We start from the raw sequence: 72089 nt of genomic DNA on the forward strand, positions 1-72089 counted from the left end.
TTGAAAATCGGTGAAATTAGATCCACTTTTCGAGCAAGTGTGTTGAAAATATTCTATTGGTTTATAATTTTATGTTGTATAGTTCGAAATTGATATTGTTATAGACCATACATGATTGAAAAACGTAATATATTTTTAATGACAAATATTAGCCAATGCTTTACATAATTTAATTGGTAGATACCACTCACATAATAAAACAACAAACATAATATGTACTATATATGATTAATAGTGAAAAGTATTCGTGTGATATCTTGTCAGCAATAATTTACATATAGCATATTAGGATGTGAATTAAAATTGATTACATAAGGGGTCGCGTGCGTCTTGCATGACACAAATGGATATAAGATAAACAATGAGTAGATTTAGACAAATAACGTGTGGTAAAATATGCTTTAAGGTTCAACATTCATGCAAGATATTGTGGCTAGGAAATTTAATATGAAGTATTGTGTAACATTTAATATTAATAATTAATTTGTGAATTAAATAACGTACGATATGTAAATTACACACATCAACATTATTAAAGACAACAAATATGCAATGGGGGATTTAGAGATATGGAAAGTACATGCACGAAAAATGGGAACTTGTATAACACTAATCTTTGTATTAAATTTAAATGTGGACAACAACAGTAAAATATGTCCATGTTGACGATACGGATGAAGACAAAACACCAAAGGCACATTCAGAAAATATTGAGGTATAGATGACATGAAAATTATAGATCAAGGAAAGGGTCACACCGTGAAAAATTGGATCATGTGACATGATGCATCATGTATTAACCCACACATACCTCTAATATAAAATTTTATAATAAATTGGACTCATGAAGCATCGTCTAAGATATTAATAAGGAATCCTTCAGAAAACCATCCCTCAATTTATGTGAAATATTCAATTTTTGGATGACATAAATTGAATGCGACAAGGCACTTGGAAAATCGGAGAAAAAGCCGAAGCGACTTATACAAACGAGGCTAAATCGCTATATATAAGTCTGTTCGCAGGAGTTTTGTCTGACTTGCTGTATGCCCATCAATTCGCTAGATGAGTAATAGCGTCGAGTCGAGCGGAACTGAAAGTAAAACAAATTTATGACAATCTAAATAAAAAGCAAACTGAATTTTGTTAATCAAATCAAAAGTTTGTTGTGAAACACAATTTGTCTTAATTAAACCCGTTTTTTCTTACCTGAGATTGTTTGAAGCGTAACTGCGGTTGATATTTCCGGCGAAGCTTCCGAGGGCAGCATACGCACAAAATTCTCAGAAATGCCCTGAAACAACAAGAAAAGCTTAGTGAAAGTAATTTAGCCTTCATCCTTGCTTTAGGTTAATTTAAGCCAATTGTGTCTAAGCGTGAGATTCCACTAAACCGCTTATGTGATTCGTAGTAGATTTGAACAGAACTCCATTTAATTAAACTATATGAAGTTTACTATAGAACGATGGCAGTTATTACTTCTCATTACATAATTTATTACCTAAGTCTATTTTTATGTTGTATATCATAGTTACTAGATATAAATCTCAGTCATGATTTTTTTGCGCACTGTCTATTAAATCAATGATGAAAGCTTCCATTTTCTTTCAGTTTAATTTGGTATTATAATCAGGAAAGTAAATGACAAGGAACAAGTCCATTAGCATTGCAATTCAATAGGCTGAGGAAATTCTATTAAGCTTTAATTATGAACTGATAAAGATCTGAATGAGCAAATGATATAGCTTTGAATGGCTCTTCATGTAACCATGATTGGACATAGCTGTGCAGTCCATGAAAATGTATCTAATTACAGGGACGAAAAATATAATTTTGATATTGTAAGAATTAATGCACAGAAATAATAAATAGCCTATAAGTTAAAATTTATATTTTTTTAGAGCACTAATCCTGATACACCTCCTTCATTGTACCTATAATGCAATATTCCTGTTTTCATAGTCATGGCGACGAAAAAGAGTAGATGAAGTCTAAATTAATGAAATGTAGAGCTCTCACTGAGTTCTGAGTCTCCATAAATGGCTACAGTACAAGAGAAATTTCACTACATTACTCTTAATCCATAAAAGAATAAGGAGGATTTAAAATTTTATAGGGCACTTTATTTTTTAACTTAATAGCCTAATAATATAATTTGTATTGATGTTTTATTGAAATTAGGTATTAATACAAAAAAATATTTATTTTAGTATATGAAGAGTATGATCTACTATACTTAATATTGGAATAAACGAAATGGCAAATAAATCCAGAGCGTTATTTATGTTTTAGCAAGTCTACTAATACTTAATTTATATTGTAGTTGTATTTTAATTGGTTAACTACCAAAATGTTGATGTTCTTATTATTTGTTTAGCGCTTTATTTATACCTCTTGTTTTCTTATTCTCAAAGTAGGTAATAAATCACCCATGTTGCAAACTATAGGGCTTGAGAGTTCGCAAAGAAAGAAATAAAACAATCTGGAAACAGATTTAACTCCAATGGAAGTTTAACAAAAAATGCAGGCGTAAATCACAAATGACGACATGCTATTTAACTTGCAGATTATTATTATTACGGATAAAACTATATTAGACTTCATTCCTTAGGCTATGGCAGATAAATAAATAATTTACAAGGATGAAATAGTTATTACTTATAGCTATTTAAAAAAAAATATCGTGCTGCTAACTGGTAATAAAATATATTGTATTTTCTGTACTCTTGACAACAAACTTAATTCAGTAAATAAACTGTTGATGTTAGTATATTTTGGGTCTTTATAAGTCACAGGTGTTCTGTATACATATGAAGAGAACAGAATGTTTCATCCTACAAAAATCGTTTCATTCCTCTTAGCATACAAGTTATGTAAAATGGTTGCAACGTCTGCAAGTAACTATCACGTGTGATATATTATATTTCATTATACTCGTATTATGTTCGTTGGTTCCTTTTCGTATAGCGAGTTAACTACAATAGTTAACGAGTAATAATTAATTGTGGGAATAACAGTAAAGGATTTGGTTAAAATATATCAGAGGTCGAGTGTAAAATTTCATCTACAGCAGTAATTCAATCTCTTCTATTTCAGCCACAAAGCATTTTTACAAGCTGTGTTTCGCTCAGATTACGCAGTGAAATTAGAATTACGTTTAGGAATGGCAACGCATGTGTGTTCTCGGGCACCACATGCTAACATGATGTCTGTAGTGCTGCTCATATAAGATCTACCATCAGGTGGGTGGTTAACTTGTTTGCTATTCCAATTACATAAAAAATATATAATACCCGAGTCAGGCGTGAATATATATAGATAGATAACAGCAATAGTCGTTGAGTAGTAATATAAAAGTGATTCTTTCCTTTTACATATGACTTCTTACTTTCCTTCGATTGTCCGATCAATTCACGTCTATTTCACATCGGCTAGATTTCTCTATCCTAGTTATCTATGAGTAAGGCCATATGCTAACACATCTTTATGGACACAGGACAGCTATATGTGTTTAGGGAGACGTTTTCCTTTTTTGCCCTTTGGGATTTACAATACTGATATTAGGGTTAAACTAACAAAGCCTCTTTGTTTCAGTTTTCAGCTTTGGCCCATTACTAGCACTGTTAAAGTTTGAAATCTGTTTTTCTCTACTGATAATAATATTTCTCAATATATTTAAGAACTAAATTCTTTAAATCTTGTTAGTAATATCTGATTATATATATTTTATTGTAAGAGGATTAAAGAACATCTTTAGAAACAATAAATATGAGGCGTTATAATATGTGTTATAAAGGATATTAAATAAAAAAAATATTTTTTTTCAGTTCTCATACAAAAGTTATTACATACGAAGGGGAAATTCTTCTTCATTTTTAAATTAATTCCCAACCAAGACATTCCTGGCCCTTGATTTGGTAGCACAAAAGGAAACCCTGAAAACATGTAATGAAATTTCGATTGTTGAGGTTTCCCCCTTTTGTCAGAAGCAACGTATTATTAACGTTTTTCCAAATTTTTGCAGTTTATATTGTACAGTATATTAAATGAATGAATTAGACAACGAAATATATTTTTGTTTGTTAATTAAGTATTAGTATATATTAGTATATATACTTTGTTTTAACTTATTAACAATGTTATTTAAATAAACTTTATCTTGATCATAATAATTTTTACTAATCATCATTAAACTTAATTTTTGATTAAACTATGGTTACATATTTGTCCTGAGTCTATTTTTCAAGAAGTCTGCCGAAATAAAACCATTTTAAAATTTTGGGCATCGTAAATAAACATTCTCTACAGGCGTGTGTAGATTACGATGGTTTGTTTTAGCTGACGACTAGGTTTTTATCTCGCTTCGTTGTACCCACTGAATAAATACTGACATTGTGTCTGATGTGTCATAATGCTAAATTAGTTTATAAATAACTCGAGAGAAAAATTTTGTACAAGCACAACGTTGTCACGCAAAAATATATAGAAAATATTCATTTTAATTTTGCAAATATTTCCTCAGCGTAATCCCGTTTCAGAGCATGAGAGAATAAGATGAAAAGGAAAATGTTGGATGCCGCATTAGACACCTTCATTGTACGAAGATTAAAAAAACACTGGGCTGACTCGACGGTATATTATATTAATTAATCGATGTACTTCGTTTGAAGTATTCACTAAAATTCTTGTAATAATGAAGTTTACTCATTTACTTTCTCGCTGTAAATTTTATATTAGGTCAATAACATTCTTGTAGATAATAATTTGAAATGTCTTTCTTAAGCTTACAATGTCAAAACTCTTCAGTGCTTTATAGGTAGATCTTAATATTTGCATTTTAAATAAATATAATAATGTGGTCGCAAGTGTAGCTGTTCTGTTGACGTACCATTATAAAAAAATAAATACACGACAAAGGTAATAATTGAAACAATATTCATAGCTGACCTTGGAATTTTTTGACCTGGAAATTTAATTTTAATAAATGAGTTAAATATAATAATGCCTTTCATTATAATAAATAATGAGTACGACAAGCTCGTTTTGTATCCAATCTAAATAGATTTAAAGAAAACAAAATTTCCGTGGCACTCGTTAACTGCAGAGAAAATTGAATTTTCTTCGGCTCCAATGTTCAAAATCATAGGTAGGTGAATACAAGAAATGGCAAAGCAAACGATGTGAGAAATAACTTTAATAGTCCCATTTATGACAGTGTTTCGAGCAGTAAAGCTTGCATATATATTACACGGGTCGTAATAACAGCGCAACCACTTCAATAACTTGCATCTTAAACGTGCTATAATGTATTTCTAGATATGAGTACTTATATTCAATATTACAAGAAGTTATAACTCGTATATCTATATATAAACAGAGGTTATAAGCGTTTATTTTAATTGTACGTTTATTTTTACAAAACCATACAACAACTATGGTTAGTAAAATAAAAAAAAATGCTTATTTTTACATTATAAGAGAGTAGTAGTACCTCAAAATAGAATCAGACCACATACAGAGAGTTTTCTAGGTCCTGATCAATATGGTTTTAGACAAAATAAAGGAACACGTGAAGCAATTTTGGCATTTCGGTTGATAATAGATAGAAGATTAGAACTTGGTATTGGAACGAGTGTTGCATTTATAGATTTGGAGAAGGCCTTCGATAATGTAAACTGGAAAAAAATGATGCAAATATTAAGCCGGTATAGATTACAAAGATAGAAGAATAATTTATCTACTTTATAAAAATCAAGAAACAATAATAGAGATAGGCGAGGTTAAGGAAAATGCAAAAATTAAGCAAGGGGTACGACAGGGTTGTCCACTCTCACCACTAATATTCAATATATTTATAGAAGCTGCAATAAAAGAAATAGTCGAATTAAACAAAGGGGGGATTAAAATAAATGGTCAAACGCTACATTTTATTAGGTTTGCTGATGATATAGCTGCATTAGTAGAAGACTACACACAACTACAAACACTTTTAGAAACTATGAATACCATTTGTAAATCATATGGGCTCAAAATAAATATAAAGAAAACTAAATCAATGAGAATAACAAAAGTCAAGACCCGTAATAAAAATAATCCAAAAAATAACAAAACACAGTTCGAGCAGGTAGACACATTCAAATATCTAGGCAGTTTAATCACCAACGATTCCAGATGTACCACAGATATTATAACAAGAATAGCCATGGCAAAAAAAAGCATTTAACAACAAAAAATACCTTTTACGCGCTAAAATATCAAAGACCTCACGGAAACGATTTATTAAAACCTATATCTGGAGTATAGCCTTGTATGCGTGTGAGACGTGGACATTAAATCAAAAGGAAAGAGACAAACTGGAGGCTTTTGCAATGTGGTGTTGGAGGAGGATGGAAAGAATTAGCTGGAAGGATAAAGTAAGAAACGAAGAAGTACTACACAGGGTAAAAGAAAAAAGACAAATATTGAACACCATAGAAAATAGACGAGGAAAAATTTACACGCAACACTTGATACGGCACGATGATTTCATGAAAATTATTATTGAGGGGAAAATAGAAGGAAATAGGGGGAGGGGAAGGCCAAGGAATAGCTACATCCAACAAATTGAGGACATAATGGGAGTCGTGTCGTATCAAGAATTAAAGAGCATGATGGAAGATCGCGGAAAGTGGCAAGAGCTCCACCGACAAGAGCGTAGCTCTTAAATTATGAATGAATGAAGAGAGTTTCAAGTAGCACCCAAGTTAGCACACATGTGTATGTAGAAATGATATATAAGCATATTACTTCTACAATATTTAAACAACGTTAATATTGTTATTATTGTATTTATGAAAATTACAGTCTAACTCGGTTGAAGCATTATTAAAAATATATAAGTAGAAATAAATTTGTCATAACTTTCTTGTACTAATATTGACAAATAAACAAAAAGGCGGTCTTATAGCTAATGCAATCTGTTCCGGATAACTTTTGGAAAGAGATTATGAACAAAAAACAAGGCTTTGGTTCGTAATCTCTTTGAAAAAGTTGGTTTTCCACATGAGTAGAAGTACGTAAAAAATCTAGCTATTTGTGCATTTTATATACGTTATTTCGCTAAAAATCCAGAACAGTTTAGTAAACATAACATATAATATTATATGTTATGTTTATTAAATATTATAATTTCAAAATGTACAAATTTCATAATATTTACTCAATTTACACTCATAATAAAATTATAAAAAAATCTTTATTAATTGGGTATTGGTAGATTATAATAGTGATTTTACTTTTTAATTTTTTTTAATTATACTTATTTTAAAATAATAATGTCCCTATACAATTTACACAACACCATCTAGTCCCAACATAAGCAGAGTTTAGGTTACGGGTATTAGACAACTGATATAAATACATAGATTTTTTGGAATTACTTACATAGAAAGTACCCAGCCCGATAGAAATAATCATATCTATTTACAAATACACAGTATCATAATAACGGACATAGGATATCTTTCAATCGAATTCACGCGTTAGCATCGGCTAATACAAATATTCTCTTTAGATCTATACATTCAAACAAACATTTAATAAACACATTTAATTTTATGGTAACAGACTTTTACCACAAATTAAAATTTTATTCTCATAATCATATTTTTCCGAACCATTTCACATATATGTATATATGTAGAATATAATTCTAAATTCACACTTGTCACCTATTCATCTACACTTTTAGCAGCTTATCGGTTTATTAATCTAGACCGCGACCATCTATCAAAGTAACACAAAGACTAGCAAAAACAGGCATGCCATAAAATACTGAAAAAAAAAAACCGTAAAGCAAATATTGCGAAAAAACCACCATTAATCAGGAGAGCGAGTTCACTCATTCGTGCCGGCATCAATTTAACGGGACGATTTAATTAATGGTATAACAAATTGGCCGTTTGCATGCCGCGACTGCCATTCTTTCCATTCAATTGGAGAATCTCTCAGATACAATAATGGAACGTGTCGTATATTATGTGTAACAGACGTGTGCGATTTGCGTATATGACCGTTTTCATTGTAATTGAACGGGTTTAATTAGGGATGAGGTATCCTTTATCGTTTTATTCACTAGAACTTCTATTTAATTGCAGTGTTTGTCAAACTTATTGATACAGTTGTGTTGCTGGCAGTTTGTCTTCCATTTTTTATAAACTTTGCATTTTTGATATCTGTTTTTTATATGTCACTTTAGACGACTCCTAGTTCGCTGTGAACCTTTTTGGGAAATATACACATTACAATAATATTCAGATACATAAATATTCTGATTTTTAATAAAATAGTCGTTGTGTTCCGGCTCCAGTCACAAGTAGAGCTGAAATTAATTAAAATTCTCTTTCAAATTCGAAGCTATACGTCTATAAAAAATAATTGCTGTGCCAAACGGCAACATGTTACTGAATCCTTTTAGAATATGTTCATAAAGATTTAATGAAATAAATCCTATATAATTTCGTTTTATTTAAGTTTCTTATTGATTTTTTTTTCTATTTTAAACCTGCACGCACTTGTAAGCACTATAGGATAAGAAAATGAAATAACGGGACTCAATACTACTTTATTTTACTTGTTTCTAACTTTTGAACTCATAATAAAACGGATACAAATTTATTAATAACGAAAAATATTATATATTGTTATATTACCAAAGATACTACGTACATATATAAAAGAAGTTCTATGTAGAATTTTTTCTAAAGTCCCCAAAGCTGAGTCTTCTTTGTAGAGGTATTTAAACAATATATTCAGTGTACGGTATATTTTAATAAATGATTCATGTAAATATGACACAAACCTGCAATAGTCGGTACTAATGATTATAAGGTTTCACAATTCACACAGCGATATCTAATTCCAAGCTAAGTAGATCTTGTTATTATTTCGTAATTATTTCTATCAATTATCTAGTAATAGATACTACATACAATTAAAAACATTTTTTGTAAGCGTACTAAACTCGTAGACACCAATACAAAGAATCATATTTAATCATTAATAGTTTATATCAAACCCGCGACCATCGGTAGTAAAACGGTGTGGTAAATCACTATTACCAGACAGTAGGACGACAGACAATACGGTATTATATTTCTGGACTACTGGATTTAGGTACTCCTGGATAATTCACACAACGCCATCTAGTTCCAAGATAAGTAGAGCTTGTGTTATGGGTACTAGACAACTGATATAAATACTTAGATATTTTTCGCACATACATAGATAATACCCAGACCTATACAAACACACAAATGTGCCACAAATTGAACACGCGACCATCTGAAGTTAGATGTGTACTAACCCGCTAGACCACTGAGGCCGTCGAATTATTATATACTATACATTATAATACTGTTGCGGATAGCATAAACATATAAGCATGCCTGTAAGATAGGGTCAGTGTAGATTTGTAGATATTTGTAGATAGCATGGTAAAAGTAGGAACATGGCTGATATTACATTCATGACATCATTGTTAAAGTTTATAGAGATTTCTTTCAACCTTGAACCTTATTGTTGGAACAGTTCCAACAGTTTACAAAGTTTGCGGCGTTCACATAAGAACGAATATCAGATGAAAATTTAGTTCAAAAGAAATTATTAAAACTAAATTCGTTGCAGATATCTACTTAATATCTAATTTAGCCCTGTAATTGTATTGTCGACGGTCTATTTATTATGTTCAAGTAGCAAAACTTTTCATCTCACAATTACAGTGATTTGCTTTGATGTTTTCCATTGTGGACTGAAGTAGGCTTTTTGTGTCTACTAACTTTCTATAGAGGTGTTCAGCAATATATTTTCTTACAAGACATTCTTAAGGACTTTTGCATAATCTATAATTATCTTATATGTGTATGTATCTAAATTAATATTATTCTATTAAATATTGGGGTGTTTATTTAAAGGAAATAGTGCCTCTATTTCCTGCAAATAAACACCCCAATATTTAATCGTTGTGTGCAATGTGCAATACTTAAATCGTTTTAAAATACTTATCAGCGCATCGCATTAATTATATGGAATTTTCACTAAATATGTTAAATGATGTGACTTGTATTTAATAATTTTTAACAATGCAAATACTGTTTATTTACTTAACCGTATAAAATCTTGTACTAAAATATGTTCAGCTCTTTTTCACTACATAAATATTAGGCAGTTATAAAATCCGATTTAAAATTTTGTCGTAGTTCATTAGTCTCAGCTAAGATAAATTATTTAGAGCGAAATATTGAGATGCATTTCCAACGAATTGCGAAATTCGCAGTTCCGTATTTTAGTATTCTACTTGTACATCTGTAATTACAGTTATAAAATATTGTGTTGGTGCCGAGATTTCTTTGCTTTGAACTCAGGAAAAACTTACGGTGCACCACCATAAATTCTCTTTTGGTGAAGATCTCGCTATCTTGCAACTAACACTATTTGAACTATTTGAAAACAAAATTATGTTCGTAAAACATAAACACTTTCTAGATTATGGTCTATAAAGTATCTAAAAAGTGTGGCTAGAAAATCTTTATGTTAAGAACTTTTTCTCTGGCTTGGTAACACTAGTAAGTTAAATGGGTATTATCTTTATAGTTGATTTAATATTACATTACAGGTGACAGTTTCTATGTAAGTTTAGACATGCTATATCCTTATTGCCCGGCGTCTATAGCTATACGATTTTATTACGAGTTATCTTTATCTTATACAGTGTATAGTATAGTCCTTTGTTCTTGTACACGCATTAGATGGCATTCAAAATCTAACTTGACCCTGTAAATTGAGTCCTAACTAATATTACTTCGTCACCACATCAAAAGACGTCAGTTTCTGCACTTGACGGTTACTTGATAATGTAACAAAATTGGCCCAGTGCACTAGTTTTATTGTTAATATGGGTAAGGTGCATACGCTTGCGCTGACGGTAACTCATCGTAAAAAAAATTTTTATTTTGAGTTATATTACGTTGATAAAGTAATTGATTTTTTCATAGAAGTATTTTACATGTACAGATAACAATTAGTTACATTTTAATTATATGTACAATTATATATAGATATTGTTACGTAGTCTATTTCGGATTCTGTTACCAATTATGTACTCGTATATGCATACTATTAGATTAGGCACAACATAATGTATTATTAATAGAGTAGGTATGGAACAGAATATGGAAGGTCTATTCTCACATGACAAAACAAGCTTTCAACTAACTTCGTCACTAATGTTGGTAACATTGCATTTGAGTATGGTTGCCAGTTCCGCCAATGTGCGCCTGTTGTATGTACATTTGTTGTTACAGGAAGTGGAGGAAAGTTCACTAAGATAGCGGTAATTTATAGAATACTATATCGACAGGTTATGAAATTCTATAGATTGTATCCTATGTACTCAATATTCATAGGCTCCGCACCTATGACATCTTGTGACATCTTATTGTCTTTGTTATTTAGGTACTTCTGAAATAGTACTATGAGGAATATGCTTCATCTATCTGTGCACAGACACAACAGAAACAACAAAGTAACCAATTTGTTTATTATAATTATTATCTCTCACACAGTCTACAAAGTAAACATCTAACATACGAGTATAACAACCCGCTTCAGCCAAATATTTTTTTACTCATTATTATAATAAAATTTCCTTAATATAGATATTTAAATAAATGATTGTGATGTGATACAAACTATATATTATTTATCTAATCACCTGACAAAGACTAGAAATAATGGTGGTGATTTATTATTGGAACACGAAAAATAGCCAAATACGATTCCTATAACTAAATGAATAACTCTATTTTTAAATACGTACATATTTACTATATCCTTTGTTATAAATAGGTGTTTCCGTCCCAGACTATTTCCGGAAACTCAACTTCCCCGTTAGTATACGCTTTATTTAATCGTTACAGAGTTGCCTACGTTTCCCGTACAGCTTACATCCATTCATTGGCGCAGTGTTTAATATACTTATATCTGGAAAAGTAAATTATATTTGCATAAACAAAACGAATCAATATTATACAGCGAGATGATTACTGGTAATTATTCTGTTTTTGTATATAAACATGCATCAATGATGTTTTCATATTCATATGAATATATCATTGCGATAAATAATATATTATCATAAACTAAAGTATTGTCTTTCATTTGATTATCAGCATTTATATATTTGATAATATATAAAAAATGTATAAAAAAATACCTCACCAGTTTACATACAGAAAGAATATCGAATATCGAAACACTGAAATAATTTAAGAAAATAAACTTACACTAGGTTAAAGTGAAAATGAAAAAGATACCGATCTTATAGATACAAATTGTTACAGGGAGAATTACATACAATTCTACCTCCCACTAAAAGACGATTCTTGGTAATATTTAGATAGACTGTGAAGGTCGTGATGAAATTATTTAATTTTAGACATAATAAAACCATTTTCGCCATAATTAGCGCAACACTTAACCTTCTTTTGTGGCACGCAATAAACAAATTACGGAAATTCATTAGAATTTTATACTCTGTACATCGTGTGAGTAAACCAAAACTAACCTTAGGTCAGTTTAGCATGAGCAAACTTATCGTTGTAGTAGTATATCGTAGCTGTAATCATAGAAAACAAAATAGACAAAGAATTTATTACGGTATTTTTCTCTTATCGAATCAGTGACAACCTAAATATGTTCGGTTTTTCTTTATGCAGGATACAGTGCGTACTCAAATAGTTTTTAATTAAAAAATCATACTCTTCTGCCCTTGATAAATCGCTACGCCACGACGTTTCCACAAGAAAACTTTCTATATTAATTTATATTCCTGACTGACTCCTCAGTAATCCATATCAAACAAAATAAATATTCTAGAGAAGGAAGTTGTATTCAAATAGTAATTAATACTAGTATAGTAAAAATAGTAGTCAAGTTCACCATAATACCGATAATTGACTATGCTTCTGACTAAACTGGGAAAACAATCATGATTTGATTTTTATTCTTTTATTTATTACAACGAAATTTCGAACGTTGATAGTCTGTAATCTAATTCTATAAAGCAACATTGTACATAATTAAATAATAATTAATAACACGAGAGTAATTCTTATTATACGGACTTACTAAGCTAACCTTCTGTTTGAAATGGCAACTCATCGACCTCATTTAACGGAGGACATTAATTTCTGTCAGTATCGAGTCTATCAAGTATCTTTTGTTTTAGCCATAGAAAAGTTAACCTACCATTTTATATCCTTATCATACAAATGAAATAAATAAATGTTGTTTATATATGCTTTAAGTTGACGTTTGACGACCTCGGTGGTCTAGCGGTCTAGCACACCGCTTCACGTCCGATAGTCGCGGGGTCGATTCCTCGCACCGCACAAACATTTGTATTCATGAGTATGATTGTTTGTATTAGTCTGGGTGTTTTCTATGTATATTATGTATGTATTTGCGAAAAAAAATTATGTATTTGTATCAGTTATCTAGTACCCATAACACAAGCTTTAACTAACTTAACTTGGGTCTAGATGGCGCTGTGTTAAGTTTGTTTTAAGTGACGGGCCTGCACTCATATCTTAAATTCTTAATTAGTAGAGGTATGAACTTAGGTCTACTCTACTCCCTTCTTCAGATGGCGCGCGGTCTTAAGGGAAAGCGCAAGTCGTGGAGATCCTTAAGACAAGTTCGGTAGATATCCTTCACGAGGTTATCGCTCTGTTTTTGGTCTAATTCCCTACGAAATAGACCTAACTGAAACTACCGGGCGCTAAATTGATCGGGGAGAGGTCATGTCCTTGCCTGTCTACCATCGAACAAGAACAGGCGGACAGTAATGACCTCTCACGTGTTTGTGCCGTGCCCGGTGACCCGTATGATGGATGGAGGGATGAAGGATTCCTGGTGGATGTGGTTGAGTGCAGCAGTGTACCGGTTGTTGCTGTTACCGTAACTGCTAAAGCATTTAATTTGATAAGTATACATATAGCGTACTTACCAAGTACCTGGACTTTGTACAAAGTAGCTTGGATAGGTACTTATTTCTGCCACAAAACAGTTTGCTTTGTTAGATGTAGATATGTTTTGGTTGATAGGCAAGATAAGATTTTAGGGTATATAATTGTGGCCTCCCAAGCTGTTTTTTTTTATTTCTGATAAAGAAGGACTTTATTATATTGACAGCCACCAGTCACCAGATTTTTTTTACAAAGTTAACTTAGTTACCGGTATGAAACCATAATTGTGAAGTAAAATAAAGTCACTTTAGTTCCCTATTAAATGTATGCAATATGCATGCATAATAAAGCGTGGGCGCGTCGTAAAAAATGTTTTCATAATGCACTCGGTATGTAGGCCACGATTTATTACTATACGTGACACTGGGAACACGCTACTTCTTTATTTTATGAGTGTGTATGAATGTTATGAGTGTAATTGATTTCGCATTCCTCGGTTATAAGTATTCAACAAGAATGCATTATGAGTAAGTCCTATATATGACATTTTTTTATACTAAGGATGATAAATTAACCCACGGTTCTTCTGACAGAGCAGAGCATAAATTAATTTACGTAGTTCCAAATTTATGTCAATAATTGGTTGTTGGCATATTCTACATATATATAATGGTCATATGTGTAATGTACATAATACATATATAAAACCGATAATTAATGACAATTCTCATCCATTTCCTTTCCAAAGATGTTCGTAACAGTTTAGTAACTTATGCATATCACTAAAGTTTTACTTGTAACGTATTTGTACCATAAGTATATAGTGTAGAAAAGCCTAAAATATATTATAAATATTGTGTTCAGTTTCAGTTATATTATACAATTATAATTAAAAATTCCTACGATATGGCTTGCATGTGGATTTTAATTTATGCAACACGCTGACTGTATGCCGTATCAGTATCAAATGCCATTACTTTGCAATATCACTACATTTCTTTTTACGTTCCTTGAATTGTTTATTTAGTGAGTTAACATTTCATATATATTCTTACATCTTTACATATAATACAATCGTATATTCGTGACTAGGTAAAAACTGAGTGTTTGTATGTACGAGTATTACATATAGGTACTCGTACAGATTTCATTTGAATACTTCGAAATCCTTATAGTACGCTGCGAAAATTATTGACAATAGAGCAAAGTGGTGTATTATAGCTTTATAGAGGAAATCCATATTAAGGGCGTATAAAATTTATAGTTTTTGTTTATTACATACTCATGTGACAGGCGGACGTGCCGCTAGTAAATTATAATTATAAAGAAATAATTGTTGTTTATTTTGTAAAAAAATATAACACTTAATTATTATTTAGAAGCTATGAAAATAGCCCGTTAAAATGTTGTTAGGAAACCTTAATTATAGCGCCGCACCGTTGTGTTTGATGACAGTAACATCTTATGCGAGTGGATCTATAGCTGTACTAATTGCAACCTGAAGACTCGGCTTCTGGGAAACAATAAGACGATGGTGTAGGCGGAGCTACTGTCAAAGATGGCCACAGTTGTGGCAGCTATTAAACTGGAAACAAACGACATTCAGAGCAAGATTGAGTAATGCTTGTGACACAGATTCAGAGTAACTATCAACCCCTAATCATATCAAATAACTAATTAATGTAACACACAGAGCATAACGGTCACTATCAAATTAATTGATATTAATTGATATTCTGTGTTTATAACTACATATATTTTCTTAAGCAACATTAATTGCTTTAGCAAATGAGAAAAAATGCAATGGAACAGGATTGGTTTACTATATGTGATATTGAAACTATTAATAATAAATAGTGTATATAACATATGTACTTCTTGTTACGATTATAGATATATGTGTATAAGTTTTCTGTTTATTTAGACAACAGATGGTGTTGCGAACTATTTTTATACCTTTTTATTGTCTATGTTTTTTTATAATACTAAATTGTTTTTACATGTCACATAAGTATGTAAGTGCAATTAATATAAAAAAACCTAAACGGGTGTCTTTGTCACAAATTCTAATCCTTAAAATATTTTCTGTCGATTCCTTGTAAAATAAACAGACAGAATGAAATACATATTAGCATGGAATTTGTTTGTTTTCTTCAATTAAATAAAATATGTTCTTTGCTAATTTATAGCAAATAAAAATTATTAATTTTTAAGAAGAATTAATATATTACTTTGTAAAATAATATTCTTATTTACAAGTTACTGTAAAAAAATATTCTATATTCATTTACGAGTCGGTATATTATGAAGAACAAGTTAAAGTAATGATCTACGGCAGCCATAAATATTGTAGATAACCCTTGAAAGTGCTTCCGTGGTTTGAATTATCTCACTTCGTATTTACATTAGATACACCTGTTTTATAAACTGTTAATATTTCTTCGCGCTTTCTTATGTTGTTATTTTTTATGTTTCTATGTTTATGTTGTCAATATTGCTATCTGCTGGGTTTTTTTCCAATAGGAGTTTAGTAATCGTCTTTCTTATGTTTAATATTACATAGTTCCAGGTATTACTTATTTTAAATTAAATTATATTTCTATTCACTCTGTCAGAATGAATTTTGCTCTGGTTTCGCACAAAAGTAAAGTATTGAACAAAAGTTTCAAAAAATGTAGGAAACTGTAGTAAATCAGGTATCATATCATCATCAGTAGGTATATACCTATGTCAATAATTAACAGGCGTATTATCAATGTTTTCATACGCATCTTTAATGTTTTTTTGTAAATATCTATCATCTACATATGTTCATCATGGATTATAATAGTAAAATAACTTTTCAAAACAGTCCGGTACTTTCAGAGGCAAACAAACAATCAAATTTTTGCTCTATATATTATTTGTATAGATTTATAATTTAGAATACTTTTTAAATGCCATATATTTTTTTTGATAATTTATTGTTTTGCTTGGGTTTTGAAATTGTTATATACTTTATAATAAATATGCATGACTTCATTGGTTTTTACTGGTCTATTACATCTGGTTTATTTGAAAGTTTTTGTGGTTTTATTATCACTGATTTCATTACCTACCACCACGAATAAAATTTAAGTTAAATTGACATAAGAATTTAAATTGTTATTAGTACTGTATACTTTTTATATAAAAATGTTATCACTATATTACATATATATCTTTTGTGTTTTTTATGACCCTACTTTTTCAGATATGTGGAAAATTATTATGTTTGTCTAAATTTCAAATGCTAAGGAGTCAAACTTTCTACTCTCGCGTTCCGAGAGAAATATAAACTCTTCAAGTCAGTCTTCGACGTACACGTCAATTTTAGACTTATTTGCCAGTATAATATACATCATGCTTAATACAATACTGCAATAATACAAAATATGTTTTTTATGAAGTTTAAACTTTAATATAGTCTATATTTCCGATTTTTTTTATTTTTTACTTAATAAAGTATTTATTATATTAAGCATGCGATATATATTATAGCATTAGATATCAGTTAAGCTGGTTTTCTTATGCGAGTCGAATATTTTTTAAAAGTTAGTAAGGCAAATAAATTTAGGTGTTTAAAAATTTAATATATTTTAAATTTTTATTTTGTTTTTACAAAAATATTAAATGACTCTCGAAGATTATATACGTATGAAAAGAATAATTGTAGAATATTAAGAATATTTGGTAACATTACCAATTATTATTAATGTGACTAATAAACTCTGGAACTGGACCAGTTCCAGAGTTTATTAGTTGAGAAATTGTCAAGAGAAAATAAATATAATTATTAGAAAATATAATTTAAAACATCTGTATTTCAATTTCAAAATGGAACAACGTTGTACTCATTTCTAATAAAATATATGACGTTCGTTTGCCATAAGCTTTCATAAATAACCTCTATTATTCACCGATTTTTCTAACAAAGTTATTACAATTATATTAAGTCGTACACTATAGTCGTACACACGATTTATGAACAGTATGGAATGCTGGGCAATTTGCGGTATTGTATGTTAACAAAAAGGCTCGTTTGGATAGTGGACATTGCTCGACCTTATACGACGTAAGGCTTTTTATGTGAGAGATTACGCAGCTTCCAATTCATTGAATAGTCGACGAGTACATCAGTAAACTGTAGCAGTACGGGTTGTATATAATTATAATAACATAAGACATTTCTCACAGCGCCAAATAAATAATTCTTATTCTAAATTTAAAGTTAATATTATGTAAGACTTTACATTTCTGTGTAAAGTAAATTTTAATAACTGACTTCTATTTCCGACCATAACTTTCTATTAAACTCTGTAATAATTTTATTAACATAAGTTAATATTGTCGCTGTGATTGGGCTATATAGTATCTGCGTGGAATATGAATGATCGAACGTATAACGTAGAAGCTTGAATACCTAATAATTGAATATTGAATGACACTTTATTACTCAGACACTACTGTAATTTCTAAGACCAATAACTTGTTCTAAGTTAGTGTCAGACAAGAGAATATTACATAGTAATACAGTGTTACAGAGATAGTTCCGAAACTTGCAAGAAATACTCTCCTATTCTAATCATTGTCTGTCAGTTCTATATTAGTATATCATTGCCACTTTCACTTTGTCTATCATATTTGAGTACTAATATATAATTTATAGGTAAGTCGGTTTATGCAAACGTTTTATTTCATCTTTATAGATGAAATAAAACGTTTGCATAAACCGATATTTTTAATACTTCCTACATTTTGGAATGATAATTAAATTTATATTGGTTATCCAATATAAATTTAATTATCATTCCAAAATGTAGGAAGTATTAAAAATATCGACAGATTTTATAAATCAAATAATTAATAAATCCGTTGATTGGTATAACTGACTCGGGACTGATTCTGCCTCTTTTTGTAAAACCAAATTATATCTTATTCTTATTATACTGTATTTATCTATATAAACTTATTAAGAGTACAACAGTCTATAAACAACTCTAAAATCAAGAACAATATCTAAGCAGTGGTAAGTAGCACCGTTCCGAGACTGCCTCACATGTAGCAAAATCATCAACTAGAATAGTAATAAAAAAAATTTATTGAAAGTATTCTTGAATAGTTTTAGAAAGTTTAGTGGTACATAATTGTAAAAATATACTGGTGCCACCTGAACTAGTATAGAATTATATTGTATTTTAGGTGTTATATGTTATGGAGATCTTTGGGGGAGGCCTATGTCCAGCAGTGGACGTCTTCCGGGCTGCGATGATGATGATGATGATGTTATATACCTTATCAGAGTGCATAATTATAGTAACATAAATCTATTTATAATACCAAAAAGGTACATAAAACTGATTCTGTTGCCTGCTGCGGCGTCTCAGATGCTCAAAGAAACTACTTTTGAAACAATAGTTTGTAGTGTCTTGCAAGTAGCGCTTGACAAACAAAGGAGGTTCCTAAGGGTCTTTTTAGTTCTTACTTGACTGCATTTAAACTATGTCAATATTAAGTGTTCAATTTGTGTTTTATACATACAGAAGAAAGTGTTTCTTGGTTGAAATGAATTATATTATAAATATTGTGTTATTATTAACATATGTTAATCATATAATATAATATAATATAAATACATTATACTATTAAATTTTGTTAAAAATCCTAGATTATTTTTCCCAGAAAAATATTTTCTATTTACATATTAATATTCGTGCAACTGCATATATTATTTATAGTTTATATAATATTGTATCTGCTATTACTGATTAGTACCTACTATTAGTAGATAATTAATAACATTAACTACTTTATACTTCCAGACATCTTTAGTAATTTTGATCAATCAATTTAGAGAGAGAGAGAGCTGCTTAAAGACAAAATAATTATCTATCTTTCAAGACCTTAGGAGTAATTTCCAATTTCCTTAAAGCTAAATTTAAGACATGGATAATTTTAATTTTCCATTTCACTGAACTTGGTAATTGCCACCCTTCATTTTTGTTAATGGGGTATTGGTTAGATAAAGGAATAAGAAAAAAAGAAATTTATATTTTTTTTAATTTACCTCTTACAATTAAAACCAAGGCTTTGGCGTTGAAATTCTTACTCATTATTTCGACAAGATTTTTCTAAAACGGAATTTATTATGCTGTCCTATTATTATTAGGTATCCTTAGATATAAAAAGTCAATCTACGCCATTTACTTTAAAGAGAAAAGTAATCAATATTTAAGATACATTTATGTACATTGCAATAATTAGACTAGCGACCCCCTCGACTTCGTCTAGGTACTTAATATTATCTTATCTGTGTTATAGGTATTTATAGGTACTAATTTACCAAAAACCTTAATTGATTATACAGGTAAAAAACAGGTAAACTTGCTCAGAAATGTTTCAATGATAAAATCCGCATGAAAATCAGTTTAGTAGTTTTTGAGATTAGATTAACGAGAGATCGAAACTTTGTTTACATTATCGTCAATTATAATTAATGTTATTATTATTATAATACCTGTAGGTGATAGAATGAGTGGACTGTATGTGTGATGTAAATCAAACAATGGATAGAAAATGGTAAATACTTATAATGAAGATAGGTACGTGTACAAACGGTTGTAGGCAAAAAGTGACAATAAAAAATATATGACAATTCTAAAAGAAAATACATTTAAAATTGGTAGAAAAATAAATATATAAAAATGTGCAAAGAGTTTGCAACAATAGCTGTTATTTAAGTTAAGATATATGATTAAGTAGAGTATAGTAGAATTACAATTTTCTTTTAAAGTAATTAGAATAACCTTTCTGTATGTTAGCCATTCTAATTATTTAAAAACTGAATAGTATTTGACGAGATGCGATTTATTTGAAATATTTCTATTTAAAATGTAAATACTACATATTTTGTTATGCATTTAAATGCCTTTTATCAAAAAGCATTTATTTTATTTGAAATGCCTTTTGAGGTTTATTTTGCATTTTTAATATTCATTTCAAAATGCAAAATACTTTATGATTAAGCTAAGCCAACATTACCAGTCAAACAACATGAAATGAACGAATGACGCTTGTTTTGCCGACTTTGACCGATAGAGGCGCCTGCTAGCCATACTGTTCCGTATTCCGAACCTCCTTAGTCTAAGCAGGTTGTGTCACCGGCTTGCTTACTGGAGCAAGGGGCGCTCGGTAATACTGGCCACATATAAAAACATGTGGCCACTTAAATTTCATAAAAAGAATAAAAAAACAATTGAAAATAAGAACTGGAATTAAAAGGACGCTCCGTATTTTTATCTATATAAAATAAGATAATTAAATAATTATTTAACACAATATAATTGTTTTTGATGAAAATATACACTCTAGAGTGCGTGGCCACTAAACAGTACTACACATCGGGACGTTCCTGAGCAAAGGTGAGTAAGTTTGGTGTTACATTGCTTACTTTGGGGTGTTCGGAGTGTGGAAGACGTTCTTCCAGGTCGAAATCGTATTTTTACTTCTTTTTCCATTAATTATTTTCTTTTCAATAAATACAGTCCACTCTCTCTTTTATATATTAATTTATAAGGATTCGTAATCCAACATTTTTTGGCCCAATCGAACCGGATGAAATACATCCTATTAGTTATAATATTCATTTATCCAGTATTTCGGATAATTATATATAGTATATTATTTACATTTGTTGTGTTTTTCCTAAAATTATAGCATCGCATTTATGCAATAATAGCTGAAATTAGTTGCAAGGACGCATATTACATATATTGGGCGATATCATTTTTTCATATACGTAGTTAATATCAATAAAACAAATGACGACCAATTCTGAAATGGATTCTAAACAAAAGATTTTAAATTTTCGAAAGGAATATTTATATTCCAAATTACAAAAGGTTTATGATATGTCACAGTCTGTGACTAAAAGTAATTTTCAATTGTATTTAGCTGAATTTTCGGATTTAGATAATGTTAGAACACGTTTTGAAGAGACAATTATAGAAATATTACAACTCGAAATTCAGTTAAATCCTGATACTAAATACTCTACTAGGGAATTGGATTCATTTGATATATTATACTCTGCCTGTAGATCAGTAGTAGTGAAATATCAAACGTTAGAGAGTACCTCAACGAATAAACATTGTGATCAGGTTCGGCCGTCTTTGCCCAAACTAAAATTATTTGAGTTTGACAGCCAATTAGAAAACTGGACAACCTTTCATGATACTTTCTTATCATTGGTTCATGAACGTAATTTTGAAAATATTGATAAATTTCATTACTTGTTATCTTGTGTAAAAGGTCCAGCACTTAACATAATTAAGAAATTTCCTATCACTGCCAATAACTATCCACTTGCCTGGCAATGTTTAGTAGACAAGTATCAAGACCACAGAATATTAGTAGGTAGGTATTTAGATAAAATGATTAACTTCACTCCGATAGGAAAGAACTCTACGGCAAACCTAAGTTCATTCATAGATACATTCGATAATTCATGGAAGGCAATCGAAGCGTTAAAAGTGGATAATTTAAGTGATTATTTAATTTGTCATTTAGCGTTACGTGGATTAGATACAACCACTAGAAAATTATTTGAAGATAGTCGTAATCAAAAATTACTTCCGTCATTCGCAGAATTAATGAGTTTCGTAAACAACCAAATTAAGGTACTCGAACACACATTTTCTAATTCGTACTCCAGTCCCGTGGTACTGGAACGTAAACCCATAACAAAAAATCAAACTATATACAATAATTATAAACCGCGTTCTTTATCGGAGAAGCAAGCTCTTACTACTTCATCAGTGTTGTCTAATAATAATTTTAAATCTAATAATAATAATTCTAAATTTATTTGTCTTCATTGTAATCAAAATCATATGATTTATAGGTGTGAACAGTTTCGTAAACTGTCACCAGATGCCAGAATTGACCGTGTCAAGGCATTAAAGTTATGTACTAATTGTCTAAAGGCAAATCATGATAATTTGTCTTGTAAAAGTGTAATAAATTGTGGTGTGTGTGCGTCACCACATCACTACTTATTACACAAGGATGCAGTAAAAGTGTAGACCGTGTCGACGGCGTCCACTCCTTCTAATCTCGACTCTCCTTCGACTAGTTTAGAGTCACAGCAAGTGCTAGTCGCCGCTCGTTCCGTGAGCGAGTCGGAAGCTGGTGCACAAGTACTACAAAGTACTGATAATAAATATAACTACAGCGTCGTGTTAGGTACAGCGCGATTGCAAGTTAGGAATATGTATGGTGGAAGTCAGGACTGCCGTGCAGTGCTTGACTCTGGAGCACAGTGCTCTTTTATAACAACGGATTGTGCTCAACGTTTAGGTCTTCCGCGTAAACAGTGTCCTTATTCGATATATGGACTTGGGGGTGAGTCCTTGAAGAATTACGGAATGGTCACATGTACATTTTCATCGCGAAGTGTACATGAGCCTTATTATACAGTAGATATGGTTGTAGTTAGTAAAGTATCGACTGATATGCCTAATGTTTCGTTCCCGTCAACCGTGATTGACGAATATAGGAATTTTAGTTTAGCGGATCCGTTTTATTATAAACGTTCCCGTGTAGATATCTTACTTGGTAATGACATAATGTCGGAACTTATTAAAGATAAACCTTTATTGATTAAACCTAATATTCCTCAAGTGATTGAAACAGTATTTGGTTTTATTGTTAGTGGTAAATTGTGGGCTACTGATACTGATAATATTTTGAATTCTTATTTATGTTCCTCAACCAATGAAAAAACATCATCAGACATGACCTTACTTAAATTTTCAGAAATAGAATTAGTTTCCGTGGAACATAGAAAATGTCCTATTGATTTTATTAAGAATGGCAATAATTGCACTGTAACAGTTTTAGATCTATGTAGAGTTCCGATATCAGACAGGTTCAATATTGCCTCAAATATCAAAGTGTATGTAAACAGAAAACTACCTGTATTAAAAATGTTAGCATTGATATATAATCCCGTGGGTTTTATATCGCCTTATTTATTTATGGCTGAAGAAATGATGAAAAATCTATGGAAGTTAAGAATAGGATGGAATGAACAGATGCATACACATATATGTAAACGTTGTCCAGATGTTAATAATGAATTATCGTGTTTATCTGACATTCTTATTGAACGACACCTGTTACTACCTAATCAAATAAAATATAAATTAGTGGGATTTTGCGAGGTATCTTCTCGGGATTATACCGCGTGTATTTATGCTGTAAGTCGAGATGATCAAGGGCGTGTTAAAGTACGAATAAGTCTAATGATGGCGAAATCTAAAGTGGCACTGATCAAGCCGTTCACTAATTTTCGTATTGATCTGACGGGCGCTCTACAGCTATGTAAATTAATTAAATATATAAATAGTAACTTAAGTAGGATTAAAATCACTCGTATGACAGCTCTAACTGATTTGACAATCGTATTGTCATGTCTTCAAATTAAAACCTATAAATTAAAATTATTTTCTTGTAACCGTGTTACACAAATAATAAAAACTATACCGCCACATTGTTGGAGATTTATCAACAGTGCCTATAACATGGCTGACATTAGTTTTCGCGGCGCTATTCCGTTTCAGCTGGTAAACTATAGTACAAAATGGTTATCAGGTCCACATTGGCTTCACGAAAATATTAGTAAATGCACTGTTACATTGTTCGTGAACATTGACAAGTCAATTTTATTAAAATTAAACCTAGATCTTAAAATTATACATCTTATCGGTACTAACTCTAATAAAGTAGCACAATATAAACTAGAATTCTTCATGGAAGAAAGTTTGTGTTGCAACGCAAAATCATACCGTGCAGACATTGCTTTATTTGTATGCTTTTCGACAAAAGCGGTTTACCATGAAACTCTATCTTCTTTATCAACGGAATATTTCTTTTCTATGTTAAATAATTATGTCTCTCGTAGAGACTTATGTGTTGTTATTTATTCCGACAGTAGTACAAATTTTATAGCTGGTAGTAAATATTTAAATGAAATTCAGAAATTTGTATCTGACCGTCAAACTCAAAATAAACTTATAGAGAGCTGTTCTAATCAATCTTTAATTTGGAAGTTTAATTCGCCTAATGCAGTAAATATGAATGAATTAGCCGAAGCTGATATTAAATCAGTAAAATACTATCTTGTTAGAACTATAAGAGATAATTCTTTAACGTTCGAGGAACTTTCCACAATATTTTGTAAAATAGACTCTATATTAAATTCTAGGCCGCTATGTCCGCTACCACCAAGTGATAATCTATACGATCATAATGTTCTATATCATTTTATTTTATTCATTCTATGTCATTTTCTTAGAGATAAAAGTTTCGTTGTTATGTCAGAGTATACTGTTGAGGATGTTTCAATTAACAGATTGTCACGTTGGCAATATATACAGAAACGTACGCAACTATTTAGGAAAAGATGGAAAGATTTAAATACTTTACAACGGGGAAAACGGTTCAAATCTAATGCTAATATTAAAATAGGAGAAATTATATTACTTAAAACAGATAACGTGTCTCCTTGCAACTGGTTAGCTCATATTGAATTAGTTCGTCTTGGAGATGAGGGAATTATTAGAAGTGTGACAATCCATACACAAAAGCTCTTTAAAAGACCAGTTAACCAACCTTTCCTATGTTAATTAATTTTCCATTTCTTTTTCCTTATTATTATTGTACAGTTCCCTTTGCATTACTTCTTTAGTTAATGAATTTTATTTTACCTTTATACTAACTTGAAACCGTCAATACGGTTTCGGCCGGGGGTATGTTCCGTATTCCGAACCTCCTTAGTCTAAGCAGGTTGTGTCACCGGCTTGCTTACTGGAGCAAAGGGCGCTCGGTAATACTGGCCACATATAAAAACATGTGGCCACTTAAATTTCATAAAAAGAATAAAAAAACAATTGAAAATAAGAACTGGAATTAAAAGGACGCTCCGTATTTTTATCTATATAAAATAAGATAATTAAATAATTATTTAACACAATATAATTGTTTTTGATGAAAATATACACTCTAGAGTGCGTGGCCACTAAACAGTACTACACATCGGGACGTTCCTGAGCAAAGGTGAGTAAGTTTGGTGTTACATTGCTTACTTTGGGGTGTTCGGAGTGTGGAAGACGTTCTTCCAGGTCGAAATCGTATTTTTACTTCTTTTTCCATTAATTATTTTCTTTTCAATAAATACAGTCCACTCTCTCTTTTATATATTAATTTATAAGGATTCGTAATCCAACACATACTCGCCCTTTTTTTCTTTAGATTTGATTGAAAAATGAGTAAATTTGGAAAATACCACTTGTACGAATATATCCATATTGGAATAAGTGGTATTTTTCAAATTTAAACACAAATTATGACATCCTTCTGGATGAGTCCCTAGGTCATCATCATCGTCATCATCCTCGCAGCCCGGAAGACGTCCACTGCTGGACATAGGCCTCCCCCAAAGATCTCCACGACGATCGGTCCTGCGCTGCTCGCATCCAATGCCTTCCAGCGATCTTGACCAGATCGTCAGTCTACCTTGCTGGAGGCCTTTCCACGTTGCGTCCGTGGTCGCCACTCGAGGACTTTATTGCCCCAACGGCGATCTATCCTACGAGCTATGTGCCCCGCCCATTGCCACTTCAGAGTCTTCGGGCTATGTCGGTCACTCTGGTTCTTCTGCGGATCTCCTCATTTCTGATTCGATCACGCAGAGTAACTCCGAGCATAGCCCTCTCCATTGCCCTCTGAGTGACTCTGAGTCCTCGAGGATGACGGAGTTGAATAGCTTCTGGAGGATTCGTAAAACAGGTCTACCTCCAGCCCGCAGAAGCTCAGCAGTAACTTCATCATCGCTCGGAGCCTTGTTGTTTTTAAGTTGTTTAAGAGCCATACCAATCTCGTACAGGCTGACGTCCGAGATATCTTCGGTATAGTGTCGGGTTAATTTGGCTCTAGGATCTTTCGCCATGTTGTTAACAGATGCCCGTGTTGTCGTGTATAACTGTCCATAGATCTTCTTAATTTCCCTCAAAAGTTCGGGTTTAGATGGTACGATCCTGCCGTGATCTGTCTTAAGTCGCCTCTACTGGCTCTGTCCGGCAGCCAGATCCCTGTTAAAGACTTTTGAGCCCTTGTTTTTCTCAATAGCCTCCTTTACACAATTTATGTTAAAGTGGCGTAAGTCACGAGTCAAGGACTTAGAGATCTGCCTGCTAAGTTGCCGATACTGGGAAGCGTCAGTCGGAGACTGCAGGACCATACTTCTTCTTTCATCCATCAGTTTGAGGATAGAGATAGATATTTTTCCGGTTCTTTCTGCGCGGCGGGTTTTGAAGTGCTTGGACCCAGCCGCACGGACAGTTTCCACGAACCTGTTGTTGTAATCGTCCACGTTAACGCAGTCACCAAGGCATTCGAAACGGTTTTGCAATTCTAGCTGAAAGCTTTCGGGGTTTTGGATCTGTATAGGTGTAGGGCGGAGCGTAGATTTCATCAGTCGGGATCGTTCGAGTTTCAGATTCAGATTCAATGTGCCTTTTACCATGCGGTGATCGCTTCCAATTTTGACGGCATTGATCACAGAGACATCATTGAAAATCTGTCTTCTCGTTGACAAGATGAAATCTATCTCGTTTTTTGTAGCACCATCGGGATTAATCCAGGTCCATTTCCGGTGTTCCGGCTTCCTGAAGAAGGAGTTCATCATAAAGTAACCCGACACCGCCTTGGGACAGTTGATCGCCCTCCCGGAAGTAAAACAGATTGCCGGATCTCAGGACTATCGAGTCCTCCCCCTTTCTTCGGACTTCAGATAATCCCACGACATGCCAGTGCAATCTGCTCAACTCTTCCTCCAGTTCAGTTAGCTTTTCGTCGGTCCGCAGTGTTTGAACGTTGTATGTTGCCAGGGCCAGTGGTCATCGTTTGTGGTAGCCTGGTCTTACCCGGAGATTCTTCACACCCCCTGCACCGTCGTGTCCATGACCACTACCATGGTCAAGACTAGCGGGGCTGCCGGGGACTGGGGGCCGGGGCCTTGGGTGTAAATCCATTGGGGGGGATATTGCCCTAATCGCCACGCTTGGCATGCGGGTTGGCGATCGCAGTGTGATGGTATTTACTCAGTAGAACGCTGCTGCTCGTCCACTGGTCGACGGATTCCTTAGTCGCCTTTTACGACACCCACGGGAAGAGAGGGGGTGGTGCTATTCTTACACCATACGCCAAAGTCCCTAGGTCAAATTGTCTATCATCATTGCCTTGCCTTTATCCCATTATTTGGGGTCGGCGCAGTATGTCATTCTCTTCCACTGATCTCTATCAGTCGTCATATCTAAACATACTCTTCTTTTATTCATATCATCTTTCACACAATCCATCCATCTTTTCTTAGGGCGTCCCCTCCCTTTACATCCATACACATTCATATTATACACTTTCCATAAGACATGGTCCTCATTCCTCCGCATAACATGCCCATACCAGCTCAATCTGTTACCTCGTAACTTTTCTATAACCGGCGCAACTTTCAAACTTCCTCGTATATACTCATTTCTTATTCTGTCATTCCTGGTAACCCCACACATCCATCTTAACATTCGCATTTCTGCCACATGCACAAGGTCAAATTGTCTATAATTTAGAAATTTTGATAGATGCTGTAACCCTGCACAAGGAAGCCCTGATTCAATAAATTTAATGGTTTTTGTTTTGAATTATTTTTTTACAAACATCCCGACTCAAAAGTGCAAAAAAAATCTCTTTGTCATGTTTTGATCTTAAAAAACCACACGGATTTAGATACAGTTTCTTTCAAAAGTTTGAAAATACAAGGTATAAGGGACAGGTTGGCAAAAACTGTGAATTCAGACCGTTATTCTGAATTGAAAACCAGTGGATATTCTTTCTGAAAAACAAATATATCGTGTGTTTTCCCTTAAAATCATATAAACTATGTTATTATATCATAATATTAAATGCGCGGTCAAAGAATCGTCATATGTCTGTGGTGTATTTCCGGTGGGAAAATAATTCGCCATCTGAATCAATTTTTTAACCGAAATAAATGGCATTCACAAAATGGAGTTATGGCTCTCTTTTCGTTAGTCTTGTTTTTTACATTATTTTAAGTGAGTTTTATTATTATTAATTAATAATATAACCATATAAAATGTCATGCATAAGGTGCAATGTTATTAGACCTTTTTGTTCGGCTTGACATTGTATCTCTATCTCTCATATTAAATACCTAAAATAAATAAAAATATCTCAGATTTGGCCAAAAACTCAAAAGGTATTTTAATTTGAAAAAGTATTATGAAAATACCTATTTTGATTTTAATATTTGAAAAACAAAACACAAAACTATTTTGTGTTTGAAATAGTAAATCAGAAAAGTATTTTGCTTTTTTAAAACTATTTTGCCCATCTCTGGTATTTGGTAACCGTCACCTACCGATGTCATATTAGTGTGTGATACCCGTGATATCACTAATACATTGAAATTCCAGAGAACTGAGATATGTGTCTTTTAATTAACTACCTGTTCTGTACTCAACAACTGAAACACAGCTTACAAAGCAAGCTACTCGACGGCTGAAACCGAGGTATCCACGCAGATGGTCGCTGTCTATACCTGAGGTAAATTTATTTCTGTAGGTTCTACTTATTCTTCTTGTAATCTTCCTACATTATACCGTTGGTATAAAAATGAGCGAAACATCTCGAACAAAAGCACGAAATCCACTTCGTTTATTACTTTAGCATGTAGATGCATGGTGCACTGACGTTGAAGTGTGTAAACCGGAATCATTTTCCGTTACAGGCAGGATGGTTTTGAGACCAAAACTTGTTGCTTTGCTTATTGTATGGCGACTCCAAATAGGTGGATTACTGAAATCCGTAATAAACAAGGACAAATAGGGGAAATCAAAGGATTCCAAACAAATGAATCCAGGAGTAAGCATTATGGTTTGTAGAGGACAAGGTTGTGATATAGCTATGTATTAGACAACAGTGGAGATATGGATTTAAATGTTATAGCAGCTACAAGTTTTAGTAAATCTTTATTTATAATCATGACCCAGACAGTTAAAGTAGTCAAAGAGGCGATTGTTACAGACCGCTTATTCGAGGCCTACCTAATATGTGGCTAGGTTTGGAATTTACCAATGCTATTTTCGGGGAGACTGTTAGAAATTTTAAACATATCAAATTTGATGTTTACCAATACGTATTAATAAATTGTAAAGAGTTGACTTATCATAATAGACCTACTCGTTGAAATTATTTATTTTATATATAAAAATTAAGTTTCCTACTAACATTACTGACATAATGGAATGAGTGATTGATAGTACAATGAGTTTGACATTTAAATTTCCTCATAACCAGTGCTCGTTGTTAATTCACTTATGTTTGTACAGTACTAGAGAACGGACGCATTTTGGCTTCAAAATATATAGCCGTTGCTATTCACCAAAATAGGTAAAATCTTTACCATTGCTCCAATTGGCCCTCATGACCCTTGAAGCAACCTTATCAATATTTTAAACAGGAATGAATAACATATTGCTTCAATGTTTTATTATCATAGTACGATATTTCTTATATTTACTCAATTTATATTCCATTATATGGTTTTTAATGCTTGTTATAAATATCAATTATTTTTTATATTTTACGTCTTCTCTCCAATGTTATCCTTAATTTTAAACTTTTGGGTTTAGTACACATAATTAATATAGTTAATCGGGTTTTAACACGAATATTTTTTAGTAAATTAAGGTATTTACTCCCACGAAGTTTGGACAAGATGTTCTAGCCATGGTCACGAGTTGTCTGACCGTTTGATTTTCCAATGTTATCGTTTTTTTTAATAAGTTGGTCTATTTCAAAAACAAAAATTATCAATGAAATTACTTACATAGAAAATGCAGCTATAAGCTATTTAAATTTAATAATCCCATTATTTCTCGTAAACACATAATACCTTGGGAGCAGTGACCGCAATATGCGGGTAGGTATATTAGTAAGTTATTTAATCTATGGTGTTACGAGAGCATGTACGAACTTTCTCCCGGCTAATGGCACTATTATCTATGCTTAAACATCGCTTCCAGAGACTACCGAGAACGTACAGAAACTAGTCGTAAATTTCAGCTATTTAGTCGTTAATATAATTTTCTTGTTGTTTTATTTTTATCTATAGCTGTAGCTTTTTATTTATTTTAATATAATAGTGTTAAACAAATTTAATTCCGAATGTTATAATTAACTTTTATTAAATTTGATTTTAAAATGTGTCTAAATATCGAATGTAATGAAATGCGCTTTATATCATTTATATGCTGAGAAATTAAAGGATTTCCTTATTTTGTGTGGATTAATTTCTAATTCGATTGTTACGTGTTCTTGAGTTTTTTGGCAGTTCTTCGCAATTGGATCTGTATACTGATACCGGCCAGTAGGGAACAAATTATAATCATTTTCTTTATTATAATTTGTTCCATCTACCATTACGTTACAATTACGTTCATAGACGGCTAAAATGTCCTATATGATGGAGTGTGAATAGAATGTTTGTATTGGTGTGGGTGCTTTTGTGCACGTACATTTAAGTATTTATGTCAGTTCTATAGTACCAATAACACAAGCTCTACATAGCTTGGGTTTAGATGGCAAAAATATTTTTCTTACAGTGTATTTCACTGTGCTTCAACGTTTTAAATAAGAATTGTTCGCAACTATGATACATAATTCTGTCCCTGTTTCTATGTTGTACAAGAATCTATTTAGAGGTTTTTTATGGATTTGGAGTGGCAAAAACAAACTGATGGATAAAAGCTATATTTATCCTATAATTTCACTGCCGTATCTCCGTATCGTATGCTTTAACCGTAATAAAGCTTAAAAAGCAAGCTGTTTAGAGGCTGAAATATTATGTAGATATAGGTACTCACGCAGACGACTTTTTAAACAAAGGTTTTTACCTCGGTTAATTGTTTTCTAAATTTGTACAACCGAAAATCAAACGGAAACTCATTTAAGCAAAGCACTGTGCCCTCGCACCGCAGAGGTCGTCGAAACTGAATTTTAATATGATGCAAATGAAGAGTCTGCGACCCTTTTGTTGGTCATTTATCTTCATCAAATAAAAAATGCTAGGTTATAAATTACTTTTTTATGCGTGAACTTATTGTTTTATGACATTAATTACATGAACGTAATTTTGCTTACTATTGTTGTATTATTTCATTTTCACAAGAAAGTCGTATCCAGAGACGTCAATGGGTTGTTAGAGTAAGGAGTTTACATCGTACATGTATATATATTATTTTATACCCGTAATTACGTCCGGGTTTTTTAGATTCAATTAGCCTAGGTCGATCCTTATGATAACTCCGAATTAAATTTCATTAAGATCCATTAACGATTAAATTTCATTACATTTCAGTTGTTTAGAGACGGAAACGCTCACGATGTCATAGTAATCCATAGGTTACCATTTACCATCACATGGCCGTATGCCATTTACCACCTAAGTTGTATAAAAAAATCGTGAAAAGGCAACATACAGACAGATATACTTGATTTTTCGATATGGATTTTGAATTAAGAATCACTTTGCAGTAATACTTAATATGCTATTCCTCTAATTCTAGTTAACCATAATACATAAGAGACAGTGTGCTGAGGACTAAAGTTTCTAGATAGTTTAAATTTTAATTTGTTGGATATACACTAAAGAACAGCAATTAGGTTAGTGTTACGAACTGGATAGTATTACTATACTACATATAGCGATTTCGTTGTAATTTTATAATATATTGTGCTTTAAAAATATAATACGTACACCAATAAATTAAATTATTGTAATTACACTCATAAAATTAATGTCTAAATGTATAAATTATATTGCCTGAAATATATGACGATACTAATGACTCAATTAATGATTAAAAAAAACGTTAATATGCTAAGCTTCATGTAAAATATCTAGATAGAAACAATTTCTATCTAGGTATTTTACATGAAGCTTAGCTTTTTTAACTCAGACAACTAGTTATTATATACAAGACTGAAATGGATATTTCCATTAGCATTCAATATTATTGAACGAAACACAGAAAGTCACTTTACGGTGTCAGACTTTTTGTATTTCTATAACTAGAGTTTCAGACGATAAAGTCAGTATTATCGTCAAGTTTAAGTAAGTTCCATTATTATATGTATTTATATGATGTACATTCTAATAGCACACTTAAGAGTATATGTAAGTTTTAATGTGAAACAACGAAGAACAATTTCATTTAAATAAAATAATTTATTACTAGCTGTTACCCTCGAACCGATTGCCTTTTTTTAATAAACGCTTATGTCCGCCCTTGTGATACAATGTTTTACATAATATATGTTTATATATGTGTGATTGTACAGGCGATTAGTCATGAAAAGATAAAAAAATAGCATACAGATGTTATATACTTTCGAATTTATAATTTTAGCTTGAGCATGCTTACTTGTTTTTAGAAAATATTCCCGTCATCATTTACTTCTTTCTTATCTTATTTATTTGAGTTCGGCGTAATATGTAGAAAATACCATATCTTATTAATAAATATAAACTCGAAAGTTTGTGAGTCCATACTGGATATTTGTTACTCTTTCACGCAAAAACTACTGACCGGATTTTGATGAAACTTTACAGTAATTGCTAACATCAGAATAATATATAGGCTATAAATTTCATGCGGATGAAACTGCGGGCACAGCTAAGTATTAAATAAATATTTTTTTATATCAAACTTAAGTAGTGCTATTGTAAACATATCCATCAGGCGCCCAGGTCCTTCCGCGAGTTTGGAGTGCCCTCAGTACTTGCCCTCGTTTCGTCATGCGGTAGAACTCTAATGGCGCTCTACGGTAACATCAAAGTACTTCGAAAAAAGCTACAATATTGACACAGATACACTATAATTTTTAACTTGTAGATCAAAATTATAGTGTATATGTGTCATTCTAGTATTGGTTCTACATAAGTTTTGTTCATATGGTTCGTCGTTTTTTGTTTTAGAATAATAGAGCCGTTTATAGACGTAGAAGACAATAGAAATTAAATAATACATTTTACTAACAGTTACCTTTTTATTTAATTCAGATTTTATTTATTACTACAGTGGAAAAAATTATATACTCTGTCAACTCATATGATAATACCTACATGATACTTAAGTATAAAATGAAATAAATTAACAGAATCATAAGGTTTATACGTTAAATCATTACGTATTATTGTAAGTATGGAAATATTTTTATGAATTTTATCCACATCTATCTAGTTTTTCTATTACGAATTTCAATAAATAAACAAGTCATCGTTGTTTTTAAAAAAGACACAAACAGAAATATTATTAATATAGGTATTATGAACGGAGATAATCAAATGATTCAAGAATAGCAACAACTATTATAAGTAGAGATAAAGGTTTACTGGCAATATTGGAACACGTCTAAAATAATCCCATTTGGCTACTCATATTTGTTGGAGCAAATAACGATCCGACAATACAGCAATAATCGAGATACGTGCCAGTTCGGTTATGTCGATGTTTCACCAATCATAATATAGTAGAAGCGTTTTGCGATGCAAATTGCAAGTTACGAGATTTCGATACATATATGGAGTACAATGTGTATCTACAGTAATTGTGGAGACGATTTGGAGGTACATGAATTTCATTAATGACATTAACAATGTAAATTAGAGAGTTCATTTATATATAGTATGAGTTATGATAGGGTATTTTATACTGAATTAGTTTCTACTCGCGATATCTTCGCTATAATACGATATTCTGTCATAATTCACGAAATTTAGTAGTATTTTGTAATTTTCAGTACTAGGTATTTGGGGGAGATGTGGTACCTAAGCTATAGTTTTCCTGTATTTCATATTTTAGCTCTATTTCAGTAGGAATTTGAAGGGATATTTAAAAACTTTTAAACACAAGTACCTACATAAAATACATTTTGTTACGTACACAATGTTACGCTGAAGGTAAGATATTTATTTATTTCATAGCCTATGTACCTTTGTGGTTAAAGTTAAATCCTCAAATTTTTCATTTCAGTCAGTTTCTTAATTTAGGTAGTCTTGATGCTCACCATATTGGTAGGCATATTTTGTTAAAGTCGTTAATTTCCATGAACGTCTGTGGTATAGGTTTACCTACTATTATACTATCCCACAGTGATCTAGTCATGACTTAAGTATGAAACATTGTAGAATCATATCTAAATACTTTGTTATGAATAATACAGCTAAGTTAATTAATGTTTCATTGTAATTGAATAACATTGGCTAAACTAAATAGTTATTTCATACAAATGAATGAAATAAAATTCATTCATAATTTCTCCATTTACGCACCTAATAAATGTTTTGATTAAACAATCTATGCAATCAGGGTTAAATAAGCCTTATCGGATTTGAATTCTTGAATAACTTTCAAATAACACAATTAAATAAGTCGCTATTATATTATCAACCCTCCGTCGCTGATGTTAAATATTTTACTCAAATCGTTCGAGCAAATCCAATAATTTTGCGTCGCTCGAACCAATCGGCCAGACGAGTCTCGGACTTTAAACAGATTAACATTTTGCTGAAAATGGCTTGGGGCCTCGGATTTCCGACTAGATTATTAATAATAGCATTTGCGTGTTAAATTAATCAAGAAAATAATGACGCAGTCTCTATTGTTGGATTTATGGGACACAGTCACCTAGATACATAAAATAATAATTGCATTTAATAATGTCTAGTAAGACAAATTCAATATTGTCTACTAGGCACTGCTGTATCTAAACTGTGTCACCCCACCTTACATTTTCCTACTTTTATTTAGTATATAAGATCATTATTTCTATGTATACATTGTCAGTTTATCATCATCAGTAATATACATCGTCTCGACCAGCAACATCGTATTATTCACCCGCAACAGTGGTGACCCCGACGTGATCTGGCCGACGTGGTCGAGACGATACCTGGGAAAACGACGAGATCAAACAAGAAATCTCTGTCTGACGGCATCCTGCGCACCACCAACGATTGCACATTTCCACCGGCTTCCCAGAAGCGGGTCTCACCGGCTCGGAAATTCAAGAGGCATAAAAGTCGTTGGCAATACTGCGCAACAAGGATCCTGCCGTGCTACTGACCCCCAGTAAACACAACTGCCTGCTGGATATAATCTCTGGACGAAAAATTGTAACTGGAAAAATAAAGCAAAAATGCTGTCTACAAAAGTACAGCCAACAGTCACCGCCGACGTCATTGCACACCTTTCGTCACTAATTGCGACACTGCGATCAGAAATTGCTGATATACGCGAAAAGCACTCGCCACACACAAACAGACGCAGCAACTACCGATCTAGGTCAAATTCGCACCTACGGTCATTGCATAGTCGGAAAAATGACTATTATTTATATTATATCATCGCAAAATATAAAGAAAAGGCATACAAATGTGACATGCCGCGCTCCTATAGACAACCGTCGGAAAACTAGATTCGACGCAGAATAAGACGGAACGCTGTGCTGTTCATCCGTCTAACCGCCTAGCTATAACCGACTCTAACAGTGGCTATAGAATTTTGGTGGACACCGGAGCAAAAATCTCGATGAATAAAAAACAAGCACAGACCAAAGAGAGCGCTAGCGAATTCAAATTATTCGCCGCAAACAATGAATATGAGCAAATGCGAGTTCTTCACAAATGAGCTAGATTTTCTTGGTTATCATATAACGAGCCAAGGGATGAAACCAACGCAAGAAAAATGGCAAGCAATCGACGAGTACCCTAAACCCACGACAGTCGAAGATTTACGTCGTTATTTGGGTATAATGAATTTTTATTGTTACTAAAGTGCATATCTTAAATTTTACAGTTAACTTTTATAATTTTTTTGTGTGTAATATATATATTTTTTTCTCTCAAGGGGGGAATATCTATGGGACACAGTCACCTAGATACATAAAATAATAATTGCATTTAATAATGTCTAGTAAGACAAATTCAATATTGTCTACTAGGCACTGCTGTATCTAAACTGTGTCACCCCACCTTACATTTTCCTACTTTTATTTAGTATATAAGATCATTATTTCTATGTATACATTGTCAGTTTATCATCATCAGTAATATACATCGTCTCGACCAGCAACATCGTATTATTTACCCGCAACAGATTAATCCACAGTAAAGCTCAGCTAAACAGTCTTAGGGATAATCGCGTAATCGTCATAGTACCTACGTAATATTAGAATATGTAGTTCTGACTTTAATGAGCGAGATATTTAGGGACAATAAAATATAATTCGTTGAGTTTGAGTGAACATAGATCCGAAAGTTAATAGCGAAAGGAAGCGCGGTGAACCCTAAGAGAAAAAGCGAAAATCCCTGCAAACTGATCTTCATAAACAATATTTAAGGTTGTTGTTATTTTTATCTTCTTCTACTTTCTATATTCTACTGTCCTATTGACTATCGGAAACTAGCAAGAGATCATTAGTAAAACCACAGATAAGATAATGTACCTATGGAATATTAGCTTCTTATATTTTGTTGAAGTAGCCTAATCATACAATTAGGCTTCTTGTAACTTTTATGGTGTATTGTAGCGTATGTAGTTTGTAGAGTTAGAAAATAAAAAAAATGCTAAAAATAAATTCAAAATTCACAAATCATTTATTCATGTAGGACATTGTAGCCGCTTATGAACGTCAAGTTTTTACATTATAATTTTTTTCCCTACCGTATCTTGTGAATGATGTGTATAATCTATATATCTACATGAGAATTTATTTACGTACAAACTTATTTATCGTTTAAATAAATTAATAGTGCAGTGCAGTAGACCCCAAATAAATGGTATAAGGAAGAAGCAGATGATGATGAATAGTGCACCTACATATCCAATGATTAATATTGTTTGAGAACAAAAAAACTCTACTGTATTGGGAGCAAAGGTAAATAACAAAATGTGTCTTTTGTACACTAGAAACAAAAAAGAGACAATTTTATTGTCCAAGGTTTATATGAAGAATGCTTTCATCTATAGGAAAGTTTTATATTTACTGAAAATAGTCTTGTTGGAGACACAATGGATGACTCGTTTCTTTCGCAGCTTACATTTTTATAAAGATACAGTTCCTTGTTTTTAATTATTCGAATGAAAGCAAAATATTACTTTTTTAGACGTATATATAGACATCCATATATGTATATGCTAACTACACAAGAATAATATTATTACGAAATGATTAAGAATTGTTTATATAATAAAACAACAATATATTAAACGACGGTTACAGTTTAAGATTCAAACTCACAGTTTAAGATTCAAGCTAACGATAATATACGCATTATCCTTACGCATCCATTGTACAATTTTTAAGTAAATAATAAACTAGACGGGTATCTCCGATTTTAATTACACAACCAACATCCTCATCGCACGAAAAGGCGCAAACAATTATACGTTATATATGTGTATAAATAAAATACGAGCGAATAAAAAATATATGCGTAAATATCTATTTTATGTGAATAAAATAGATTTACTTTGAATTGGTATACGATATATTATATAAGCTTAATAGAATCAGAATTGCCGAGTTGGTATCAATTAAATTTGGTTCACTCACCCAACGGTTGAAAATGAAACGACGCCTTAATTATACTAACCGGCGGTTTAATGGGGTAAATTCACCTCTGTTACGGTAGCATGCTTATTTTGGCATCACACGAATACAAATCGCTGAAGAACGGTTGAAAGTCTGTTTGACTATTTAAAAATAGCACCAACCTAAATCTGCAGGTACTATAATTTTAAAAATCTAATGCAGAGTCTTATAAGTAACCGCATTGGCAAACAAGTTCACAACTCAACCGTTCGACAGTGGCAGATGTTTGCATATATATATGCTGACTAGCATTAAGTCACGCCCATTGTACATGTTCTCACTTCTGAGGAATCAATCATGCCCTCGTACCAAGTAAAATTGCTGCCGTATATCATTTTTCAAAATGAAGCATAACAGAGTAGGAAGCTGCTTTGTGGTTGAAATTGATGACATATATATTCCCACGCAGAGAACTTTGTATAAAATCAATTAAGTATTAGATTAAAACTACCAAAGCCTTAAGGGTTCAAAACGATAGAAGTTCATGGAATTCTAATTTTGGATATAGGTATGAGTGAAATAAGGGCTTGATTGTTTCTAGTAAAAAATTCTACTTAAATTATAGTCATCAATATTGTTACTCGGCTTGAATTGAATGGTTTTTTATGTAAATCAAAAGTAGTTTTCACTATTAAGGCTCTAATGTGTTTGGTGACTAAGGCTATTTAAAACACTAACAAACTTTTTAATATTAAACCCTAGTAAATTTTTGTTAAAGTTTAATTTCATTTGATAGCATCAGCGTGTCTGACTATGAACGAATCCTGCGTGTTTATAATGGATGTGTTCGCACGAGTCACAGTCATACCATATAGAAATAGAGGAGGTATTTATTACATCAAAATATATGTGCAGATATAACTTTAAGCATATTATTACTTTTTACGCTTTCGGACATTATTGTATAGAAATGTATAATAATAACATACTTTGTCTACTTCACATAATTACTCCAGGTAGTCAGCGGTAAAATTAATCGGCGAAGTCGTGGTAAATGCACCATTCAACATTTCGCTGGGTATCTACAAATCCAAAGTGGCTGGGAGCAAGCCTACTGCGCCATCTTTCAAATTTTTGGTTTGTTATCGGTTCATAAACACAATTCCATACTACTAATTACTAATACTATCAGTTCAAGTTCCAATAAAAATACATTTTAAGAATTTATTCAACAAAATATATTAAGTATGTATAATATTGTTATTTTTTTATAAATATATAAGTCTGACTCTATGCAAAATGAAAACAAAATACTAGTAAACTTATTATTAAAAAATGTGCGAACGAAATTACTTAAATGGATGAAACGTATCAGAATTCTAATGCGGAGCAATCACGAATTCGTTGTAGAGAGAATTATTATAACAATCGCCTCATGAATTAAGTAAATATGAGGTCCCGTCGTACCTATTATAATGAAAATTACATTGATTTATGTTTCGTTTCAGCTTAATGAATTACCAGTAGAACTAAACCGCGTTTTGGATGCATTTAATGAATTGTTTACAATGTGGTTACTGATTTACAAAGTTTTATTATTTCGATAACTACCTAGACAATATTTTGCAACTTGACTTGTTTCTTGAATGTTTGCAATCTATGCAATGTATTAAGTATTTATTAACTTTTACTGCGTTTGTTATGTTGATAGTTACAAAAATATACAATAATGGCTTGTAAGGAATAATAAAGGTCTGTTGCGATCCTTATGAGTGATTTATTCCGTTTGGTAGGTATGTATAGGCTATGCATGCAAAATGTTATACAACTAAAGTTGAACTACATTATGTTTAAATAAACAACAGTCTAGATTCTTGCTTACTCTTTTTGATTGCATTTGCAACCGTATTAGTAGATGGATGGTAGATAAAAATAGGTATTCTAAAAAGCTTACATTAAGCTTTTTTGATAAAGATTATTTCTAATTATTAATATACACTTATCCTACTTCATTATTCTACAACTGTGTTTAATTTAATTTTGGCTTTTTTACTTTAGTAAGTCTAACTAATAACTACTATTTTGAAGGAAGAAGATATGAGAGAAAATACGATTTATATAGATAATTAGGTACATAGATTTATTTTTATTTCATTACTATTAGTAATGACATGGGACTTGTGGTTGAACCTCTGCTAATTGGTAAATAGTTGTTCTACACCAAAACAAATTAAGTGGTCACTTACATCCTACAGCTGCGCAAGCAAAATATCACGCAAAATATCACAGGTGACTTATCTAAGATATACATTTATAGTACCTTTATGCAAAAAGAAGGATTGCAAGCATTCCATCCGAAAACGATATCCACTGGATCAAAGTACCTAAAGCTTTCATGAATGTTATAGTCTTTTTATAAGACCCTTAAGTGTCCGCAACACTGAACAAATAAAGTCATGTTATATCAAACAACTGAAATTTGCTTTCTTTATTTGATGAAAAGAAGAATTTAGAATATAAAATTTAAATCTGAATAGAGGTATTCTCGGCTCAGTTATTATGCCATCTACCCGAATAATTTATTCTCTGGCCTTAATATAAATCCGAATTAAGTCATGTCCACAAATACCGCACGCAAGCCGAGGAGGGCGTGTCTTTAACGATACCTATCTACATTATTCCAAACAAAATTCATATTTTACAATTTTTTGCTACTCTTAATATCTCGCTTAATATCCCTAAATACAAATTTAAATCAAACCCTTTGAATTATTAAATTTATAAGTATTTATTCAAATTTACTTCAAAAATATATTTTTTTACGTTTTTTTAGAAGTATATAAAATATTATTAATGAATATTATATTAATAATTAATACTAATGTTAAAAATATTATTAACTAGCTAAGTCGGCAGTTTCACGTGCATTAAATTTATAGCCTATATTTTATTTTGATGTATAAGCAAGCTACTACTGTAAAGTTCCATCAAAATCCGTTCATTAATATTTGTGTGAAAGTGTAACAAACATCTATTCATACTTACAAACTTTCGCGTTTATAATATTAATAAGATCTTTAAATTAATATATAGTATTGTATATGGTTTGGATAATTAATTGTAATAAATACATAATTTTAATAGTACGTACATTAAATTCTTTATTATCTATTCTGCTCGTATAACTTTTATGTACTTTAACTGGAATAAAACAATGATAAGAAATATAAAACCACGTTCAGCTATCACCGAGAAAAAGAATATAAAAATAATTTCTAATATGATACTGTTAACGAACCGGACAGAAATCCAATTGTGGAAGTTTTTAAGTGTTTTCATCGACAAAAATCTACGAAACGGGAAGAAATTCAATAACGTCTGTGCAAAATAAACTTCATTAAACCGACAAGCGAGTGCAATAAACGAAAATGTTATTTTGGTGCTGTTCGACGAAATGAAACAACAACACTTCGGTAGAACAATGTACATATAACTAATGGCAACTTAGAATTCAGTTGTTATTAATTGTAGAATACAATAAACTAGTACTGTTCTGCAGGTTTTCTCGGTTGCTCCCGAAATTATCCGTGTTACATGCATTACAGCTGCTTATGAGGTATGCTCTCGTTATTACGACTCATTAATTATATTACTTACTTTGCTGTATATATAATATTTTTTATAACGACTTTGCGCTATACGGTTTACATAAAATCTTGTATAATATTTATCTAAAGCATCAATCAAGTAATGATTTTGATTTGATTGATTGCTTGCTGAATTTTTCTTTATTTATATTGTCGTGGTAGAAATAAAAATATTCCTAAGAGACTAAGTTAAATTTTTTATTATTACTTTTATTGAAATAAGATTATCTATAATCTAATTCAAATTCAAATTCAAAATATCTTTATTCATGTAGGTCTAATACAGACTCTTATAATATGTCAAATCTACCATCAGTTCGGAATGATTTCGAGATGAAAAGAACTGACAAGAAACTCAGCTCGTATTTTTTTTAAATGTTGTACATATTTACAATAATATAGATTTATTTAATCTATCTATAATTACTGTTAGAATTAAAAAAAAACTTTGAATTTTGAATTTGTTAATCTTATATGAATGTTCATTGTGTGGAATTAAATCGCAAATAAATGATAACAAAATAATATATAGTTCAGTAGCATCAATATAAGTGTACGGATACTGTGAATGCTGTATGTTGCGATCTTTCGTTGGACAATCTAGTGACGGTAGTTGAAAAAACTGCTGGCACCTACTTATATTGTCGTCGCTGTTATTTAAGCCAGCTCGTGACCACGGCTAGTGCAACCTAGTCAAAATATCGAGATAGGTATATATCCTTATTTACCATAAAATTATTTGTGTTAAGACCCGGTTCACTATATAAATAATTTTCAATTTTTAAAATTTATATCTTAAAAAAACATGCTATACCATGTTCACACAAGGTTAGAGTGACGTGTCTGTGCTTGACATGCAGGTACACACCTCGAGGAAAATTTACTTACTTGACAAGCATCCGTTCAAGCATCTGAGTCATTTGCATTTTAATTGCATAGTCACTACAGCTTGCCTTTCGAGATGCGGTATAAGATAGGTATAACTCACGATCAAAGATGCTTTTTGACAAACTTAACGAAAGATTAGCAAAATTCTGATATTTAAAAACGTTTATTCGTTATTTTTGTCTTATTACGATTGTCTTTAAATTTCTTAGATAGCGTATGGAGTTTATACTAAAACCATAAATCCTGTCACAAATATTAGAATTGACAGCAAAAATATGTGTCAACGAAAAATGATTTACTGAGGGTTATCCGTCCCATAATCAGAGTTATTTGATTTACGGCGACACCCTAATCCTCGGTCACATTTCGACACCCTATATGTAGTAATAAGGTGCGGTTAATACAAAACAGTAGAGTAACGGTAGATTGTATCATAAGCGAGCAAAATATTGTTTATTACAAAGGCTCTATTTCGAATTCAGAGAGTAATAAGAGTTTCTATAGCGAAATCTTAACTGCAGCATAGGATTCAATTTTGTTTATTGCGTTGTTGTAAGGTGTTAACAATATGTTATTCAAAAATGTGAAATTTATAAAAAATATACTTATTGATAATGGTAGATAACAATGAAATAATCGAAGATAGAGAAAATTATTGATACAGCAATCTAGAAGTAGCACTTGTTACATGATAAAGAACTTGTAGTCGTTACTTTCTATTATACTTAAGCGATACCCAATACAGATTATACAATACAACTATATGTATATTTATAAGTCTAAAATACTTATTCCATTATTTGAGTTAAACCATGATTTAATTACATATAATTTATTCAAGATTAATTTAATAGAACAAGGTATTATAATAATAAAGCTGGTTGTATTCTATGGCTTTGCTCTTATAATAATCATAATAATAAGGTAAGGCGAGACTTGGCATGACCTGTCCTCGGCACTAATCACCAGCTTCAAAAGCTGTGACATAAGAAAAATAATAATAATAACCCTGGATAATTCATTTAGCGTCACCTTGTCCCCAGCTAACTGGTACAAATACTTAGATTTTTTTGTAAATACATATACAATATACACAGAAAACACCCAAATCGATACAAATCATCATATTCATGAATGAAAATAAAAATGTTTGCACCGTGCGAGGAATAGAGCCCACGACTATCAGAAGTAAAGCGGTGTGCTAAAGCGCTAGACCGAGGTCGTCAAATTAGGACGAAAGTATACCTTATGTGTTTGCCTAGAACTTGGTCAATCTGTGTACCAAATTTTATTCAAATTCGTTTTGACTCACCGAAATATTAACATATTTACAAACTTTTACATTTATTATAGTAGTAAGTTAGTTAAATTAGTAGTAGTAGGTATAAATATTTATATAATGATTAAGTTTTTTTGTATACCACCTTGGTGGCAAACTAGCATACCGCCCATCGGATGGTAAACATCAGGGTTGTTCGGTTGCCGACCCTAAATATGCTTAAGCTATATAGTAAAGGTTTTTAAATAAATTTTATATTTATTTTCACAATAATTTTATTATGATAAATAATCATTGGATAGAATGTTGGTAAATATATTATCAATTGCGAAAATAATTATCCAAAACAAACAATATAAACTGATAATATAGGTATTACACACCAATTTAATATGAATTTTCACAATTCATATTAAATTGGTGTGATGATCAGAATAGATGTAATCAACCGTACAATGACTAAATTGATTTACAAAGAGCTCGTTTATTAAGCACGGTCTTCTTATCACAAAACAAACAGGTAGTTTGGATTTGAGCTGATTTTTAGATTGGATGCATTACTGAATGATGAATAGTTATTTGATATACTATAGTATGATGATAGCAATCACAACAACAACTTATGACAAGCAGATACATTTTGATTATACCTGCATAACTATCTCATGAAACTAATTTATGAAGTATTTAATATATATGTATTATATATATATATATATTATAAAATTATGATAGAATTACTTCTTAATAAAATATTTCAATATTAATGAGTATTTCAATAAAGATTTATTGGCATTATAATTATTGACTTTAATGAGAAGATATTGTTTTGTAACGTACATTTATTATTTACAGTATAGAAAATTATGATATACATATATAATAATAGACACAATAATTTTAAGTTTAACATACAAAATTATAATCTTGTTAGGTCATATGCCTATATTGCCATACCCTTTCTGGGCGTCACAAATAATTGTAAAAATTTAACCATGCTCTGAATGCATGTGTTTTATGTTTTTATGATACTGCTATAAATATATAAATATATTTATCACTGGAGAAGAATATACGTATATAAGTAGGAAGTCAAAATTGAATAAAGTATCGAAACAAAATTTTAAACATCCCATAAATTGACTTGCACTCTCGACGTAAAAGCTTTTATATCTTTGTAATCATGTAAAATGGGATCGCTAACAATGTTTGAACTAGCAACTAAGTATTTTAATAACAAAAAAAAACTCACCATGAATTCACTATGTAATAAAGTTAGGATACAGGTCATTTGGATTCACGATTCATTTATAAAATGCCTGCAGGTTTAACTATCTATACTAATAGTGTAAAAAGACAGCGCAGATTTGATTAAAAGGAGAGTAAACGTTGGAACTAATGCACCCATTTGGCAAATTCTTTCATTGTTGCGTATATTATTTCAGTATTAAATAGGCTATATAGCTGATATGTTAATATATACAAAACTCACAAAGTTATATGAGCCACTAGTGTTATAAAATGAAACAAATTATTATCTACTCGTTACAATTAAGCTCGGGTATTCGTGCTCTATAAATTAACTGTAGTAGAATCGTTTACTTTGTTTATTAATGTTAATTCGTACAAACTTGTATCATGATGACAATGTTATTTATGATTCTGGATATAGCTGGTCTGTATCGATCTTTTATTTAAATTGCAGTACGTGTCTTGTATGGATACAATATGTAGTAAAAAAACCTTTATTAATATATGTAAAGTTAATCAGAAATTCAATTTGTCTTTTATATCTAATTCTTTATCCAAAAGAAAGTTATAACTTATACAGTATCGTAATATAGTAATATATACTTAAATAATTTAATTACATACGCACCTTCTAAAATCTCTGCTCCAGCAGGCATAAATGACAGGATTCATTGAGGAATTGACCCAACCGAGCCAAGTCACGACCATGTTGACTATCTCCACATGCGCAATGCATGCCGAACAAATGCCTGACAGCAAATTCACTACGAAGAATGGTAACCAACACACTATGAACACACCCATCACTATACCGAGAGTCTTGGCAGCTTTCTTTTCTTTAGCGAACTTAGCCAACTTACGCGACAACGAAAAGTTTTTTGGCAAATGCTTAGTATGTGTCACATTTGTTAAACGCGTGGATGAACGTGACAGTCCATTGTTTTGCAGAGCAGTCAGTGGCTCCTGATCTGCTTCCTCAGGAGTACACGCACCGTGACATGCATCACTTCGCTGACGCACTGTTCCTCCTCTATGTATACGCAGAGTCAACTCTAATTCACCACTCGGCCTCATTACTTGTTTAGTACCGATTTTTAAAGACCGCGTTTGTATAGTTGCTGCGCGATATATACGATAGTAAGTGAACACCATGACAAAAAGGGGCAAATAAAATGATATTGTTGACGAAAATATTATATACTCAAGGTTTTCCGTAAACGGACACTTATAATCTGGCACTTCTTCTAAACGCACAGCGCGCCACCATGCAATAGCGGGGAAGGATATAGCACCGGAACACACCCATACAGCGGCAATAAGGAAGGCCGCTTTCCGTCCGCTCATTCGCATGGGATATGTAATAGGGTCCGTGATGGCCCAGTATCGGTCGAGAGAGATCACGCACAAGTTTAGTATAGAGGCAGTACTGAATAACACATCTAAGGATCGCCACACATCGCACCAATCTACACCAAAGAACCACGTATGCTCCAGTACTTCGTACAGCGCTGAAAATGGCATGACTACTAATCCTACTAGACAGTCAGCCACTGCAAGTGATGTAACAAAATAGTTCGTTGACGTGTGTAGGTAACGTTCGCGTATCACAGCAAGTATGACAAGCATGTTTCCGAAAACTGTTGTCAAGGAAAATAGGAGGAGAAACGTGACCAGCAATGCGCGATCTTGAAGGAGTTTAATGTAGTCGTTCCACTGATCTATTGATTCTTCTGTGAGGTTATACACTGAACTATTGTCAAAGGTAATGTTGAACTCCAGCACGGTATTGTAAACAGCGCCCGAGGTATCCAGAACATATTCTGGTCCTCTGTATGATATATCTAATTGGCCTTTTGCCACCAGTATATCAGGATCGGACGCGTTCATATTTTTTCACTGGCTATGTACTTGCTAGCCCCATGCTGAGTGTTTATGTTTTCCTTGTTTCGCCCGCAGCCATTTCGAGATTACGTTCTTGGCAGGCATTGTGTTTTTGAATTCCACTTTCGGGCACATATTTCGTTGGCATATTTTTTCCAGTACCAGATATACTATGCCATGACCTGAAACAATATAAAAAAAATATATTAATAATGAAGGAAAACTAACTTTCGATTGTTTTTGGAATCAGATTACAGCTAATGGTCTATTCTATTATAATTGTAACAGGCAGGATTTATGACAAATTACTGTATTAAAAGTTTCAAAACAGAAAAGGTCACATACAAACAGTAATAATTTCATGACATTGGGTGACGGTCATGGCACTGGTTGCTGTTACATCTGCGGACTATGGTGTTGTATCCCTGTACACTGTTTTCTTACTAACATATTTCATCTTTAAACCAAAACACAGATTATAAGTCAAACTGCTGAAATAAGTATATAAGGTAGACGACTTTATACAAAGTATACTGTGGTATACCGGCATCAGAATAATTTATATACCAAATAATATAGGTTTCAATTATAGTAAATCTAAAGAGCTTAGCGTAAAAATATTCTAAAAAGCTAGTATTGAGTTCGTATTTAATTTCCATTGACATTTGTAATATGGCGAGCTTTGCTATCATATTCTTAACCATACGTTACATAATAGTTCCTACCTAATCTTTAGAGGTTTATAGTACATTAGCCAGAAGGGAACCCTAATAATTTTGCCAACCCAGCTGTTTCACTATCGTTAGCCTCGTAATCATAAATTTCGCATTTTAAGTTTGATGGTCACGAATAGTTCCCACTAAAGTAATAAAAATTTGAATTACGAATTACTTTATTTAGTTTCAAAGTAAACTAAAAAGTTCCTGATCTATTTTGAAGTATAATAATAATACATTGGATCTGCAGGAAATAAGTTTACAAACCTTTCCGGTTGATAATTATGTAAAACTCCATACAGTAATTTATTTACTGTAATGTAGACATAGTAAAGAATATACCAATACAATTATAGTAATATTATATTTTGCTATTGGTTACGATGCTGTATGCTCTAAAAACAAGTCTCTATTTTGGTAAATATATGGCACGTCTTCGATGTCTAACGATTTAGCACAGTGCACTAATTGAGGTGGTCGCGGGTTTGTATGTATTTAAAAAAATATGTGAATATATGTATGTTGTTTTGTATATTGTATATGACGACCTCGGTGGTCTAGCGGTCTTGCACACCGCTTTACGACCGATGGTCGCGGGTTCGATTCCTCACACGGCACAAACATTTTGTATACATGAGTATGATTGTTTGTATCGGTCTGTGTGTTTTCTATATATAATATGTATGTATTTACAAAAAAAAAATATCTATGTATATGTATCAGCTATCTAGTACCCATAACACAAGCTTTAGCTAGCTTAACTTGGGTCTAGATGGCGCTGTGTGAATTGTCCTGAGATTATTATTATTATTATTATTATTATTATATATACATCATCACCACCATAATGCAAGTTTGGGACTATGGCGCTATGGTAAGGTACGGCATGTACCCTTCACGTCATAGCGCAACAGAAGCTGTTTATTTATATTGAAGGTGGAACTCAAAAGCTACCATTTAACATTATGAAGTTTGGATGTAGAGGGAGGCGTCGGGGGATGGGCGGATCGGTTCAGGCGCTGTCATGTGGACGGGTTCCTCACGGCCCATGGAACACAATTCGTTTGATCTCACCGCTTGCTCGCTAAGCGCTATTTATGGCCCGACAAGGACACCTGTCGATGATGACGACCGACAGCAGTGACGATATTAGACCCGTGGCATTGACATGTGACGTTCAAGACAATGACAATCTTTTCAATGAAGGTTTCATACGGGAAAGAAATTTCGTACTAAAATTATAAATGCGAAAGTGTGTTCATGTGTTTATATTACTTTTAGGCAACTGAAGGCTGCACGGAACTCAACGAAATTTGATGTTGTTTTGACAAATTGTTTCATGAGGTTATCTTTTACAAGATGTAGACTTTGTACAAGATCTTAGTCTTCTATTTCAGCCATCAAAAAACTAACTTTATAAGCTGTGTTTCTATTGGAGGTTGAGATATGGAATTTAAAATATGGTTACGGAGAAATAATATCTTAATACTTCAGAATGGCATCCATAAGGGGTGCTATGAAGTACCCCAAGTATGTGACATCATATAACGTTACTTTCGTAGTACTTTTAAAGTATGTAGGTGGCGGTTATGACTTAAGTATGGTCCACTTGTTTACCATTCCAATTAGGTATATACAATATTAAAAGATAATATATAAAGGTGTAAAATAGAATACCAAACTTTGTACAGACGAAATCGCTGGTAGTACTTACTCGTTTCATATACATTTATAGTATTGATATAGTTAGGTGTATAATTGCAGATATGTCATTTTACTTACAAGAAAAATAATTTATTAGCAGTACATAACATAAATATATTAAATATTATTCTGACTACATCCCAATATGAGTAATACCAAAACTTGTCAGTGAACGTATCAATAACAATTTGACGGCCTCAGAAATATCTGATTAGAAATATAGACCCAGATTCATCGCACAATGCAAAAAACACATAAGTATAATAGCTTGTATTGGTTTCTGAGTTTTCTATATATATTATTATTTATGTATATATATATTTATAAACAATGTATCGAATTATTCCCACAAATAATAAAATATCAATTGTTTAGGACCCATAATACAAGCACTGCTTAGATTGTCCAGTGTTAAAAAAAATGCCATTTAATCACCACCTTTTTTTTGTTTTCTATCACTTCTATTATGAAAAGTAATTTGGAAGCAATTACTGAACTGTTTAGTTATTAATATCCTATTACTTTCTCAATTATTTTATGAGGTGCAATAATGAGTTAATTAATAAATAATGTATTGAGAATATAATGAATTTATTTCCTAATTGAAAAACTTATTGCAAAACGAAGGATTCGTTTTGCAATATGATGCAGATCGCAGTTTATACATTTCGCTGGATTTGCTTAATAACGTTGAGTTTGGATTTTATGTCGTCATCAGTGGCCCCCGAGTATTAGATCTCGTAAATTGTCAATTACAACTTTCGACGTCCGTCCCGTAATTTTTCTTGGTGTACGGACAACGACTGTCGGAACGACGTCCTGAACTTATATAATAAGTTTGTGTTGACAACGACCGGCTACGCTTCAATTTCTTAATAATATCTTTGTAAAGGGTCGTACCACAATTTGCATAACAAACGCTTTATTGTACAGCATATAAATATAAGTATAATGGTAGCTACAATATAAATCTATGTCCTATACATTGTATATGTAGTATGGTACTGCTTGCGTGAGTAGATATTTGTCTACAAAGTAAGTGAATGAACCAGGAATTAACCAGGGGGGGGATTGCTAATAAAGTAAAGGAATAAATAACCAGGAGGGATTTATAACATACATTTCGATTTTTGTTATAAATATTTTCTTGATATTCGATAGCTACCAGTAATTAGCTTGGTGACTTAGTGATTACGCTGTGTAATTAATAAACGCCAATGTAATTAACCCATAGAACCCACTTAAGTATTGCCAATTTTTCTTCCGCCACTCTGTTATTTATATGGGGATCGAAGGCGGGACGAATGGACCGACCCTTCTAGTTCTGGATTAAGAAAGTGTAATCCTACTTCTTACTTTTTCACAGTTGACTTTTGCTGATAATGTCTTTTCCTTTAAAATGCTTATACAGTATATTTTAAGCTGGATATAGTTATACAGATTCCACTTAATAATAATACTCCTGTAATACACAAGGACACCTAGTCTCAAGGTAAACAGACCTTGTATTATGGGTACTATAACTGATATAATAAATACTTTGATATTTTTTCGAACCCGCGGACCATTGAGGCCGTTTATATATTCTTGTAACGGGAATGGGTAACAATTCTAGCCACTTGATGGTAATGGTAACTGGAGAGGACAAGATTCTCTGGAACGGTGTGGTGTGAATTATGGAACTGATTTAAGTAATAATTTTATATGGATACAACCGACCTAAGTTGTCAGTTTTATGTATTTATTTTTTTTACTTTGGATTTATTGTAAAATTGATAAACATAATGTATCAGTATAAATGATAATAAAATACTAGGTACTTAAATATATTATTAAATAAATTTACACTTCAATAGAATCAAGTAATGTCTTAATGGCATTTCTTATTTTGTAAATTGCGTAATCACGAAATAAATGTATTCAAATATATAAAGTGCAGTTTACCACGAATTATTGGGAGCCCCGTTTATCAACGTTATCTCTTTTCATTTACTTTCTGGGACAGTGACAAATCTGTCACTTCGGGGCCGTTGTTACTGATTTATACGCTTCCGTTAAACGAATTCTGAATAACAAGTTGGAGACATCGAAAGTAGTGTGATTTGTTGTTTCTTAAATCCATGTTAACTACTTTATATTTTTTTATATAGAAACAATAATAAAAAAATATCTATATACACTCATTAAATATTTAAATATATGAATAAAATTAAACTCAATAAAAATATTTATATATGTATACTAATAAATACTAGCGTTAATTCGCTATAAGTAGCATATAAAATTAACATAAGTTACCAATTTCGCACTATTATCAACAATTACTGCCTACGTGCTACGAACTGGCTACGAAAACTGTAGTATTGTTAGAGTTAAGGTATTGCATTGTTATGTTTACATATTATATATACTAATTATAAGGTAGTCGTAATTATAAAGTTATCAATTTTGCCTATTAAATTAAAATTGTAAAGTATTTGAAATTCATATTATTATGAAAACATAGAACATTAATCGGTTAATTAATAACAAATATATAGATTTGCCTAATCTTTAAAGAGGAATAAAACTGATATTTAGCGAAATTGACTTCTCAGACGGAGTGTTGTGAATTATATTCTAACCTTGGACAAAAGATTGAAGAAAACAACATACATAATAGTAAGATACCGTAGACCCTCTACGAAAAGATCTACGTCGTAGCTTATTAAAAGATAGCATTTGGTGAGACTGCAATTTGGAAATAACTGACCTGATATAGAGTTGGAAAGTGACTTTGATATATTATACTTTGAATACTGTAACACAACGACTGTGTCTGAACAATGTCTAGTTTAGTTTGGATTTATTTATTTCGGGGATTATTTGCCAAACAGATAGATATTGCATATCATGTGTATATGTTATATTAAAATTGTTTACATGTATGCATATATTATTATACTTGTATTTTCATTAAGAATATAGTTATGTGATTTTTATAATAAAAATGTTTCGTTAATAATATATATCGGTATTATTCAGAATGTAATGGTATGGCCAACAAACTTGGTTCATAATATATTTCTACAATAATAGAATGTCAAATAAAGAATGGAACACATATTAAAATTGTATGAAAGTTATCATAAAATATAATCATGTCGTAACTTATAATATTTTATTCAAATATATTTACACATAGCGAAATGCATGCAAGTCCCAAGGAATTTTATTGCCATATTCAGATCTTACAAGCGTCTGCAAATCCCCTGCTAGACTGCGTCACTCTCCCAATGAAATAAAGCCACAATAAACGCCACGCTACATTGTACACACCTACATTTACGAGAGACGAACAAACATTATGTAAAGTACAAAATCCCATTTACCACGTGTTCCATTCTCGGCTTCGTCACCCGCAGCAGGCCTAAAACAACGTAATAGACTTGTTTATTATATGGGAAGTGAATTGGCACCCTTTCGATTTTCTCTCACTTTTTAGAAATTTACGCCAGCAAAAATCTCGTCCTTTGTTTCACTAACATACGCTGCGAACATTATTGTTTTTCTTTTCAGAGAAGTTTACACATCGGACAAATATTTGTATAGGCAGAAAAACAGGAGAATAAATTTAGGTGAAATATAAAGCTGGTAATTGCTTTATTCGTAACTTTGACGCTGTTGACAAATTCTAACAAGTGCTGGGGCATTAAAAAGTTATCACATAAAGTTGTGTTTTATGAAGGCCGCGAGAGACGAGTTTTGCTAAACAACTCAGAAATTTACAAGCTTACTATATTGTTCACTATTTATTAAATCGACAAAATATTATTTTAAATTTCTAATGATTAAAGACAAAATTTGACCTGTGTGTTAAGTTTGTATGCATAATCTTATATATAGGTAATGTACATTACTAAAGCTCATATAATTAAAAAATATAATTTTTATCTTTTTAAAACGTAGGTATCTGTCTGCCAATAGTTACCGACAAATAGACTACTTTATAAATTTTGTTTCGATTGTACGGTATCATCATAACATGCTACTGTCCTCTGGAATAGTAAAGCATAAGAAAAACCAGGGGTGTTCATAATGCAGTATATGTATACCTATATAGACGATATTTGTCAGGTGTACCAGGTGAACTTAAGTAAAACCATACGCTTGTCTTATATTCCAATTACATGAAAAATGCTATTTAAAAAGAACACTTTCTAATTCATTTTTACAGTATATTTATAGACCAATACAATTTATTCCACATAATATTACCGTGAATCGAGAATGCAATGTCCTATATGATATTGGTAAATAAAATACATATATAAACGTTTTCAGTGCAAAAGGCATATTACTTAGAACGATTTAAGAAAATCAGTAACATTTATGTTTATTATAAAATTATATTATAATTGTTGCGTCATATTTGGTAGACAGTTTAAATCGAATTATAATTTCTAATAATAGTCAAATATAACTTTTCTAGAATTTATAAACGTTGTACCCAATTACGTTATTTTGTATACTCAAAATCTTGTTGGCAAACTCATTATAAAATCGCAAAGCTAATTAGATGGTGCATATTAATAATCTTAAACTTTTAAAATAATTTGAATTTGCTGAAAAAGTAATTTGAATAAGGTTCACGGATCGTGGAGTGCTTAAAGTAAGGCTATGACACGATCTTGATGGAAATAAAAAGTATTCTGAAAAGGAGAGCAATTAAGATGTAAATTTGGGAAAATTGCTATGGAATACAAATAGAGCTCGCGGTACCAGAACAAAGTTCTTTGTGAATCGTGTGTGCATAAATTGTTTCGGGTATATATATATACATATCAAAATATACATCGAAATAATAATCATACTCTGAAACTGAGGGCGTTGTACGTCTTATGAAGTAATTATTAAACGTCTTGATCAATGAACTCGGTTGATTAGGAGCATTCAAGTGTTTAACGTGAACAAAACCACACAATTACAGTATGGTTTGTCAGTTTATGTTTTCAATTCCCAGTGGTATTGACGTATTGGTTATAGCATATAGAGTAGAATAGTAATTTCTTCTTCTGTTCATTAATTAATGTTTTCACAATTATTTTAAGTTTAATTTAATTATATTGCAAGTCGTGTAGATAGTTATTGTAAATATGCACCGCACCGCTGTGGTTCAACACGGGTGTTTCAATTCATTTACATAAAATTTTAATGAATTGTACACCCATACCTTTCTCAGAAATCACTTTGTTGAAGGCTGAAAATCGCATTAAATCCGTTATTATATATTTTTTTATTATCGCATACATACAGATTCAGTCGGAGGACTATATTTTAGATTCTACTTTTTTATATAACACGATGGTAGCGATGCTTTGTTTAAGAAAATTTAATAGAGAAATGCCTCTCGAAAAAAAATATTTATAGAGAGGAGAGAGACATGAATTACATTAGGATATAGCTAACACGATGTCGTCCGCTTGATAAGAGTTAGTCTACGTGCGTACATGTTAGCAATGACAAAGAATCTTGACTCTAGATTTCAATAAGTCTTTTAACTGTTTAGTCGCAACGGTGAAAAACAGGCAACAGATAACAGATGAGAGTTTACATTATCAGTATAAAAAGAGTAGGGGAAATTTTGCTATATTTATATCAACACCGGATTAAATATTCACATACGCATCCAGTAGGTGTTACAAAATGAATACACAATGTTTATTAGCGAATGAGCAACCAGTAGACTAATCATTTGTGCTTTATGAATTTGATGATATGATGTCAGTTTTACCTACCTACTTAAAAATCACTCAACGTAGTAATTTTGTATTGAATTTTTTTGTGAATATTTATTACATGGGATCGTATCACCCTAATATACTACTGACGTATAGGAGACATTATGACCATAGTTAGGAGTTTATCCTCTCAATCCTAATTATAAACGACATTATGTACTTATACGCATATCTAGAGACTGTGTTCAAAAGCAATTTAAAGTATTAAACAACAAAATAAAACACACAGTCGCAACCACCTTATGTCGAGTGCGCGAAAATATAGCATTCAACAATGTGGAGTCTGCTACGGTAGAAAGCATTCTGTAGTTAGATTCACCGGATTTTCTATTTACAAACTAAATACAATAAAGTCGTGAATTCCTTGCGTTATATTATAGCATCTATTATTTTAGGTAAAATAATTACGCAGACGTAGATGTCATAACTGTGTAAGCTTGTAAATCAAAATGTATTTTTAAATTGTTATTACGGAAATAAAAATCAAGAATGCCACCGTATCAAGAAATGATTGACTATTTTATGATATTGTCGTACATTTAGCAACTAATATAAATGCCTCCCTCTCTCAGATCGAATGAAAAGGCCTCTGCTTTTCTTTAGGAAAGCCTGACGCATATAAATGTAAAGATACTTATTTTCTTTTTCTATGAATACGTTACTTGTTAATATAGCTTTTATCAATAAATCATCATAATATATAATTAATTAATTTTTATTCTGATATTATTTGTACTAATAATAAGCTTCGTCTGCTTTTATCTAAAAAAACAGACGAAGTCGCGAGTAATAGCTAGTATTATAGATGACGAAGTATGTTTATCTATCTGTCTGTTTCTTACTTTTCCACTACAACTGAACCATAATTTCCTCAGTATATTTGAATCGAACATCCAGCAAACCATCACCGGAGAGTCAGTTAAAGTGTAAATTAACACACAATTTTTTTTAAGCCACGGCGTTCTCTTATTTTACACATTTATATTTATACATAGGTACATACTATAATTAAGATTTTAGTATATTCAGTATAAAGTTATACTTAGCCTAAAAATGTTGAATAGGTCTGTGCTTGATTAAAAAATATGCGATGACGAAAAAGATATCCCAAGCGGAAATATAGAATTTGGGACGAACGTTATTCACGGTCATTAATTGTTACGATTCCCGCCAGTCAATTACTGAGTTCACAATAGACATATAGTTTATTGCGGCTTCTAATGGTCAATATGATTGATGGGCTCTGTCAGTGGTATAGCCAGGAGCCTTGATTATATTGAATGTCATGCTTTCAGAAACAATGGGATAGAATGGCTAGTTTTTTGGAACTATAGCTTTTAAGTAATGATAAGAATATAATCATATGATTACATTATTATATGTAAGTATATAGTTCTGACCAGTTATTATATACAATTGGAATGGAAAAGCGGTCATCGTCGAAACCGGTAACCGTACTTTTTTTTTAAGTTATGTCCTTATTGTCCATAGACTGATGATTCATATTCTTTTTGCGTTTTATTTATTTTGACAATACGCGTTTTTCTTTTGCTTTCCTTGCTACGAAAATACTTGCTGCGGCTTCCCGCAGTTTATCAATCAATTAATTGGATTGTATACAGGTGTTATAACTTGTTATTATTCCTACTTACTGCATTTAATTACACTATGTTAAAGTTACCGACTAGCATAGTCTAGTCCTTGTATTGATGTATTCTACATTATACCTATGCTGCTAGTTAACCATAACTTATGGTATGTATACATACTTACATACATGAACAACATCACGAGAGTTTCAAAATATATTGTGAGCGCCGAAGAGGTACCGATGTATTGTCATTCCTGTTGAGTAAGTTGTAATGCCTTGGTGTACTGTAATTTTACTGCCATATGATATGTGGTGGTATATTTAAATCCGGAAACGAAGAAAAAACTCAAATTAAAAAATAATTTATTCAAGTAGGTCATATTAATTACTTATGAAAGTTAACTTTCTTGTATTATTATATTATTTCCTTTACTACGTTTCCGACATTTCATTTAAGTGAGTTAGTGGATACCAACTATGTACAAAATCGTCGTCCGGTAAAGTGCATTAAAATTATATAATTTTTATGTTTTTATTCGTTAACAAAAAACCACAGTAATGTGTTAATCTAAAATGTAATGTGTTAATAAAATAATCATTATGTTAACTACCTAAAAAACTCAGCATCAATGACGTCATAAATCATTGATTTTCCTCATTAAATACTTTTGCTTCATCATTATATTCATTGTCGACGGATATGAATTAAGTAACTCTGGTTATCTCTTTGGAGTATTTCAGTGTCATATTTTAAGGGACCTGTGTAATTTAAATATCAGAGGTACTGCGGATGATTCAGCATTCCTGTGATTTATACCCCAAAATTTTCGTCATTACATTTCCCTTCTAATAACTGCAATGTTAAATAAAGTTAATACATATTTTATGTAATATAACAGCATACGAATACGATGTGAAAATTAAGAAATAATTGTAAATATTTTACTTTAGTATTACCTATTTTTAACAAAACATAGTAAAAATAATATATATAAGTTATTATTGTAATAGATCAGCATTCCAAATTAAATTTCAAACTTCATTAAATAAAACCAAATATATAATTTAATTTGCGAGCACAAAGTTGCGCTGATTATATTTATTTAATCATATTTTTTGCTGCTTATTACATAGCAATTAGATTAATTAATTATTAATAACAAACAAATCAGATTAAATAATCATTAACCTAAAAACCTTAAAGACGTCGTAAAATATCACTTAACTAGATTCTACCTGTGATTGTATCTGTGATTGAGGCAAATTGATTGACCGGGATAAAGTGTAGATTTGTTACTTCATGCCACCCTGACTATTGATTAAGCTATTAAGTAGGTACCGCGACAACCATTACCAGGGACTAATAGTCATATTGTTAAGCATGTACATACAGTGTCAGGTCAACCTCTATGCGGTTTCCAATAGAAATGAATTTGGTGCGATGAGATAATTGACTTGACTTCATTCTCGTGATATGTTCCAGTGGCGCTCAATCAGTATTTCTATTTTTTTATAGAGGTAACAAATCTTTAGAAGAGACGCATTCACCGTGTGTAAGAATACAATAGAATACCACTTTACAAATACCAAAATACTTTTGCACTTTTCCATAGCTTCATCAGTATCTTTTCTTAAGGCTAGTTTATTAGTTTTTGATTATTTATAAAAAATAGGTTAAAACAAACAAATTGAATGAAACATTAACATTCCCAACGAAACACTTATTTAAAGTCAAGTGATAATACAACGGCCATGATTGGAAATTGACTGATTTAAAAGTATCCACCCCTTCGCGCCATACGTCACTGTCAGTGGCCCGACTGGCTGTATATCTATTTCGTCAATCTTCCATTATTCATTCGCTACATGTTCTAAGTTTGGAGCCACTGAAAAACATTTCTGGATGGCAACAAAACTCTGTTACATGCTCAAAAAATTAGGCAAAAACGTAAAGATTTGAAGGTTGGCCTTAAAAAATCTTGATTAAATCTCTATAAGATAGAGATGATGATATTAAGTCATGACAAGATGTAATAGAAAACTATACACATATGTTTATTTTAACTTTAAAAATTTGTACATATAGTTGTTGTGATATAGATAGTTGTAAGATCTTAGCATTCATAATAAATTAATAAAGTATTTACCTCTAGGTTACCACTAGGTTACAATAGTTGTGGTCACGAACTGCTCCTGATATTTTAAGAACGAATAAAACTTCTCTGCAAGTAAACTACTTATAAATGTTGTTGTTAAGTTATGGTTGTTTGTAATCTTATATATAAAATTCTCGTGTCACAATGTTAGTTCCAAAATATTCTGTTATTTATAGTATTAAATAGTAACAAACACATGCTTTCCCATTTTTAATATTAGCATGGACGTTATTTACGTTTAAACGTTATTTTTAGAGTAAAGCACTGATTATATTTGACACAGTAAAGGTAATGGACACATTAATTTTTCCACTTAGGGATACCCACATACAAGGATACTCGTACAGGTACAATTTATGGTCTTCAGTACAAGGACGTCTTCATATTCGTACAAATGTGCACGAGATTATAACATAATACAATGTACGAGGTTAGAAAGCCAAATTGAGTTAATATACGAGATTTTACGACTTTGTACAAGGCTAAATGATTGGCAACCCTGCCTCCAGTGGTCGCTCTTAGCCTCTCATCAATATTTAGTAAGTCTACCGCAGATAAAATAGTAGATGCAGAAACTAACAATATCCCGATTTCCCAGCGGCTTAGTGGTGTAACTGATGTATCTACGCAGATAATTACTATGTGCATGCTGATGAACGTTAACCTATATATTAAGTCGTGTCGGGATTCATTTACATAAAATGAGTTTTTCATAATACGTTCATTAATTCTTAGTTAATAAATTCTTAGTACAGTTAATACCTAAACCTAGAGTTGGACTAAGTTAGAAAAACTAAATGCATAGAATATGAGAGCAGGTAGGTAGAAACAATGAAAGAACGAAGTACAAATTATTTGCGAATGATTTTAAGCAATTAAAGTGCTCTAAGGATTCTCTTATATATCTGTTAGCAAGTTATAAACTTAATAAAGAACTGAGGGAGTAGAGAAAGGAAAAATTAATGAATTTTACTTTATCTCTAGTCAATTTTAATATATATCTACATATAAAATAACACGAGTATTGTTTTCTAATTTATCAGTCAAAAAGAATAAATTTGCTGACGCCGTTAAAATTTCTTGGAAAGAAATAAAATTGATTATGAGCATATTGAAAGAATAATATAGGTTAGCATGATATTTTTCTCCATATGTGTATCCTATCACAGATACAGTTAGAACTATTCGTGGTTTTTTATATGAACGTAATTATACATTAATCCAGGAAATCCATTTATCTCCTTAAATTAGAGACAACGATAAAGCTATTTACTATGAAAATATACATGATGAGCTGTTATTTGTTGCTTTTCAAAGAAAAATAATATGCACCCATTTCGTGGTTTGATCATAAAAAATCTAACAGACACACATTTAGATAGACTTGGAAAAAACTAACAGACAGATACACCTAAATTCATAATTTTAGTATCGATACGCCATGCAATTTCCGTAATCCTACAACTGTCACAAATGTAGTACAGTTTTATTTCGGTTAGATCAATCCCCGCACAGACCATTGTTCTCACTTGATGGATGTTAACGTTTGCACGTTTGTCGGAAGCGAAACAACTGTAATGAGAGCTAGCATGTGTTTGATGTATCGTTCTCTGGATTCACGACGAGTCCGGAAACGAGATTGTTATGTGTAGCAGGGAATCGAACCCTTATTATAAGTATGTGTCACATTATTTTGTAATATATAACCTGTCCTGAGATTATTATTATTATTAAGTTAATAATAATAATCTCAGGACAATTCACACAGCACCATCTAGACCTAAGTTAAGCTAGCTAAAGCTTGTTTATGGGTACTAGACAACTGATACAATACAACCCAGACTAATACAAACAAATCATACTCATGAATACAAATGTTTATGCTGTGTGAGAAATCGAACCCGCGACGGTCGGAAGGAAGGTCATTAAAAATAAATAATTAATTTTTATGTAAAAAATATAATAGGTGATAAATTGTAAGTCTGTATTAGAGCTACAATAATAAGGTGAATAGTGGCGTACATTTTTGTTGTAATCTCTGACATATCTCCAATATGGCGCCACATGACTACAACGTATTGAATAATTCATTGGAATATATTAAAAGGCACATTACTCTATTTTTCATTTTTGTATTGTAGGTGTGCGTGACAACATATTCATATATCTATTAATATTACATAACCTTATTTCGACACGTTGCCAGACTAAAAGATACAATTTACAATAAGAAATATCAGTATGTCTTGAGTAGGTACATTCTATTGCCATTATTAGAATTATTATTGTGTGGAATTAATAAAAAGTAAACAAAAGAAATCAATTACCTAACTGAAAATCACACTTAGATATTCTAAGATTTTTAAGAGAATTACTATAAGACTAGACTTGGTAACTAACTTATTCAATTAAACGATGAATCAATAGAATGCGTTCAGAAGAAATTTCAACACTAACATTCAGGCTTTATAATTCCCGTTGAATCCATTAGATACTTTTTTTCCTCGAAAACGAGTATATGTCTCAAAATATTTGGTCTCTGTGAAAATCTAAACATGATGTGTCGTTCAAACAGCTACATTAGAAAAAAGCTTTATAAATGTGTCCTGACATTTACATGTACAAAGTATAATGTTTAGTAAATATGCGTTGTTCAGTGTATTCTACATTTTCTGTCTTTTGTAATAAATTCGTGTTAGTTGTTTCCAGAAACCTATAAAAATAGATGACATTTTTTACTCCAATTCCTAGTAACAGGCTTGTTCAGTAAATGCAACCAAGTAGGTACAATACCCGGTAAAGTGACTGAAGTTCTACGTAATTTCCACGAAATGCTTACTGTGGCTTTTCTGATCAATACTGCGACTTATGAATAAATCCAATGAAGAAATACATATGTACATCATAGACTGTTCTACCACCTGCTTTTATTATTTGTATATATATTTGCAAATGGAAATAAAATAATAAATATAGTTATATACATATAATATGTCTATGTATTTGTTTGTAATATTATGTGAGTAATATAAATATAATATAAGTATATCAGTAAATATATATAGTATATTTTTACCAATTTGTAAACATTATTTACATATAGAGAAATCAAAATTTAATGTAAATATCAAAAGTTAATTACATTAATAACTAGAATATGACTCTTTATTTAATATTTATAAGGATTTATATAACATCGTCTGAGTGTATTTCTATAGTATTTGTGTAAAATATATTAGACCAAGGGTCATCAAGCCACTTCAAATAATTCAATTACTATTTTGGACACACACTGGCCTATTTACATGACAGTATAAGTGTAATTTAGGATTCCGTAACCTCTACAAATAACGACGTCAAATCTATCGTGTGCAATAAAATCGGAAATGGATACGGGACCACTCGTAACTGTATCCGACCCTCGCTTCACCAGTTTTTTCCTGGCAACATTGGCAGTTAATTTCCTTTGGGAATGTTTTATTACTGCACAATTTAGGACCACGTTAGATATACGGATTAAGCAGTGACATTAAACGGCACCCGCCATTTTATTTTATTAATATTTAATTACAATTAATTATAGGGAGTGATTTATTTTGTTTATTCACTTATTCTGAAATATTATAAATATATTCGACCAAGTCCAAATCATGTTTGTGGCATCGTAGTTCCTAACGTAACGTAATCGTAGTTCTATACGGAAGACGTCACGTCTTCCTTATAGTTCTTAGCTACAACTTATTGAAGTTATTTCGTTGTTTTTAAACAGTTAGGTGTTATTTTGCGGAAATACATCCCGAAAAGATGAAATTATATATCAAATTAACTTATGTTTAAAAACTTAAGTAAAATAAGTTTTTACTCTGAGGTTACAGTTCAGGTAATAGTAATATTTAGTTAATATTGGTCACAATGAGGGAGTTAATGGGTGACATGTTACAAATACTCAATAGAGAAAGAGAATGGAGGTAGAATACATGCGGTCGTAATACGAGTACTGAGCAGAATCAGACCGTAGCGGATTAAAGGTGGCAGGTGGCTTACGGAATACATAAGTTCGTGAGTGGAGTTATTTTCAAAGTTTCTGTGAAAATTTAGAAAAGGCATGGCTTATTGATTTGTGTATGTAGACAAATTGTCAAATGAACATATATATTACCAGTACAATATAAAATTATAGAGTTAAGAGGCCTATACAATAGACAATCGATATTACATTAGAAAACTAGTCATTATCCGCGATTTCATTGACAGGTAGGTAAATAATTTAAGCCATCAGATATTAACAACTTCCAAGATAAGTACCAATCAAATGATTATGACTGTCTTATTAGAACAATATAGTAGATACTGATTGATATACCTACTATGTGTCGGAACGGTTTAAATACAGTTAGTAATTTAAACTTGAATCTAACTGCACATAATTCCGACAGTTGGGTACGGCTTACCAAACTGATAGAGTACTGACGCAGATCTGCTAGTGTAGTACTAAATGTTAGTGTTAGTTTGTGTTATAATAAATGCAGTTGAGTTACTTGCCAGTTTTTCTCAATTTGATCTATATATTGACTGACTGTAACCGGCATGGGAAAAATATTAATACAAAAAACTTGACGATGATAAACGATTAAAATGTCCTACATAATTTTTTATTTGATTTGAGTATTAATATTTACGAGTACTCGATATTTCGACGCTGTTGCAAAATACTTAATATAGAATACACAATCATCTGTACTACTGAAAATGTCGTACTAACAAATTGTTGATGTATAATGTTTGTTCAAAGAATTGAATAATAACTTTCGTAATATCTACTGAACATAGATCCTTTCTGTATTATGCTTTCAAATATGTCGCTGAAGGAGCCTAATCAATCAACAACTGCATTTTAAAGGCATCACTGTAATCCAATTATGTTTAGGTGATTTATTATTATATTCTATTACATATTCTTGACAGATGACATTTTATTTTACGAATTACGTATTACAAAAATACTTTGAAATGTTACAGGTTTATATAGTTTTATTCAATTTCTTACTACTTAAATGATAGCAGTAAAAGATAAATAATATTATATAATCATAATCATAATAATTTTAGCTAGATTCTCATCATACTTAAAGTTTTCTATGTTTTACCAAATGAAAGATATTGTAATTTTTTTGTTTTATTTAATTTATATAAATTAACTTGTCTACTACTGCCCACTTATCGCCGATCTGAAATGTAGGTAATTAAATATACGGTCGTGTGCTATTTTAGTACAAATCCATTTAACGAGACACGCGTGTAGAGGTTTCTGCATAAAACTGATTGCGTAAAAGGGTTCGTATACCTACTGATTATTTATTAACCTAGTGGACTTGATGGAAATTAAAGCCTAGATCTATATGGCGACATGGACGTTTATACTGTGACCTATATCATGGACGCAATGGTAACTATTAGTATGGGAACTATTAGTAATGGAGACTGTCGAATTCGTTAACACTGTGGGTGATAGATGGGTGGACTTCACATATGTATGGAAGATGAATTAAACAATCAAAAATGCTATACTTGTAATGTTACTAAGTAAATGTTTACAATTATGGAAAGAGTCTCCAAATTGCCCGTTGTGCTTGCTATATATGGCGAAATCATTTTTGGTGATTTTGCCATATGAATTACTCGTCTTACTAGACAGAAGCGTAGTGCTTAATGTACCATTCCACCAAAATTAAAAAAAATGTTATCACTGACATTGCGAGTGTTGGTAGATTAATAATATTTTTTTTAATTTCCAACAGAAATACAACATGTTGCATATACTGCATGGATATACCAATTTGTAACTTGTAAACTTAGTTTACACCATAAATAGAGAATAATAAGAGAAAAATGATTTTATAATTTTTATGTTTCGTATACATATAAATCAAACCAATAATAAAAAAAGTGTCAATATAATTCAACGTCGTCGTTTTCATAACAAAAATATATATTAATATTAGCCAGATTTAAACTTATATCTAATCTTGCCAAACCTTATCCTCGATATTCATAAAAACGTCTCTTTTTTTATTTGAAAATTACCAGATAATTCAGGAGATGCAAAAATTTAGTATAAAAATTCTTAATATTCTTTAAAATTAACAGTATAACTTTGACTGTTCTTAAATTGTTATGACTATAGCTGAGTAGAGTTTTTACTTTTTGTATAATTTAATTGTATTAAGAATTTAAAACATAAAAAATTAATATTGATATGATATATTATATACATAGGCTGGTGCATCAGTGGAGGGTGATAAGATGAGGATGGAGTTATGGCTACAGTGTCTAATATTCTATGAATAACACTATGACGATTGCCAAAGAGTCTACATGTATGTTACTAACAATGGTCCTACTAGTCTACCACTATTACAATAATCACCTTGAATACTTTTGGATGGAAATAAAAAAAAATATTCCTTCGTAGACCTAAACCGTACAGGTATATCAGTCTTTTCATTAAATTTCGATGAACTATTATAATAATGCGTGTGGGAATTCAAAATTATAATCATATATCATTTATAACGACGTACTAGTTATGTTAACCGTTACAGTCCCCTATCCTTAGTATTAGGTAAGTCAAATATATTCAATGAAAATTGAGCGGTTTCTGGTGATCGATTATAATAGTACTATAGGGAATTACCACTCGGTTATGTTGAAAATAATCAAGCAACTATGCTTAGGTCGCTTTTACATATGTGCGTTTTACATACATAAATACATCAGTACAATTTATGCTAATTTATTTAAAAAATTACCAATATAATTTATAATCGTCGTAAACTTATTAAATGACAACTCATATAGACCTTACTAAGAAAGAATGAAAAAGAATATGGCCCATTCTTCAAAGTTTGAAATTTATTTATTGTATAATTTATCTATATCTACAAAGTAAATATATATGTATATGTTTACCTAATGTACATACATTTCACAATATATTGATATGTATAGTCCAAAATTTTCTAGTATATATTTTATAAATTTAAACGTTAATTAATTACATTCAAACGCTAATATGCGATTACATGAAACATTTTTATTACGTAGAGAAATGGTGCGGCAAATAAATGCTAGAATACTGTCACTCCTAATCCCTGGTACTAGAATAGTTCCATTTAGAATGCATTCACAATGGACTGCTAAGAAATGCCACAGCAATATTATAGTAACAAAAGCTCCGCTCTGTTAAATCGCAAAGCTGGCAAATTCGTGATCAAAAGTGTAGGTTTGATTGTGGTGAAAACTGAAAGCCAACTCAGAAATTACAAGCCCGAATATTCAACTACGGACTGTATTCGACCGGACTTTACAATGTTATGTCACACTCAAATTATTAGTCTAATTAAAAATGTTTGGAACAGACAACCGAAACGTTAACGTTAAATTTATTGCAGTCGGATCGAATAAAAAGTTTGTATACTGCAATAATCATACATATATTGTGTGGAACGGAATAAATAAAATTATAATTTTAGATTGAAATTTCGTAGTAGTTATATATCGTTCTACTTTAGAACGACAATACTATTATAATTTTTGATTACCATATCAGTCTTAAAACTAACTTATAAAAATTGTTTAAAAGGTAAAATAACTTGAAACAATATATTATATGTATCATTATTATAGGTACCTATACTTATACGTACTGATCTGATCTTCAACCGATGATAGGGTGCAAAAATTATAGATTTCTCTTGTTTTTTTTTAATGCATTGGGTAAATATCATTACATTACAGAATTGAATGAGCAAAATAGAAAAGTACGTTGCCTTGTACGATTTAGAATATCAGGAAGTCAGTTCGAGTGGTGAAGCGAGACAGAAAAAGGAAGGGTGTGCAGTTAATACACAAAGCACCTCCTTATTGCATTTCGTAGTTGCTTGCTACAAGTATAAGCTTCAATATTCATTCACGTGTTAGATAAATAACATAAATTACTATCACGAACACTATGACGTCATTACTATACTATCAATACATTGGAGCGAGTGAACTACAAACGTACTGAATCACCGTAATACCTTCTGAGCAGAAGAACAACATGAACAAAGTTAAATACGCCTACATATGTAAACAACTCAATCTGTTAAATATACATTGATTTAATATTACTTATCTACACTAATATTATAAATAGGAATGGTTTCTACTTTTTTGTGAGTTTCTTATGATTTCAAAAATGTTAACATGCTACGTTATCTCTATAGTTAGTAACTTAAAGTATATTTATTATTAGAAAAATTAAAGGTAACTACTAAAACTTCTATAATAAAACAAATAGCCATGAGTTTAAAATTTTATTAAATAATTCACGTATTATATATAAATTAATAATGTTTGATTGTAATAAATATATTTAAGTAAATACTTTAAAATATTAACATTCGTTTTAAAAATGTTTTCACCTAGAAAGCGTCATTATGATGAGATAAAATGGGAGTTGTAATAATTGATATAAAGTACTATTTCAAAAATAAATATAGGTACCTTCTATAATTACTCACTTCATAATGCAATTATACAGTTGCATATCATAATTATAAAACATATTAAAAAATATCGAAGTGCTGCATTTTTAAAATATATTTTTATAATTTTGTTCTCCATGAATTTAATATCCCTCCCACGATTTAAATACACAGTGCAGCCCTCAAAGTACGTCTTCAAATATATTTTAACTGAGGCTCTAAACAGGAATACACGCCGTTGATAAATTTAACGACAACATGTATCTCTTTGAGCTGTGATATCATTTTACTGCTCCAGAACGCAATATGTTACGCTTTATTTACTGCGGACTATAAATTTACTTTTATGACTGTCTTATTTTCACAAGAAAAGGTAGAAGGACCTCACTGGTGGCATCGGAATTTCCCTTTTATTCGTTACAGTCGTCGCCGTCAATAAACATTTTTATTGGTGTTTTGCGACGATGGACGGGCGCTTTTCTTGTCAAAAATTTCCTAGCCCCAATAATCCGATGACTAAAAGAAAGCCACTTACGGATAATAGATTTCCTCGTAGTTACTAAACAAGACTGAGTGCGGGTTTGAGATTGCCCGTTTATTAGTTAATAAGTAGACAGAAATCCTATCTCCTCTACCCAAAGGTTGTCTGGAAGAGATTTCTTTAGCGACAAGTTGGCCTTTTCTGCTTTATTACTATGTGAATTATACGTTCTTGGTAAGTAAGTCAAATGGTCTAAATATACATGTGTAGTCATAAATTTTATTTATGCTACGCCATAATAATTCATTCAGTGTAGTACTTTCATAATATTGTGATATTTTCATTTCAATATAGTCGAATCATATACTATTAACGTAATATTTTTCTAGAAATAAACTGAGGAAACCTTTTTGCTGAATTACTCGATAATTGATTAAAATATTCATATAATCCGAAATTGTTATGTTGATAAACACGGCTACTAAAATTTATTTTTAGAACACGTTTTCAAGTTCCTTTGGATTGGTAGTACTACCTATTCACATCAAAGTTGTTTATTGACACTTCTGAACATACTATTAAAGCTGAGCGATGAAGTTTAATCGATTTAACTTGCAAGATACTGTATCGATTGCGTTTATTCACAGCACTAAATGTTACTATTGTAACCATTTTAGAATTTATTTCTATTACTCAAGAAATAAGACAATTATGATAGTTTCTTATATGTTTTCTTTTTTCTGTTTTAATACAATAATATAACTGTTTATGAGTAGGTAAAAAGACAAGTCAAAAATCCTTATATAATTATCCAATTTAATATTAAGAGATTACTTATAGAAACCCCTTTTTTTTTTTGTAATTCACTCGTTTGTATTTTTCTGTCCGCGATAGCAGATAAGTCTAATTTATACACATAAATAATATTCAAATTGGACACTATGACAACAATGTTTCATTTAGTACTAAGTGAATTAATAACACAATATGTATTTATCGGTTTTGGTGTTCAAAGAATGCGAAAATAAACGTTCTTGTTAAAATCGCGGGCAGGCGTGCGAGACACTCAATTTTGCAAATTATCCGGTAATCATAACTAAGATAACATAGTTGTGAGATCTAAAAATATATAATACTTTCAAGATCACGTATTATAATATCACAATTGCAGATCAAGTCGCGGGCGACCGCCAGTGTATTTATAAGTGACAAGGAATACAAAAAAATAAAAAATTAATACAAATATTATGACGTAAGTTACCAACTGCATATATGCATATTATTATACCTACTCGTACATTGCAGTCATTCCATCTACCTACTCAATCACCGTAAAACAGTGAGTGGGTAGTTGCCATTGCAGTAAAATGTACAAAGTTATTACAATAGATGATAATAGCTACTATATTTAGAATGAAAGGCAAACGAACAATAACTTTTATCAATAAGAAATCACAGAGCCACCTACGCATTCATCATAAATTCAACAATATAATTGAACAGAAATAAACCGGTTAAAAATCAGTTAATTTACAAAGGATATTTTATTTTATTATTCCTCTCCGGTACTGTTCTCAAACCGAAATATTAACTGATAAAATATTTCACTAACAAAATGTACTAGGCATTTATCCCATAAAATCAGTTGAACGTAAAGCAATGAAAACATTTGCATTTTATTGAAATACACTCGAATTTGCATAGCAAAAGGAATAGATCATCTGTAAAATAAACATGCCTTAGTGAAATTAAATCGCCTAGGTGGCTCGTTATGTAAACATAGCATATTGTTTTATTCATATTTTAAATTTATTAACAACCGCCATTTCGGAGGACGAACTCTGAATAACTTCGCTTACCTATTAAACATAAATATATTATTGCAAATATTTTCATTGTTATTTTCAACCTCCATGAACTGATAAAACGCCAATTGTGTTAAGTTTATGATAAAATTGATAATCTTTTTTCTGATATATGTAGGTATTTTAAAATTTCTCAGTATTTATTCCTATTCAAAGAGCAACATTAATAAATACCTTTTCTAAGAATACCTTACATTATAGGAAATCGTAATTTGTATGTTTCTTTTACATAGAATACAATACAATAGGAATACGAAGAAGTAAGTATCGATTGCTCTTCTTTGCGTTTCTCATAGTGCAGGGAATTCTTAGAAAATAGTGTGATTGTCTGTTATTTAATATTGGAATAGTAAGTTCTTTGAAAATAGAAACAAATTCATATTATTTATTTGTTCGATTTTCATTAAATTTCTCTGTTCTTGCTTTATACATCTTCTGTGCGTATTCTATTGTACCAGAATAAATGTGTATCTTAATTTATGAAGTAATTTTAGATAGGATTACGCAAAACAATTATCCAAAATTCTCGTTTATAATTTAGTTTGCAGTTTGTGTTTATATTAGTTTTTTCTCTTTTTCTTATTTCTTTTTTCCGTAGGAGTTTCCTTATTCTGAAATGTTTATATAGACGCTATTAATGCTATAAATATGGAAGTTTACTATATATTTGGATAGTAGGTATACAATCACATTTAAACGGATGATTGATTTTTCAATAAAAATTTGAACATTGGTAGACCATATCACAGATAGTACTCAAGTACATGTGCAGCTTGTGGGACTGGTCTAATCAAGTTGTCTGCTGATTGAATTATGTTTATTTAATGAAAATTTATTTATTATATTATTTAACAACATATACATACATAGATGGTGAGAACTGCATAAATACATATATTTTTTATGTGATTATTAGTATAGGAGTACATTTTAGAGTGGATGGGTAGGCAAGGGATAAAGCCGCGAGTTTTCCTTAATATTCCTGCCTAACTTTCTTGTTGATCTATTTGATATTATATAAAGCCAAAGTGGTTGAAATATTGGCTGTTATTTATTAGGGAGTAATTTATTTTTATGGCCCGAAATGACGATAATTAATTATTCGTTTTTGTTCACAAAATCAATTTCATTTATATTAACTAACAATGTATCGGAATTTAATGAGAGAAAACGATGTTGATAAAACAAAAACACATTAAAATTATTTTAGATTTACTGTATCTAAATGTCACGCTACGTAAATATACCAAATTGCAGTCATTATTTCTTAATTTACACAGTATTTTCTTTTGTTTTTCCTCGTTTTAGAGGACGGTTGAAAACAATAAACAATACTGCTTATAATTAAGCATCATAAATATCTTAGCTTCTGATAACGAGCCGAGTGTAACGTCTCTCAAGTACTTCCTGAATAAACAGCCCATTAATCATGTACCCCGCTCTCGTAGAGTGGGAACAGAGAAATAACAACAAACTGCTTCTATTTTATCATGAAACTGCACTTTTTGTTGACGAATAAAAATGCTTAGTTAAAGTAAAAGTTATATGGTTCCGCATAATGCTATA

The 72089-nt window shown here is 31.3% G+C and overlaps 1 protein-coding gene across 1 annotated transcript; it reads right to left on the reverse strand.

Moving 5' to 3' along the window:
* Positions 1–1003: 1003 nt before the first annotated feature.
* LOC131846378 (dopamine receptor 2-like) lies at positions 1004–47708 on the reverse strand. Its single transcript, XM_059195652.1, has 3 exons — positions 46450–47708; positions 1210–1294; positions 1004–1093 (listed from the first exon to the last, which is right to left on the reverse strand). Exons 1-3 carry the CDS (start codon positions 47706–47708, stop codon positions 1004–1006), a joined length of 1434 nt encoding a protein of 477 aa, XP_059051635.1.
* Between the last annotated feature and the right edge of the window lie 24381 nt (positions 47709–72089).

The sequence above is a fragment of the Achroia grisella genome, unplaced genomic scaffold (genome assembly GCF_030625045.1).
Source record: "Achroia grisella isolate CSIRO2021 unplaced genomic scaffold, CSIRO_AGI_Agris_v1 utg511, whole genome shotgun sequence".
Lineage (NCBI taxonomy): Eukaryota > Metazoa > Arthropoda > Insecta > Lepidoptera > Pyralidae > Achroia > Achroia grisella.

Bases quoted from the DNA above. Each gene is read 5' to 3' on its own strand.
- LOC131846378 (XM_059195652.1), bottom strand. From the start codon at position 47,708: ATGAACGCGTCCGATCCTGATATACTGGTGGCAAAAGGCCAATTAGAT. The intron at 1,295-46,449 runs GTGCGTATGTAA...TTGTTGTTTCAG, and splicing joins TGGAGCAGAGATTTTAGAAG to GGCATTTCTGAGAATTTTGT. The intron at 1,094-1,209 runs GTAAGAAAAAAC...TTTTACTTTCAG, and splicing joins TACGCTTCAAACAATCTCAG to TTCCGCTCGACTCGACGCTA.